General features: G+C 43.1%; 2 protein-coding genes across 2 annotated transcripts; both read left to right on the forward strand.

Moving 5' to 3' along the window:
• Nucleotides 1-19,568: 19,568 nt before the first annotated feature.
• MMP8 (matrix metallopeptidase 8) lies at nt 19,569-32,829 on the forward strand. Its single transcript, XM_028157029.2, has 10 exons — nt 19,569-19,766; nt 22,457-22,701; nt 23,369-23,517; nt 23,605-23,730; nt 26,369-26,530; nt 28,588-28,705; nt 29,417-29,550; nt 30,236-30,389; nt 31,242-31,345; nt 31,498-32,829. The coding sequence occupies exons 1-10, from the start codon at nt 19,656-19,658 to the stop codon at nt 31,599-31,601; spliced, it is 1,407 nt and encodes a 468-aa protein (XP_028012830.2). The 5' UTR covers nt 19,569-19,655; the 3' UTR covers nt 31,602-32,829.
• A 5,655-nt stretch (nt 32,830-38,484) lies between these two features.
• On the forward strand, nt 38,485-50,389 carry MMP27 (matrix metallopeptidase 27). The gene is made up of 10 exons (XM_008149203.3): nt 38,485-38,586; nt 39,426-39,664; nt 40,749-40,897; nt 40,987-41,115; nt 45,202-45,363; nt 45,540-45,660; nt 46,912-47,042; nt 47,981-48,140; nt 48,946-49,049; nt 50,010-50,389. The coding sequence occupies exons 1-10, from the start codon at nt 38,485-38,487 to the stop codon at nt 50,249-50,251; spliced, it is 1,539 nt and encodes a 512-aa protein (XP_008147425.2). The 3' UTR covers nt 50,252-50,389.
• Nucleotides 50,390-72,089: the final 21,700 nt, after the last annotated feature.

Raw genomic sequence — 72,089 nt, forward strand, 5'->3', positions numbered from 1 at the left:
AGGAGGAGAAGGAAGAAGGAAGAAGGAGAAGGAGAAGGAGAAGGAGAAGGAGAAGGAGAAGGAGGGAGACTCCCTGATACTGTTGTGGAGCGGAGGCGAGTGAAAGACCACTGGAGCCCAGACCAAATTAAAATTTAGGGAGCCTTTATTAGCTGGCCAGCCAACAGGCCGGCGACTGCTCTGCCTTTCACCACGCAGAAAGTCCAGAGAGCAGCAGCCACCCTTTGTGTAGGACCACTTTTAGGCCAATTTACCACATCCTGTTTTTGCAGAACAAGTAACACAAGACAAAACAGTTTTTCCCAAGCAACGTAAGGATCATGCCATTGACGACCATGTTATTCACAAGGTCATCCTGTTCTTCAGAAAGCTGACAGTGTTCTATGAAAGAAGGCCTACGTGCTGGAAAGGGGCCATGAGACCGTATCTCAAGGCCTGGCCTGGTGTCAGCACTGACAACTCTATCTTGGGCATAGTCCACGGTCTCTCTGGAATGGGCAAAAATTCCCACTCTCCAACAGTTACCAGGAAACCATTGGTTGGGCTCAGGCTGCCTGCCACTGTGTCCAATAATGAAGGCAAGGGTGAATCATATAAGATGTTTATTGATAAGGCTAGCCAACCAAGAAGACAGGTCGCTTACAAGCATCAAACCCTGTCTTACAGCAAGGTGCAGGGGGACAGGATTATAAAGGGGAAGGGGCTTGGGTGAGGCTGGAATGGAATGCAGCTATGGCTGTCCTTGGTATCCACAGACGTCAGCTATCATCTTTAGTCATCAGGTGATGAGATGATGTTTTGACTCCTGGGGGGTCGGTCTGACCATGCTTATCGGTTCTGCTGGCTGGATTCACAGCTGTATCACCTCCTTAATGGCTTCGAACAGGCCTTGAAAAAGAAACTTAAGGAAAAACTTAATCCCTTATTCACATATAAGAAACTTAACCCCCTATTCACATAAGTATTTGTGTTCTAAGATTCAAAATAATATGATTATTTTCAGATTAATTCAGGTGCTCTATCAGATTATAAGTCCCCCCTATCATCACCAGCCTCCAGGCTTCTCTACCAAGACACCAGACCTGTGATGAAACTGGTACATCTTGGATGTACCAGCCCTCCCCCATCAGGCTATAAGCCATAAGAGAGACTCCAAACAAGACCAGCCAGACTGCCCAGCTGAGACCCCATCTGCCATAGAATCATGACAGATGATTAAGTAATTGTATTGTCTTAAGACACTGTTTTGCAGTGGTTTGCTACACAGCAATAGGTCACTGAAATGGTTGCCCTCAAGAAGCTAAATATATAAAGAGGATCAGCCAAACAAACAAACAAACAAAAAATATCCCATGAGGAAAGGGCTACACAAAATCTCTACCACAACTAGACTCTGTGCAGACCTTTCCCCCATTTCCAGAAAAATAGGACCTGTACTTAATAGAAAGAACAGCAGAGAGCATTCTCTGGCACCCACAAAATAGCTTTAAAGAAACAGCTAATCAGGTTGTTAAGGGAACAAGCACTTATTTTTTCTGCAATTGTATTAGGATCCATCCTTATTTGCAGAGAGTCAATAAGAAGGGAAAAAAGACAGTCAGAGATTTAGGGTCATTAAAAAAGGAAATCTTAATGGGGCTTAGGACAAAGTTACAGACTCATTTTCCCAACTTCTGCTTTTATATATCTGCTGTTAACTTAGGAGATGTCTGTGTATCATTTTCTCAAATCGGTTCTGCCATGATGATGGCAGAGGTCATGTTCTCTTTGTATGATCACTTACAATTCCTTGTGCAATATTGCACCTAGCAGGCTCTCCCCCTCCCTTCACTCTTTCTAAAAAGCAATGGGAAAATATCCTCTGGTGAGGATTAACAACAACAACAAAAGAATGGCTGCCATGTATGACAGACAGAGCACTCCGTGGACTTTACCCCTTGGTCCCACTAAAGTGCTCTGAGGACTGTGTGCACTTTCGTCCCAAGTGAGAAAGGACTGGCTAGTGGTGTAGACTCCTCCAGCTCTTCTGCCTCACAGAACAGAGAACCGGCTCTACAGCTAGCTTGCTTTTACAGATGCCTAAGTATTTCCAATGGGTTCCCAGCTTCTGGATATGCTTTGTTTTTATAGCCACCATGGCCTTTGTCTGTCACAGAAGAGCCTGGGTTAGAGAACTTTGCATGAAGCCACCTGGTCCGCAGGGCAAATGTGAGATGATTCATCACTGAGTTTAGTTGTGCTATTCTTCCAAGGAAATCCATCACTGATGGACCGTCATGGTCAACGGACCCATCTTTTTTTTTAAGATTTTAAAAAACTTGGTTTTTAGAGAGAGAAACATCGATGTGAGAGCAAGACATCGATCAGCTGCCTCCTGCACACCCTTTACCAGGGACTGAGCCCCCAACCTGAACATGTGCCCTGACCTAGAATTGACCAGCAACCTTTCAGTGCACGAATGACACCCAACCAACTGAGCCACACTAGCCAGGTCCTGACCCATCTTTGAATCATATGGATCTCACGATCAACCCTATCCAAAGGAAGTGTAAGATAAGCCTCATGCAGAATTTTAAATTTCTAGTAACTACATTTTAAAAAGTAAAAAGAAAATGGGTAATTATTTTTTAACAAATTTAATTGAACCTAATATATTCAAAATACCATTTCAGCATGCAGTTAATATCAACAATCATGAACGAAATGTTTTTCATTCTTATTTTTCATAGTAAATCTCTGAAATTTGATGTGCATTGTACATTTGTGGCACACCTCAGCATGTACCAGCCACATTTCAAGGGCTCAGTGGCCACATTGTTTAATGACTACTGTATTGGACAGCACAGAGCAGATTCACGATGGACTGATTGCTGTCAGGTCCTCTAAAAAGGAAAATGGAAAAGAGGGATGAAGGAAAGAGAAGGAAGAAAAGGGGAGAAAGTAAAATAAAATTTTAAATATACACTCCAAAAATAAAACAAAGCATCTGTAATCTTACCACCCAATGATAAGCACTGTTAATATTTTTGGTTATAAACTTCTAATATTTCATGCTCATATTTGTCTTTATAAATATGAAAATATATTGTACATACCATTTTATAGCCTAGATATTTCACATAGCATATATCATGATATTAAGTATGTATTAATTGAAAAAAATACTGATCACCTACTATGTGGTCTACATGGATGCTCTGCTTTAGGCATTTTGGATATATCAGTAAACAAAATAATGATCACTGTCTTATTTTTTTATTTTTTAAATATATTTTTATATTGATTCATCCAATGGACACATGAAGGGAAATACACCTTCTAGCCTACTTGTAGTAGGTTGGAGGCCAAGTGACTAGATCTGGACAGTGAATTGTGCATGGTAACATGTGGCTCTTCGGGGCTGGAACATTTAATTGCCTGTGCAAAACCCTTCAAATATCTTTTTCCACTCAGCAGAATTCACGTATATTCTGGCACATTGATTGGCTGCCTCCTGCATGCCCCCTACAGGGGATGGAGCCCACAACCTGGCCATGTGCCCTGACAGGGAATCAAACCATGACCTTCTGGTTCATAGGTCTACACTCAACCACTGAGCCATGCCAGCCAGGCTCAAGTAGGTTTTTAGACCCTTGAAAAACTCATAAGCCTTAGGATAACTCAGATGCCAGGCCATAACCTAGTCTATCAAATTATCTAATGTCCTTAACCTACCTTGACATTTTTTCAGGAAGGATGGGTTCTGGTAACTGTTAGCTTTTAATGAGTATCTTACCACCCCTTCACTCTGTAGGACCAGACAAATTCACCCTTGACTAATGTCCTGCATAATTTCCTAGTATCAATTGACCTGGTCTATCACAGAACAGATGCAGCTGCCTTGCCTTCCCTGGAACCAGCAGATATTTACAAAGAAATTTGTCCTTTTTTTTCTTCTTCTTTTAATCCTCACCCAAGGACGTGTTTTTTATGGATTTTTAGAGGAGTAGGTAGGGAGGGAAGGAGAGAGAAAAAGAGAGACGTCAATGTGAGAGAGAAACATCAATCAGTTGCTTCCCGTCCAAGGATCAATCTGGAAACTGGGGTATGTGCCCTAACCGGGAATTGAACCCTCCTCTTTTGGTGTACAGGACAATGTTCCAACCAACTGAGTCACACCAGCCAGGGTAATGCATACTGTCTTTATGGGGCTTACATTTCTGTTCAGAGAAGATAGATAATAGGTAGTAAATATAATGTTAAAACAAAGTGTATAAGAAGATGACAAATATTATAGGGGTGGGGAAAGTATACAGCATGTGGGGAATGAAGGAGAATAAGTCAACCAAACACTGTATTAATTAGAATAGTCTGGTGAGTAGTTATTGAAAAGTTGTCCCTTAAGGGAAGACTTGAAGGAGGAGCAGGAACAAGTAACTTGAATACCAGTCTGGCCACTTGTATTCAAGTCTCCTATTTACCAGTTTCTAAACAAGGGCCACCCAGACCTCCCTGCTCTGACCAACAGTTCATTAGTGGTTATTCTACTACAAGTCTCTGAGGAAATGTTCAAGCAGAGGTAATATAGCCAAGACAAAGACCCTGAGATAGGGCACACAGATGGGGTCAAGAAAAAGCTAGGTGGCTCCAGCAGAGTGACGAAGCCAAGAGTAGAAATTGAGGTAAGAGATGGGCCAGATCAGAAAGTTTCTTGTAGCCGAAACCGGTTTGGCTCAGTGGAGAGAGCGTCGGCCTGCCGGACTCAAGGGTCCCAGGTTCGATTCTGGTCAAGGGCATGTACCTTGGTTGCGGGCAGATCCCCAGTAGTGGGTGTGCAAGAGGCAGCTGATCGATGTTTCTAACTCTCTATCCCTCTCTCTTCCTCTCTGTAAAATATCAATAAAATATTTTTTTTTAAAAAAAGAAAGTTTCTTGTAGACCATAGTCATGACTTACATTTTCACTCAGGGTGAGATCACAATTGTAGCATATTGAATAAAGCAATGCATGCTCACTATTGAATAGCAAAAATAAAAACAAGAAGGTCTATTGTCCTGGCAAGAGACACTGTGGTTCAGACCAAGTTAGTACTGGAAGAAATCATGAAAGAAGACATTTCTGTGTTTCCTTCTATTCTTCACACAAATATCAATATTCTTGTAGGTTCTTCTGGGCTGGTGGTAGGTAGTTAAGTCTCCCACTGCTAGTTGACAGACTTACCTTTTTTTTTTCTTTTACCATGCTCCAAAGCAAATTGTGACAACTTTGAATGTTGGGGAGCACCCTTCTCCACATGTGCAATCCATCTCCAACCCATAATCCACTGAGCTTGCTGAGAACCTGCTCTCTGCTGAGAACGCTTCATGTGCTGATGTACTTACTGTCTTGTTACCTCAAGAATGGTCTCAAGCAGCTGTAGGAAGAGCTGGGAAGAATGTTAAAATGAGCTGTGTGATGAACTCTCTGTGTTCAATATGTCCCTATCCATGACCTTCTAAAGCTCACGATGTGACAATGAGAAGAGGTCTGTTAATGAACAAATTGTATGCTTAGGGACTTTGTGGGCACTCTATAGAATTTCTCATTCTGTAGTCTCAGCTACAGCAAACTATACATTTTAACCAGCCTTAGCTGAGTCTCCAATGCTCAATTCTCCAACTAATCTGCTTTGTTCAAATCCTGGGCTCATCCTCATCCAATAAGATAATGGCCACCTGTGTCTATTTCAGACTATTGATCTGACCAAACAGCTCACTGCCCAAGTGAACTCTGGGCGCCCTCTACTGGTTTTACGTGGGCATGACCACCACTAGTGTGACTGAGTGACCGGTTTTAGTCTTTAGGCCTTGTTTGCTCTCTGCACCAGTATAGCCTTGGGGCGCTGCACCAGTATAGCCTTGGGGCATCTGACATTTTACACTGGGGACACACTGTAGTTCTGGAAACTTCTTCTCTAACAAACAACCTTTAATACTTGGCATTAAGGCATAGACAAATATCTGGATGGAGACATATCAAAGTGTTAACTGTGGGTACCTCTAGAGGAGTGGATTGAAGTGAGGTGAGGGCCTTAGGAAGCTTCACATCTATTTTTTCATACTTCTGAGTACTAAAATTTTTTAAAACAAATTAGCATGTACTTCTGTATTACTAGAATATTTTCAAATGATATTTAAAATAAAATAAATTATTTCAACAACACTTCATAGTTTATAAACTGCTTTTCATTCATTACCTCCTTATGAACAGCTATCTGGGTTCATATCTACTTGTCAGAGAAATGTAATCCTTATTTGTTATTTTGTACCAAGTGCTAGACTGTGTGCACAACACTTTCCATGCATATTTATATTTCATCTACACAACATTCCTACGGTGGAGAGTACTAGTATGTACTATTGTTGTAACCATTTTACACATGAGGAAACAGGCTCAAGAATATGAAGTGAGTTGCTCAGTGTTCCACAGCAGTAAGTGGCCAATTAGGGATGTGAAATTGAGGCACAGAAATAAAGGAACTTGTCCAAGGTCAAGTAGATAGTAGAGAGGGATCAAACTCAGGTCTCCAGACTTCTATTCCATATGCCAAGGATAAAGAGGCTGCCTGTGCCTCAGGCTTACCCCTGCAGCCTGCCCTGAAGTTCTTTCCTCATGTACTAGGCAATCCCAGGAATAGAATCTGGAGGAAGGGTCAGAATATTCCTATAGTGCCCTCAGTGTACCATGTGAACTAAAGAAGCTACTAAGGTGAAAGGTCAACTCCAGTCTATGACTTTGTTGAGCTTTAATGGCAAGAGCTTTGGAATCAGAGCTATGAAACCAAACCTGGATCCCAAACTCCACCTTACATTACACACCTGCTAGTGGTGTGACCATGGGTAATTCACTTGACCTTTATGATCCTCCATTTCTGCATTGCTTTAAAAGCCATACTTCAGAGATTTACATGACAGTGACTTTGCAAAGGTACTTACAGACACACCTCAGAGATATCGTGGGCTCAGTTCTGCAGTAAAATGAATATCTCAATAAAGTGAGTCACAAATTTGGGGGTTTCCCAGTGCATATAAAAGTTATGTTTATGCTATACTGTGGCTTATTAAGTATGCAATAGAATTATATCTAAAAAGACCTAATTTTAAAGTACCTTATTGCTACAAAATGTTATCCATCATCTGAACCTGTGGGAAAAATTACTCCGATAGACTGGCTATGCACAGGGTTGCTGCAAAGCGAGGCACAATAAAAGGAGGCATGCTTGCACCACAGCCCTTGACTTATCATGGGTGTTCAGTAAAGACTCACAGGATATGTTCTTGGCCTTGAAAGTTAACATGAGGACCAGGGTGAGAGCAGATCATGCTGGGATTATAGGGCATAACACCTTAAAGGGCTTTTCAAAGCCACGCAGACACACAGGTCCTCAGCGACTCGTCTCCATGCCACCGCTCCACACATTAACTGGCCACCCCCATCTCTTTCCATTGAAAACTATTGTTTGTGATGGGCAGCATATGGCCCCAAAGATGTCCACACCAGAATCTCTGGAATCTGTATGCTAGCTTATATGGCAAAAGAGATTTACAGGTTGATTAAGGTGTAGGGCCTTGAGAAGGGGAGAGTAGTCTTGATTTCCCAGGGAGGGCCAATCTAATCACACAAGTCCTTAAAGTGGAGACGTTTCCCAGATGCAGTCAGGGAAAGACATGGTGATGGAAGAGGGGTTAGAGAGAAGCAACTTTGCTGGCTTTGAAGATGGAGAACAAGGGCCACAGACAGGCACACAGAAAGCCTCTAGAAGCTGGAAACAGCCAGGAAACGGATTCTCCTCAGGAGCCTCCTGAAGGGAACAGAGCCCTGATGGCACCTTGATTTTAGCTCAGTGAGTCCCATACCCAACTTCTGACTGCAGAACTGGAAAATAGCACATTTGTCTTGTTTTAGGCCACTATGCTTGTGGTCATTTGTTATAGCAGCCATAGGAAACTAATAAACTAAACTTGATAAGCTGGTCACCAAAGGCATATGGTGTCTTTCTGGTATATTAGTTTAAAAGAGGTAAAACTAAGATGGAAACCATTGACCAAGACCACCAAGAACAGTATTTAGCGGGGACTCTATAGACATGAGACAGTTCATTCAGATGAGTTCTCCTAGTCTCCCGGGGTGCTGCTCAGGATGGAGGCTGGGCTAGGAGGGGACAGGATTGGGTGAGCAGGGTGAGGAAATGGAGCACTAGACCAAGCTTCCAAGAAGGCTGAGTGTGAGAGAGAGCAAAGACAGCACCTCAAGTGATTAGCAGGGTGGAGGGGAGGCTATTGTTTTATTTTTTAACTAGAGGCCTGGTGCACAAAATTTGTGCAAGGGGCTCGGCCCTCGCAGCCCCAGCTGCCTCAGCCAGCCCTTGCAGCCCTGGCTTCGTCGGGAAGGTCATGTGGATGGTCGTCCAGAAGGATGTCCAGATGGTTGTTCTGCTGTTCGGTCTAATTAGCATATTGCTCTTTATTATATAAGATAGATAAAGTCTCATGGCATTTGTAGACAGAGGTGAAGTTGCCAAAGAGGTGGGAGGAAGAAAAGACTGGGGAGGATGTACAAAGAGGATATGTTCTGGTGTAGACATACAGAGAGAGATCCATGGACAAACTAAAGAATCATTATTAGTAGTCTGGGATGAGGGAAATCATACTATTTTGTGATGAAAATGAAGCAATTCAGCTCTGGTGGGAAGTAATGTCATCTCTTGGTATAGCTGAGCATGAGGTTAGAGACCATCAAAAATGGAGATTTAGAAAACACATGGAAAATGAAAAATGAGATATCCCAACCACAGAGCTGGACTGATTGAGGAAGAAAGAGAATTTTGGCAAATTCATTCAGCAGTTTCCTGCCTTCAGAAACACAGAGCAGCTTGGAATGGAAATGTTTATCATGTCATTATCTGTTCTCATGAGTCTCTGTCATGCTGGTTTGTGGACAGTGACTGACTATCAATGGGTCATTTTCTCCATTCTCCAGGTGGGAGGGGAGCTAAAACGGGGGAAGAAATGGAAATGTTTGAAGATAATAAATGAGGTAGGGATTGGATCTTCAATGCTAACTGTAGCCACCCTCTCACTTGTCTGAGCCAACACAGCTGCTCAACCAGACTTATTGGTTTCATCCGCCTGTTGAATTTACTACGAAAGCTTTTGAAAGTAGCCTCCAATTCCTTCAAGCCCCAACTCTAACGTGGTTCCTACCTTTCATCCCCAAGACAATAGCTCTTACTTTATTCAGACAATTGATGTTACCAAGTGTGGATTCCCCAGTGTACATCTGTGATGTGAATGGCTGCCCTGGTAATGTATGGTGTTCTGGCCCAGGTTCCCTCCTATCTCCTCAACCTCATTTCTTTTTTTTTTTTTTTTAATTTCTTTATTGATTAAGGTGTCACATATTTGTCCTCATCCCCCCATTCCCATCCCCCCCCCTCCCCACGCATGCCCCAACCCCCTGTTGAACTTAACCGTTGGATAGGCTCATATGCATGCACACAAGTCCTTTGGTTGAACTCTCCCCCTCCCCGCACCCTCCCCTATCCTCCCTCTGAGGCCCGATAGTCCGATCGATGCCTCCTTGCTTCTGGTTCTGTTCTTGTTCCTCAGTCTATGTTGTTCATCATTTCCCCTAGATGAGCGAGATCATATGTCACTAGATATATACTTATGAGAACTGAATGTGAGACGAGCACTAATAGTTATGCTGACAGGCAGATGGATCAGTCTGTAGTGAGTTTCTTTCTGGATCAACAGTTCTTTTGAGACCCAATTTCAATGTCCACCAGTTCCTTATGTGTACATGTCAGCACTGACCCCTCAGCTCTGGATGGTGGACAAATGGTGGTAACGGAGGTCCGACTCCCTCTGGTTTGGTCTCGGCCGGACCCAGGGGCACGGCTTCACCCGGACTAAGGGGCACGTGGCCTCACCCGGATCTAGGGACACATGGTCTCACCCGTACCCAGGGACGCTTGGGCTCTCCCAAACCCAGGGGCACGTGGCCTCACCCGGGCCTAGGTGCACGAGGCCCCACCCAGATCCAGGGACACATGGTCTCACCCGGACCCAGGGACGCTTGGGCTCTCCCAGACCCAGGGGCACGTGGCCTCATCCGGGCCTAGGTGTACGAGGCCTCACCCGGATCCAGGGACACATGGTCTCACCCTGACCCAGGGACGCTTGGCCTCTCCCAGACCCAGGGGCACGTGGCCTCACCCGGGCCTAGGTGCACGAGGCCTCACCCTGATCCAGGGACACATGGTCTCGCCCGGACCCAGGGGTGCGTGGCCTCTCTCAGACCCAGGGGCACGTGGCCTCACCTGGACCTAGGTGCACGAGGCCTCACCCGGATCCAGGGACACATGGTCTCACCCGGACCCAGGTGCGCTTGGCCTCCCCCAGACCCAGGGGCACGTGGCCTCACCCGGGCCTAGGTGCATGAGGCCTCACCCGGATCTAGGGACACATGGTCTCACCCGGACCCAGGGACGCTTGGCCTCTCCCAGACCCAGGGGCACGTGGCCTCACCCGGGCCTAGGTGCACAAGGCCTCACCCAGATCCAGGGACACATGGTCTCACCCGGACCCAGGGACGCTTGGCCTCTCCCAGCCCCAGGGGCACGTGGCCTCACCCGGGCCTGAGTGCACGAGGCCTCACCCGGATCCAGGGACACGAGGCCTCACCCGGATCCAGGGACACATGGTCTCACCCGGACCCAGGGACGCTTGGCCTCTCCCAGACCCAGGGGCACGTGGCCTCACCCGGGCCTAGGTGCACGAGGCCTCACCCGGATCCAGGGACACATGGTCTCACCCGGACCCAGGGACGCTTGGCCTCTCCCAGACCCAGGGGCACGTGGCCTCACCCGGGCCTAGGTGCACGAGGCCTCACCCGGATCCAGGGACTCATGGTCTCGCCCGGACCCAGGGACGCTTGGCCTCTCCCAGACCCAGGGGCACGTGGCCTCACCCGAGCCTAGGTGTACGAGGCCTCACCCGGATCCAGGGACACATGGTCTCACCCGGACCCAGGGACGCTTGGCCTCTCCCAGACCCAGGGGCACGTGGCCTCACCCGGGCCTAGGTGCACGAGGCCTCACCCTGATCCAGGGACACATGGTCTCGCCCGGACCCAGGGGTGCGTGGCCTCTCTCAGACCCAGGGGCACGTGGCCTCACCTGGACCTAGGTGCACGAGGCCTCACCCGGATCCAGGGACACATGGTCTCACCCGGACCCAGGCGCACTTGGCCTCCCCCAGACCCAGGGGCACGTGGCCTCACCCGGGCCTAGGTGCATGAGGCCTCACCTGGATCCAGGGACACATGGTCTCACCCGGACACAGGGACACTTGGCCTCTCCCAGACCCAGGGGCACGTGGCCTCACCCAGGCCTAGGTGCACGAGGCCTCACCCAGATCCAGGGACACATGGTCTCACCCGGACCCAGGGGTGCGTGGCCTCTCCCAGGCCCAGGGGCATGTGGCCTCACCTGGACCTAGGTGCACGAGGCCTCCCCCGGATCCAGGGACACATGGTCTCACCCGGACCCAGGGGCGCTTGGCCTCTCCCAGACCCAGGGGTGCTTGGCCTCACCCGGGCACGGGACCCAGCGTCATCCGGGTCCAGGGGCACTTGGCCTCACCCGGACCCGGAATCCGGCCTCACCTGGACCCAGGGGCACGGGGCCCCACCCAGACCCAGGGACGCGAGGCCCCACCCATACCCGGAGGCGCGCGACCACTCCCGAGCCCAGAGGCGCGCAACCCCGCCCGCACCCGGGTCCCAGCGGGGCCCCGTCCTCCCGATCCCAATTCCCGCCGGTCAACGCCCCCCCCAGCAACCCCCCCGGCCATCCTGCCAGAGCTCCAGGACGGCCGCCGCAGAACTCGTCGGGTGGCTGCTCGGCGAAGCTCCGGTGCGCCCGGTGTGTGGCGGCGGGCCGGTTCGGTGTCGCCGCGCCGGCCCCTGGGTCCGCAGCGGCGGCCGGTCGCCGAGCATGTGCACCCATCCACCCCCGGGGCACCGAGATTCCTGAAGGACTCGGAGGCCAGCAAGCGCGGAGTCCCCCACCCCACGTCTCACAGGGGCCCGTCTGTCCGTGCTCGGCAGCCAGTGGAGCCGCCCCCTCAGCCGGAGACCGCCGGGGGGACCGCGCCGAGCACGCTCCAGGTCGCCACTGCGTCGCCCGAGCCGCAGTTCCCAAAGTGTGGTCCTTGGGTCATCTGCATCAGCATCATCCCGCATACCCCTCTTTTATTCTAGCTGCAGAGCATCCACTCAGCCAGCCCTACGGTGGTCTTGGGTGGTGTCTGCTCCGTTCTCCCATCGCTGCCTCAAAGTTGTTGTGGGAGGCGACATCCAGGCCTCCGCCCTATGTCTCCATCCCGGTCCTCCCTTGTATAGTTAAGTCTTGATTGTTGCTGGTGTCACCGGGAGGGCTCTCTTTGTCTATAAAGGAAGAGTTGCTGTGCAGGAGACACTCCTATGGGCCGGGTCTTGGTGCAGCAAGGCTTTGGCGCTCACTGAATCTGCCTGTTGGATGTGTCCCTTATGCGCGTGGTTGAAGTCTGGTGTCATTTCCCACAGACCACCAGATGCCCTCGTTTCTGGGTCCCCAATGGGGCGTAGATCAGCCACTGCCTTAGGCACTCAGCAGGGATTACAGCAAAAACTGTAGTTTCCTCCTCCTGTCTGAGTGGCCCTGGAGCAGTCCGACTAGAACAGCAGTTCATCTGGTTCGCTGCCAGAGGGCAGGCCACCCACATGCATAAGCCGTTGCTTGGAGCGTAGATGCGCCTGCAAGACTTGCGGGGCGGGTCTTCAAAACGTGCGGGGCGGGTCCCAGGGCGGGGCGGGTCTCAGGGCGGGTCGGGTCCCAGGGTGGGGCGGGGTCTCAGGGCGCCAACAGGCCATGGTGTGGCGAGCCGCAATGGCTGCGAGTCTGCTCCTTCTGCCTTCCAAGTTTCTAAGTCCCCTCGTTCCGCGCTCTAGCGCAGCAAACACTGATTGCTGGGCGCACCTCCGCAAGAGTCCCGCCTCTCCCCGCAGGCATCTGGGTCTCCCGCGGGTCCCCAGAAGCTGGATTTCAGGGTGATAGAGAGCTAATCTCCCCTAGGTTTGGAACAAAAGCCCCTTTCCCCCGCGCCTCCGCACCTCGTCCCCTCCGATTTAGCTGGTTTCCTCTTCCCTCTTAGCTGTAAATCTGCCGTTCAGCCATCTCTCCTGTAGTTCTGGGCTGCAGACGCTCCGTCCTCCAGTCGCGCCCCTGAAACCGCTGCGCGCGGCGCAGTTCGCAATTCCTTTGTTTAGCCCAGCCGTCCTGTTTAGCCCAGCCGTCCTCTTGATTCTCCTCCGTCAAAATGGCTAGAGGACTTGAATGTAAGATGAGAACTCCTAAGAATCCTCCAAATCAGTGTTGGCGGCGTCCGGGGCCCCGAGGATCTCAGTGCGCAGCTCGGCCAGGTCGGTGGCGCGGATTAGCCCCTCCTGTAGAAAGATGGTCTCTTCCTTCACCGAGAGCCGCTGCGCCGAGTCCGCGGCCGCCGCCACAGCAGCCGCCGCGGCGCCCACGCGTCCATGGCCCCGGCTGCGGTACTGACTGAGAGGAGCAGCTGCCCGGTCTGGGGAGACGCGAGCAGCAGTCGCCCCCCTCACCAGCCCATGTTTCAGTTGTATTTCCGAAACTGCCATGCGAGGCAACAGATCAGCCTTTCACCTCCGCCGCCATCTTTTTTTTCTCTCTCAACCTCATTTCTTAACCATTCATGCCTACACAGAAACAGATGTGTCTCCCCTTTTCATGGAAGAAGACCAGTGGCCACCTCCAGGGCCAAGTCCTCAGGAACCTCCATCAAATCTCTTATCTCACCCTTAATTGTTCTCCTTACTTACACCTTTCCCCACCTCAGTCTGTCCAGGAGACTGTGGCCAGGTTAACATTATAATTCAGCTCAGAAGCCAACAATGACTGTATGTTATTGACATTTTCTATGTTCAATTCCTGCCCCTCCACCATCTGGCTCCAGTCTACCATCCCAGTCTGCTTCTCTTTATAAAATCTATGCATAATCACCTATAACTTTGTTAATCCCCACATACTGGGGTGGGCAAAAGGAGGCTTACAGTTGTCATACAAATGAATAGTACAATAATGAATGAATAATAATACAAGAATAAACTTTGTGTTTCACATACTCACAACTGTAAACCTACCTGTATAACCCAAGGTTTCTCATCTCTCTGCCTTTGTTCTTTGTTTTCTCCAATCTCACTCTCATTCACCCCAATCTCAATGCCAAAATTCAATCCATCATTCAGTATTCATCTCAAGGACCACTCCCTCTATGAAGGCTTTGCTGATCTCCCCAATAGGATATGATTGTTCCTTCCTTTAAATCTTAAAAGTGTGGATGTTTACCTCTCTTGAATGTTCTCTATCCCCTCTTATAACAGAGGTTCTTAACTCATCCTCAGAGTCACCTGGGATGCTCTTGAAATTATGCCTGAGGCCCACCCCAGAGATTCTGACTCAGTAGCAGGAGTGAAGCTCACATCTGTATTTTTATTGAATATTCTGATATGGAACAAAGACTGAGAACCATTGTGTTATTTTGAATTTTTCCTACTGAGAGAACAAAAGGGGTTACTAGGAAGAATAAATGGAAAGGTAAGTTTGAGTCAGATCTCTGAACCTCAATGTTCTTATCTTTAAAATTAGAGGCCCAGTGCATGAATTCGTGCACAGGTGGGGTCCAGCCGGCCTGCCCCAATGGGGGCCAATCGGGCCAGGCCAGTGGGGAGGAGGGGTCAATCGGGGGCCAGGGCTGGCAGGGGGGAGAGGTTGCTCCCCAATCAGGCTGGTTGGCCTGCCGCAGTATGTGTCATAGTGACTGGTTGTTCCAGTCATTCCAGTCATTCAGCATTCCGGTCACTTGGCTTTTATATATACAGATGGGAATAATAACCCTTACTTCCTTAGATTGCTTTGGAGCTTAGGGCAATGATAGATAGTGAACATCTAAGAGTCCTAAAGAGTGCAGGCACTTAATACACATGGTTTCCTCCCTCAATAGTAATGACTGCCAACTTAGCTCAGTGTTTGGCTCATGGTGGTTTGTATGATTTTAATGTAACCATTTCTACTCTTTGCAAAGGGTGCGTAAGTTACATGCATATGTTCCCTGGCTGCACCCAGCACTAGATACTGAAGGAAACTGTAGAAATTACTTCATCATCCTGTGACTTAACTTTGAAACAGTTCTCCTTCCAAAAAGAGAACCTTCTCAACATTACTAACTGAATTCACGGAATGGACACATGAACTAACACGGCTATCACTTTATCACATTCACAACACAAAGAGGATACCACACTGGAGGATTTACTCAGACTTTTCCATATACCACCTCATCTAATCCTCTCTATGATATCCAAGGGAGATGTTAATGTACGAACTTTCAATAAATATGGACGTTGAGGCTCAGAAGAATTGAAATGATTTGCTAAAGTTGCATAGATAGGAAATGGCAGAGCTACAATTAGAACTCAGTAGTATAATTTCAAGTCCAATATTCTTTACCCTTCAGCATAACTGACCCAAAAAATTATTCTATTAACTTGATCAAAGTGTGTAGACATCAATCCTGATCATCAAAGCTCAAAAATGCCTGATGCAAAGAATATTTTGCCTTGGCTTATATGAATCAAATTAGCCATGTGCTTCACTGGGTATGCTTCCGAGCTTAGTGCATGCTATTTCTTCTACAGGATTACATTCCCTGTTGGCAAACCCCTATTCATCCTTCAAGATCCCGGCACACATGAACACCTTCAGGCAGCTTTCCCAGCTACCTTTGCCCATCCCTGCTGGCTGGATCCTTTTTTTTTTTTTTTTAACTACAAAGAAAACAGACTATATCTATGCAACCAGTTTATCTTTTTAGACCTAAAAATACTATTTTCTATCTCTGCTGTGGGGATGACCCATTAGGGGATGGCAGTAGTGAGATAGAAAGATCCTCCATTGTCTTACATTGTATTGTTGTTGTCCAAAATGAAATTTTCTTTTATTTTTTAAATATATTTTATTGATATTTTACAGAGAGGAAGGGAGAGGGAGAGAGAGTTAGAAACATCAATGAGAGAGAAACATCGATCAGCTGCCTCCTGCACACTCCCTACTGGAGATGTGCCCACAACCAAGGTACATGCCCTTGACCAGAATCGAACCTGGGACCCTTGAGTCTACAGGCTGACGCTCTATACACTGAGCCAAACCAGTTAGGGCCAAAATGAAATTTTCTTTTTTTTTTTTTAACCATCACCTGAGGATATGTTTTTATTGATTTTTCTTGAGAGATAGGAAAAGAGAGAGAGAGAGAGAGAGAGCGAGAGAGAGAGAGAGAAACATTGAGATGAGAGAGAAACATCAATCAATCAGTTGCCTCCTATACTCATCCCAACCATGACCTGCAATGTAGGTATGTACTTTGACCAGGAATCTAACCCCACAACCTTTTGGTGTATGGGATGGTGCTCCAACCAACTGAGCCATTGACCTGAGCTGAAACTAAGTTTTCTTTATTTTCCTCCTTTCTCTGAAACTTATAGGAAACACTGTTTTTTGCTTTATTTTGTTTTTTAATTTGCTTGTTTGGTTTGGTTTTTTTCCTAGTAAGAAATTGACTTAAAAGAAAATAGCCCCCACGCTTACACTAATGTATAAATGACATAGTTGATCCTCTCCCAGGTACAGCATTTCCAGAAGATGGCCTAAGAGAACTCTGATTTCCAAGCATCAGAAGGGGTAAGGCACAGATACAGTGCAGGCAGGTGATGGTCAGATGTGAAGAAAGGATTCAGAAAGCAGAAGCTGGGGGCCCCTGGAAACAAATGTGGACTTCTCCATCACACCATTGGGGCTGGACCTGTTGTCAGGGATCCAGACCCAACAATTCTGTTTTTAACACAACATGCCAGAGAACTGAGTTCACCAAAGTGTTTAATTCTTAACCAAATCACTTACCATTATGTTCAGAAGAAACTATGTTTATAAATCTTATAAATAAGTCAGAGCATCAAAATAACTCAACATAAAGTAGACAAATATTAAGACATTCTTATGCAGTAAGAAAAGGTTTTCTCACTAAAGACCTGATATGGAGGAAGCCACATCATGACTAAGTTGTACACCCAGTGGGGGATAATAAGAACATGACCTGAGAACATCTTAAAATTGGGGCAGGGGGAGCTACCACATGTGTACAGGGGATGCATTACAGCACCTGGCATATGGTAGGTAGCAGGAAATGTTTATTGAGTGAATGCAGGAATCTACATCATGAACATTAATCTGCTCTCCAGATATGTTCTAACCCAAGACACATTCTTTTGGATTGTTTACAAAGAATATAAGCAACATCAGGAGGGAACTGAACTACTTATCCTGACACCCCAAACAAAGACATTATTTACATATTAGGACGTTATATATCAAACATGTTTATGTATATACTAGAGGCCCAGTGCATTAAATTCGTGCACGGGGGGAGAGGGGGGGCGTCCCTCAACCCAGCCTGCACCCTCTCCAATCCAGGACCCCTCGGGGGATGTCCGACTGCCAGTTTAGGCCCGATCCCACAGGCAGTCGGACATCCCTCTCACAATCTGGGACCGCTGGCTCCTAACTGCTTGCCTGCCTGCCTGCCTGATCATCCCTAACCACTCTGTCTGCTGGTCTGATGTCCCTAACTGCTCCCCTGCTGGCCTGATTGTCCCTAACTGTCTCTGCCTGCTGACCTAATTGCCCCCTAACTGCTCCCCTGCCAGACTGATTGCCCCCTAACTGCTCCCCTGCTGGCCTGATCACCCCCTAACTGCTCCCCCTGCTGGCCTGATTGTCCCCCTGCTGGCCTTATCACCCCTAACTTCCCTCCCCTGCTGACCTGATTGCTCCTAACTGCCCTCCCCTGCCAACCTGATCACCCCCTAACTGCTCCCCTGCTGGCCTGATCACCCCTAACTGCCCTCCCCTGCTGGCCTGATTGCCCCTAACCACCTCTGCCTCAGCCCCCACCATCAAGGCTTTGTCTGGAAGGATGTCCGGAAGATGTCCAGTTTAATTAGCATATTACCCTTTTATTAGTATAGATTTATATACAAGAATACATAAAGAATGCCTTTAGAATATATGTAAATATATGTAAATAAATATATACAAAAACTGTATGTAAGGTAACATAATTTACATGCATGTAGAGTTAGAATAAGTAGGAAGATGTGACACAATTTGAAAAGCATGCCTAAGGGCCCCTCACCAATACAGCCCCCCTATGTAGCCACATTGTCTGCAAATCCTCACTTAGTCTCATTCTCCCTCTCATTTGTGTCCTTCTCTCTGAACACAAGCCACAGTATCCCAGTTGTTGCTGGCCTGGAGCTATTGCTCAGTAGGGGCCAGCCGGGCCCCAGTGGAGACTATAAAACAGCCTGATATACCAGCGCAGGCTCAGTCTCCCTAAACATTCCACCTGGATTGAATCCTGGCTCCTCTACTATCATAGTGTGTGACTGTTGAACAAGTCACCTCACTTCTCCGGATTTGAGTTCCTGTGCAAAATACAGATTATAATAGCACCTACCTCCCAAGGCTGTGTGAGGGTGACCTGAGGTGACATAGGTACAGCACATATGTCTGTGACATAATAAATATCCAATCAATGTCAATTATTATCACCCACAGTATTGCTTTCCTTGTCTTTTCTGTGGAAAATCCAGCTTGCAGGTTGGGGATTTTCTAATACATTGATGACAAAACCACAACCTTCAGAGCTGCTCCGAGACCCCCATACGTTGCTTTGTGACAACGCTCCCAATACACCCCTCACAAACAGCAAGGGTGGTGAGTGCAGAGGCTCTCAAGTTGGGCTTCTTGGTCCCAAGTCACCTACCTAACAAACACTATTCCTCGGTATAAATGAACACAGCTTCAGTATCTTACATACCCAGCAAGTGTAAGCCATAGGTGACTGCTATTCATCACTTCACAATTAACCTCTATTCTTTTTCCTTGACCACACAATTTTGCAAAAGTTAATATCTAACTAAAAACCCCAAAAGCAAAGTGTAGTGCCCTAACCGGTTTGGCTCAGTGGATAGAGCATTGGCCTGCAGACTCAAGGGTCCTAGGTTCGATTCTGGACAAGGGCATGTACCTTGGTTGCGGGCACATACCCAGTAGGGAGTGTGCAGGAGGCAGCTGATCGATGTTTCTCTCTCACGATGTTTCTAACTCTATCCCTCTCCCTTCCTCTCTGTAAAAAAAATCAATAAAATATATTTAAAAGAAACAAAAAAGCAAAGTGTAGTAAATTGCACTGTTTTTCTGTTGAAAGACTCCTTCATTGGCCGGGTACTAAATCACATTTTAGCATTGCAAAATTGTCGGAGTGTAATTAACCTGTGTTTCTTCACATTCCCCATGTGGCAATTGTTTAAGACACAGCTTTATAAGGGACCAAGAGAGCAGCGAGGGACACGTACATGATGCTGTGAACGTCTGGGCACCCACCGGGGAAGGACCCTACCCAGAGGGGCAGAGCGGAAGGCCAGGGGAGGTGGCATTTGGAGGAAAGGCCATGTCCAGTCTGAAGGCGCTCCCACTTCTGCTCTTATTCCACATGCAGCTTTTCAAGGCCTTCCCAGTATCTTCTCAACCCAAAGAAGAAAAATATATAGAAGTTGTTCAGGTAAATTAACGATCAGGCGGGTGGTTGATTTGCTGGTGATTAGGAAATTGTATAGATTGCTTTCTCCTTTTAATTAAAACAGCCTGAAAGTAATTATGTGGATAATTTGTTTGAGCTTAAACATCTTTCAGTGGGTTGGGGGGTTCCAAGCTGAATCCTCTAAAAGCCAGGCTCTTCAAATCCTGGCAAAACACTGCTGCTGAGTGGCCTCCATCTGGGGAACCCTTTGGGAAGGAATGGTTTTAAATACACAGCCGAGTGGTTTTCTCTTCGACTTACCTAAGATTTTCCCTCCCAACCCAGTTATTCCATGTCTGGCTCCTTCCATCTGACTGTCTTTGCAGCCCAAAATCCCAGGTGCATAAGAGAGCAAAAGGATGGGAAATTATAAGGAAAAAAAATTCGCTTATAGTGTAAGCAGATTTCCCGACACCAGATGAGGGGGCTTGGTATACACGCTTGGAAGCACTGTAAAAGCAGAACCAATAGCCTTTTCCTGTTGTTTCCCAGTATGAACACTAGGCCAAGTTTTTAAGACACACAAGAGAATGCTGTCCCAAACTTGTCGTACATGACTTTCTCAGCATCCCAGTTTTAGAAAAGTGCAGTGCTTATTTCTTTTTCTTTTTATCGTTTACATTTTAAAAGTGTCTCTTATAATGGTAATAGTAACCCCTGGCTAATAGCTAGTTTTTTCAGTATTTATTCTGAAATATTATCTCATTTCATCCTTATGACAACCCTGTGAAAGAGGTATTATTATTTCCTCTGTAGAGACCAAAGCGACTCTAAAATCAGTTAAGTGATATGTCCAAGAACTCAGAGTTAATGTGTGGCAGAAATAAGATTGGAACCCAAACCAATCTGATCCCATAGCTTGTGAGAGCCCCAAAGTGCCCTGTCCTCTGTCACTTACAGAGTGCCAAGAATTCAAAGGCTGGTTAAGAAATGTTTTTTTTTTCTTTATTGATTAATGTATTACATATGTGTCCTTATTCCCCCATTATCCCCCTCCCCCCCGAATGCATGCCCTCACCCCCCTGTTGTCTGTGTCCATTGATTAGGCTTATATGCATGCATACAAATCCTTTGGTTGATCTCTCCCCCTTATCCCCACCCTCCTCTACCTTCCCTGAGGTTTGACGTTCTGATCGATGTTTCTCTGTCTCTGGATCTGTTTTTGTTCATCAGTTTATGTTGTTCATTATATTCCATAAATGAGTGAGATCATGTGATATTTATCTTTCTCTGCTTAAGAAATTTTAAGACTGCCTGCCCACCCTCCAGAACCTTTACTTCCTAATGAGTGTTGGCCACTTTAAAAGAGTTACTGGGCCTAACCGGTTTGGCTCAGTGGATAGAGCATCAGCCTGCAGACTGAAGGGTCCCAGGTTCAATTCTGGTCAAGGGCATGTACCTTGGGTGCGGGCACATCCCCAGTAGGCAGTGTGCAGGAGGTAGCTGATCGATGTTTCTCTCTCATCAATGTTTCTAACTCTCTATCCCTCTCCCTTCACCTCTGTAAAAAAAATCAATAAAATATATTTTTTTAAAAAAAGAATTACTGGGCTGCATAAAATGTTAATGTCAGTGAGGCTGCTGTTGCCCAAAAACTTATTTGGATTTCTTTTTTTATTTATTCAATTTTTGTTTATTTATTGATTGATTAATTCATTCTTTTTTTTTCTTTTTTTCCTTTTTTTTTTTCTTTCTTTTTTTTAATTCTCACCCGAGGATGCTTTTCCAGTAATTTTTAGAGAGAGTGGAAGGGAGAGGAAAAGACAGAGAGAAATATCAGTGTGAGAAAAACACATCAATTTGTTGCCTCCTGCATGATCCCCAACCAGGGCCCAGGCCGGGGAAGAGCCTGCAACCGAGGTTTGTGCCCTTGACCGGAATCGAACCCAGAACCCCTCAGTCTGCAGGCCGATGCTCTATCCACTGAGTAAAACCAGCTAGGGGCATTCATTTTTTTTTTTTCTTAAAAAATTTTTAGTGTTGACATTATTGCAGGAATTCCCCTACCCACCCCCTTGCCCACTTCCACCCTCCCCCACCTACACCTTTCTTGGCCTTTACCAAAATATTATGTGTCCATGGGGTATGCATATGTGTTCTTTTATGAAATTGTGAATTCCCACTTGAGAAGCAATATGATGAGTTGGGACCTGAATTGTCATCTTGACCAGTTTCTTCCTTCTCTGAACCTGCATTTCTTTCTTTCTTTTTTCAGAGTAGTTTAATATATTTTTATTTATTTATTTATTTTATACAACTCCACTTCTTAATGAGGAGGAGTTAACCCCCTCTATAATAGTGAAACGAGGATTAAAAGAGAGAATTAGCATTGATGCCGCTAATACCTCAAGAAGTCAATAAATGCTAATGCTAATTTTTTGATAAAAATAAGAAGGCAGTCTGGGTGTGGTCTAGCATTTTGCATGGGTCTTGGACTTCATCCCTTATGAAATGCCTTTTTTTTTTTTTGGTATAAACATTAATTGGGGTGCTGTTCTTTCAAATAGGCACTGTTCTTTCAAAGGCAACCTACAAATTTGTGTTTTCTGTTTCTGTGACTGTCAGGGTATTAGACTGTCTCAAGTCTGCGGTAACTTAAAAGGAATGCAAAATGCCCAGAGGAATGAAGGTCATTTCAGAGCAAGTTTCCTCACAGGTTTGTCTTTGTCCAGAATTACCTGGAGAAGTTCTACCAATTACCCAAGAACATCTATCAGTCTGAAAGGAAGAAAAGTGCCAGAGTGATTGTTGAAAAGCTTAAAGAAATGCAGCGATTCTTCGGGTTGGCTGTGACAGGGAAGCCCAACGCGGAAACTCTGGAGATGATGCAAAAGCCTCGCTGTGGAGTGCCCGACAGTGGTGAATTTATGTTGACTCCAGGATACCCCAGGTGGAAACACACTGACCTGACCTACAGGTGCTATTCCAGGGGCTTCAAAACGTACTCATGCATTCTGTTTTTATTGAGCATGTATAATGTGGCAGGCACTGTTCTAGGCGTGAGCTATACCAGAGACAAGCAAATAAATACCGCTGCCCTTGTAGAGTTTAGATGCTAATGAATGAGTATGAAAGGGTAAAGATCTCTTCATTCCAAAGCCTGTCATTTTTTTACTGCCTTCTATAATAATCTAAAGAAGACTACGTCAATGTCAATGTCTAAGAATTCACTTTAGGATCCAGAAAAAGGCTTAATTCATTGCTGGAGAGAAACTGGCCCCACCTTCCATTCATCTTATGATAGTAATAATAATAATAATAATAATACTCAATATTTGTTCAATGCTACTATTTTCCAAGTAGTGAACTTAATGCTTTACATGCATTTAGCCCCCCACAGCAACCCTATGACAAGAGTACTATTTTATTATCCTCATTTTATAAATAAAGAAACTAAATTTAAAAAACATGTAATAACATGTGCAGAACCCATATCTGTCTTCAACCCTGACTGCTGCACTCCCTCCTTACACCGTCTCCAGTACTAGCCCATCTTGTATGTAATTCACTCTGGAATGGAGAAACTCCAGCTATTGGAGTGCTGTTCTAAATGATGAGCCCTCACACATCTTCTCATTTTGAAGGATTATCAACTACACCCCACAATTGTCAGAGGCCGATGTGGAAGCAGCTATTAAGAAAGCCTTTCAAGTCTGGAGTGACGTATCACCCCTGAACTTCACCATGGTCTCACAGGGAGAAGCAGACATCAACATTGCTTTTGTCCAAGGAGGTGGGCTCGAAGCAGTCACGCTCAACTTTGCTTTCTCTGGCTGAAGTGAGACTTGGCAGCATCCTAACACAAATTGTTTTATTTCAGCTCATGGTGACAACTCTCCATTTGATGGGCCCGATGGAATCCTTGCCCATGCCTTCCAGCCAGGCCAAGGGATTGGAGGAGATGCTCATTTTGATGCAGAAGAAACATGGACCAAAACCTCTGAAAGTATGTTAACCAAAGTCAGGTCAACATGTGGCTTCTGAATAAACATTTTTTCCTTCACAATACACATCACACACCACACACACACATACACACACACACACACACACATCCAAGTTATTGTAACACTTCAAACTCACACAAACTGGCCATTTAAAAATTTTGCTATCTCAAGATACTAAGTCAATTTAGGTTTTAAAAAAATCCTGAAGCTAATTACTGATCATTTCCTAGGGCAGAAATCAGAAAGCTACAGACCATAGGCCCTGTTTATGGAAACAGTTTTGATGGGACAGGGCCACACTTGTTGGCCCATGTGTCATCTGTGGCTGTTTTCCTGCTGCCAGGGCAGAGCTGAGTAGCTGCCGTGGAGACCACATGGCTCACGAAGCCTAAAACACTCACTACCTGGGCCTTTACCGAAACAGTTCGCTGACCACTGCTCTAGGGTATATCTTTCTCTTAGTATTCTGAAATTTAATGATGTTTGTAAAAGGTCCTGTTTTTGGAAACCCAGAAATATTTGGGTTCATTCAGAAAACCGTCCTACTTAGAAAAGACCAGCCATCTTCTTTTTCATCTAGTTACTGGGTCTTCACCGACCTCCTTTTCAATGGTATGTTCCTACACAGCAGACCGCCCTGTTCAGGAGAAGGCTCAGAATAAAAAGAGTTGGAACTCCTGAAGAGAAGAATTGAGGAGAAGGTCAGGTACATCCAGTCCATATGACACTTCACAAAGCCCTGGGGTGACAAACAATATGTCACAGGGCACTTTAAAAAATAATAGAAAGGGAACCTTTTACCTTTGCTCGGGCCTTGTTCCTCCCACCATTTCCTCACCACGTAGGCTGTGAGTGTTTATTCTGCCTGAGTCCCTGTGCTAGGAGCCGTGTGTAAGCAAAAATAAATTACAGGCTCAACTACCATGCATTCCTATTGCCCAACCTGCTAGGTCAGTTGGTCATTACCTCTCACCGGAATTAAATGATCCAGGTTCCCACCTGAACTGTTCACCTCCATTCTCTGCTCCCTCTAACTTTTCCCAACACTGCAGCAAGGTTTGTCTTTGAAAAGTCTATCTGGGATTTCATTAGTCTCTTGCTTAACACTTTCAGTGCTTACTTCATATGGACCAAATCACGTCCAAATACTTTCACTTGGCATTGAAGGCTCTTGGCGACTTTCCAGCCTCATCTTTCATGGCTTCTCCTCATATTTCACAAGCAGCGGCCACGTTGTGCATTGACTGTTCCTAGATCACACCGTGTACTTTCCAACTTCCCTGTACTAGCTTCTGTTGCTCCCTTTTCCTAAAATGCCTTCCCCCACACCCCAAACCCTGCCTTTCAAAATCTCTCACTTCCCATGCTGTGTCAAATGCCACCCCAGTCTCATCTTTCAGCGGGAAATGAGGCCTCCTCCTGAGAATGCCTACTGACAGCCTTTCTTTCTCCTCCAACTGCTGTTATTACTCTATGCATTCGTCTTTTTTGCGTACATTTCCCCTTCCAGACTGTGCACGGTGATAAATCCCCCAGAGCCTCTGTCACTCAAAGGTGCTCTTTGTAATGCACTCAGAAATGCAAAAAAAAATAATAATAAAAAAGATATAATGATCAAGAAAGCAAGTCTTAGGGCATGGGGGGAATTTTATGAGGCTACTTACCAATAGGAAGTTGAACATTGTGGTAAGAGCACAAGTCTTGCCATCATACCTGGGTTTAACCGCAGCTCTACCACTTATTAGTTACAAGACTGATAAGATATTCAAAATCTGTGTGCTTCTGTTCCTTGCTGTAAAAGTATTTTAAAAAATACTTGACAAAAATGTTGTGAGGATGAAATAGTATTACACTTCCTAGCATAAAGAAGTGCTCCCAGCTCTGATTTACAATGTAGGCATGTGAGAAAATGTACAGTGTGCTGTGAGATGGCACGTGGACTGGCTGGAGGGAGGGGTTCACATTGGAAGCCAAACCCTCAGATGTCTGCTGGAGCCACGTGGAGAGGTCTTGGACTTGGCAAAGGATCTTCGGCTTTGTTTGATTAAAAAAGTATGAGCCTTGGAATTTTTGAGTTTCTAGTTGTGAATGGCTCTATGCTTGTGAAGTTAAAAGTTGAGGGAATGGAGCAATAAGAGGCAGGGTTTGTCTCTTTCTGGTGGAGAATTCTGGAAGCTCTTTGGAGAGCTTGGAACCAGGGAAGAGCTGGTGCTGGGTTCTGGGTGAACAGTGAGCTCAGCCTCTGAGGCTATTCCACTGCCTGAGGCTATTCCACTGCCTGGCAGGCTTCTAGCTAACTGCCTGTTTCCTGAGATCCTGCTAATGGGCCCGAGGGCCTGGGAGACTGAGGAGTGCACAAAAGGAGAGGGCTTCTGAGGGTCCTGAGACCTGTGAGGGCTCTGCCAACATCTCCCTAAGCCTCAGGGCCACATCCATGAAACATGGGAATCACAATAAAGGCAGGTTTGTTTTATTCTAAAATTGGATGTGAAGCTCACAGTCACCTAATCTGAACCCTGATTCCTTCTAATCTTCATTCCTTGAGATCATCTTTTCTCCACCCTTTCATTCCTTGAGATCATCTTTTCTCCACCCTTAGGTACACCTAGCCATTCACCACACATGCTTGCATTTCAGATTACAACTTGTTTCTTGTTGCCGCCCATGAATTTGGCCATTCCTTGGGGCTCTCTCACTCTTCTGACCCTGGTGCCCTGATGTATCCCAACTACGCCTTCAGCGAAACCAGCACCTACTCGCTCCCTCAAGATGACATCAATGGCATTCAGGCCATCTATGGTAAGGTCATCTGAAGAACATTGCAGAACATAGTAAGACCTGAGCATGTCAAGGACATTCATTGCAGTCCCTGATTATGGTGGTAGAAGTTGGAGAGCACTTGGGAGTCTATTGGGAGGAGAATGCACAGCTGAAATGTGCTGGATGCATGCCATAGAGCATGTGCAGCAGCGAGAAGCACTGAATTAGATGTACGTGTGGCAACAACAGGGATGGGTCTTTAAAACATTGCACTTCATGGAAAAGAAACAGAATGATACATCATACACAGTACAAATTAAATTGCACAATATATGAATCTACATATAAATTAAATATGCACATAGACAAAGAAAGGTATTCTAACATGCTAACACATACTAGAGGCCCAGTGCATAGATTCATGCACCAGTGGGATCCCTTGGCTTCCCTGTGGGGATCGGGCCAAAACTGGCTCTTCAACATCCCCCAAGAGACCCCACTGATGCACAATCAGGGCCTGGGAGGGACCACAGGAGGGCTCCAGGGTGTGTCCAGCCCATCTCACCCAGTCCCAATCGGCTGGACCCCAACAGCAAAACCAACCTACCAGTTGGAGCATCTGTCCCCTGGTGGTCAGTGCACATTATAGTGACCAGTAGAATGAATGGTCGGACTCTTAGCATATTAGGCTTTTATTATATAGGATATAATATATATATATATATATATATATATATATATATATATATATATATATTAAGATTGTTGTTTTTGGAGGAGGGAAGGTGATGTGAATGGAAATGGAGAGAAACATTTTTTAAAGTCACTAGAGGCCTGGTGCATGAAAATTCATGCACTGGAGAAGAGGTCCCTCAGCCCAGCCTGCCCCCTCTCACAGTCTGGGAGCCCTCAGGGGCAGGAGGTGACCCGATGATCAGGGGAAGGCGATGCCCCCATCACACCTCTGCTGCTGCCACTGCTGGCAGCACAAGCCTCGGCTGGCCCTGGTTACCTGAGCTTCGGGCGGCCCTGGGCGGCTGGGCAGCCGCCATCCAAGGCTTGCCTGTGCCTTGGGCCAGCCCTGGGTGGCTGGGGGCTGAGGGGACTGGGCACCACCATCTTGTGGCTGTTGGCACCACCATCTTTGAGGGCATGGCAGTCAATTAGCATATTCCCTCCTTATTGGCTGTGGGCGCTGCCATCTTTGTGAGGTCATGATGGTCAATTAGCATGTTCTCTCTTTATTAGATAGGATGACTGAAACTTCAGAGAGAGATATAGAAGCCTTTGGCCCTGTTATAAAAGTACTATCTGGGTAAGACCATTGCATCTCTCCTCCCTCTTGCCCTCCAGCCCCCCAGTGCCTGTGACTAAAAAGTGTTGAAGGAAATGGAATGGAGAGAGTGAATGGAATGAAACTGGGGGGAGCATTCTGTTCTACTGGTGGGATAAAATTACAAAACCAAGCCTGCCAGGGCACCACAACTAGAGAATTTTTATCATCACATTAGAAGTTTTAGGAATGACGAGACCTACTCTAACTGCCTTCCCTCCCCAACTCCTTTTCCCCTGAAAACACCTGCTTCCTTTGCTCACCAATGTTTTAAATTCTCTTAACTATTAATATAGCCCTTCAATCAACAATGAAAAAAACATACTTAAGTGCAAATAGTTATAGAAAAAATATTGCTAAAATTTGATTTAGATCTATGCTGTGGGGTAAAAGTCTGGTATCAGTTCCTTTCTGAAGGTGGATTTTGGAGAAGTGGGAATTGGATACTAAGTGACCCAAAAAATGGAGAAAGAGGGAGCAAAAGGGAGGAGAAGGATGTGATTATGATTTTAAGTGGAGCATAGAATTCAAATTTCTTTACTGCAAAATTTAACCTGGAACTGTCTCTGAAAATCATCAGGATTCTTATTTTTTTAAAAAATTTTAAGAGGGACAAATGTACAGCTACATTGATGCCTTGTGTGATAGTCGGGCAGTGTTCCTCTTCGTGTGAAGATGCTTCATCACCCTGAAAAGTGCTGAAATACAAAAAAAAAAAAAAATCACACTGGGCTTGCACTTCAAAAAGCCTTTTATTTTTCAGGACCTTCAGACAACCCTATCCAACCAACGGGACCAAGCACACCCAACACCTGTGACCCCCGCCTGACATTTGATGCTATTACCACACTCCGTGGAGAAATACTCTTCTTTAAAGACAAGTATAAGATTGAACTGTTCCTTCCTTTGGCTTACTTTACTGGCAAACTTAAAACTATATTTTAATTAAATCACATATTACATATTATTCAGCTTTCCTTTGAATTCTACACGTATGTGCCTCATTGGAATTTCTAGTGGTTTCTGGGCAACTCGAAACATCCAGGAAAAGAAAACTAAAATATCTATGAACATTCAGTGTTTGTGGTGATGTAAATAGACATGGGCTCTAGCTACTTGGGAACTCCATAGCTAGGTTTACACAACACCAAAACATTATTCGATTCACCCAAATTCAATCAAGTAAATGGAAATTATCCCTTATCCAATAGATTAAATTTTTCTATGTCCCATTGTCTATTTTGTGATTATATAATCACAGGTTAAGAGTACTTATATTGCTTTTGCTGGAATACTCTAAATATTCTCATCATTTTTTATCGGAACAATAGTGAAAGAGACTAAAATAAGACTTGTCAATGAGTGAGGAGGGGACAGTGCAAACATGTAATCAAATAAGGTCACCCTTATGACCCCCTCTGGAACTGTAAGGTACACACCAGATGGACAATATTGGTCACTGTGCTAGAAACTTTGCTTTTCTTATATTGTCATATCCTCCCAGCCACTTATGAGGACCAATACTAACCCAAGAGTCACAGAAGCTTCCCATGTAGACTAGAGTGTGTGTTCTCTCCCTTGTGGTCCATCAGGTACTTCTGGAGAAGGCATCCTCAGCTACGAAGAGTTGAACTCAATTTTATTTCCCTATTCTGGCCATCCCTGCCAACTGGTATACAGGCTGCTTATGAGGATTCTGACAGGGACCTAGTTTTCCTATTTAAAGGTAACTGCCTAGGGTTTCATTTTATTTTAGTTCTGCCCGAAGGGAGGGGGAAAGGATTTTTTTTGTGGCCCCTCCCAGGTTCAGAGGAGGTGAGCCAGTGAGAGTGTTATGCTGGCCAGGCTTCGTCTAGAGACCTGACTTGGTCCCATCTCTGCCACTAACTGCTGTGTACACTTGAGCAGGTTGTATCCCCTTCCAGGCTCAGTTTTCTCATCTACAAAGTGAGAAAAACTTTAGTGTTCCTCCACCCTCAAGTTTCCCCAAGGCTGTAACTTAATTTCTGTATGGAAGTCATGTAAAATAAGACATCCAATTGTGAGATGTCAAGCTGAGAAGTTGGAACTTTTTATTTTTTTCCTCCTGTATGCCCCCTACTGGGGATCGAGCCTACAACTGGAGCATGTGCCCTGACTGGAAATCGAACGATGACCCCCTGGTTCATATTTTGATGCTCAACCACTGAGCCACACCGGCCAGGTGGGAAGTTGGAATTTTTAAATAGGAGCTGGAGTACCACTGAGGCTATTATAGCCCAATGAACTTCACTTTATCAACTTTATTTTTTAAAGACTCGTTGTCCTGTTTTCATTTCTATGATAAATGTATGCAATGAATAACAAGTGATACACATTATTTTGTAGGAAAGGAAGATTTTTATCTAACATATAACCTGAATCATTTTCAGGCAACCAGTACTGGGCTTTAAGTGGCTATGACATTCAGCAAGGTTATCCCAAGGATATATCAAATTATGGGTTCCCAAGCAATGTTCAAGCAATTGATGCAGCTGTTTCCTACAGGACAAAAACATACTTCTTTGTGAATAACCAATTCTGGAGGTAAGGTCAACTATTTGTTCAACCAGAGATTGTAATCTACGTTTATGTACCCTGTCTACAAACCACTAACAATCAGGCATCTGAAAATTTTAAAAACCTAGGTGGTCTTTGAGCCATTCTTTTTCATACGATGATTGATGTTGCTATATCTTTTTAAAAATTTTTGTTTACTATTGATTTCAGAGAAGAAGGGAGAGGAGAGAGAGATAGAAACATCAATGATGAGAGAGAATCATTGATTGACTGCCTCCTGCACACCCCCTACTGGGGATTGAGCCCACAACGCAGGCATGTGCCCTTGACTGGAATTGAACCCAGCACCCTTCGGTCCACAGGCCGACGTTCTATCCACTGAGCCAACCAGCTAGGGTGAAATTTTTATTTTTTATAAAATTAAAATGCCTGCACAATGGTATTGAAGATTTTATATCATGAGCAAATCTTAATAAAGCACGAGGATGGGCTGCAAAAAGTTAGGTTAACTCTCATTTATGAGTTAAAGTCTAACATTCTTAAGCAAGTGCTATCCGGAAAGCCTACAAAATCTGGTGCCCAAGTTAGACTTAATATTTACATTTATTCAGAGAGAGAGAGGGAGAGAGAGGCTGACTATGTATCAGTTAACCAAAAGCCTTAGAAAATATAGCTCTTTTTTTAAAAAAAATAACACTGTACCAGTAATCAAAAACCTATTTTAGTAATAATGATACCCATATATTTTATAAATGGGTATAAAGTTTAAAAGTTACTCATTCTTAGTCCCAGTAAAAAGGACATATGCAACTTAAATAAAACCATTATACTTATATACTGTATTGGTCTTAAAACAGAGGACTTTTTTTTTCTCATCAGATATGATAACCAAAGACAATCCATGGAACCAGGTTATCCCAAAAGCATAGCAAGTACTTTTCAAGGAATAGACAGCAGAGTTGATGCAGTTTTCCAGCAGGATTGTAAGTAGAAAAAAAACTAATTTGTTTCAATATTTTAAGTGGCATATTTGCATTTGAATGTTATGGGATAGGAATGGAGTATTTTTAATTGAAAACATCGGAGATCTTACTTCTACAGGCTAATTCAAAACATGATCTTTTTTTTTTTATAGACTTCTTCCTTTTCTTCAGTGGACCAAGATATTATGCATTTGATCTTAATGGTCGTGGAGTCACTAGGGTTGACAGAAGCATTCGATGGCTCAATTGTAGATAGAGTTGAAGCAAAATCAAATGTATTTGTATCCATTTTCTGAATATGAAAGGGAAGTCTAATTTGCATATCCATGGTGTGTCCAATTATAATTTTCTCAATAGTAAATAATGCTGTTTGGTATCACTCTATTCCTTGGACTTGTCTTCTGTGAAAATACGTTTGTGTATTCTGCTGTTTGCGGAGTCTGATTTAGTTCCTTCATATTTCATCTCAGGTTAGTGAACCCATCATGAGAGAAAGAGGTTAAGACCTCTATGTCACCCAGAAGATAAGCAACTATTTGATTACTTGCTTTATCTGACTTGTAAATGCATATATATTCCTAAATCTCTTTAAACATGTCTTAAGTATACTGCTACATGCAATTTAGCACTGGGCTTTGGTTAGACAGTACCCCTTGCTTCTATTGAAAATGTGGTGCTATTTTCCACTCTTGGAAATAAATATCGTTGATACATGTGGGTTGAATTGTGTCTCCCTTCCCCCCCAAAAAAATACATGTTTAAGTCCAAACCCCAGGTATCTATGAATGTATCTTATTTGGAATTAGCCTTTGCAAATGTAATGAGTTAAGATGAGTTTATACTGGACTAGGTGTCCTTATGAGAAGAAGAGAGACATAAATACAGAGGAGAAAGCCATGTGAAGATAGAGGTGAGATTGGAGCAATGCATCTACATGCCAAGAACTGCCAGAATCCACCAGAATCTAGAAAGAGGCAAGGAAGGATCCTCCTTAGAGCCTTCAGAGAGAACATGACCCCGCCCACAACACCTTGATTTTAGACCTCTAGCCTCTAGAACTCTGATAGAATACATTTCTGTTGTTTTAAGCTACCAAGTCTTGGTACTTTGTTATGGTAGCCCTAGGAAGCTTATACAGTATACCTGCACTTAAAGAAATGAATCAACAGAGAATGACAAAGTTGAACCCCCAGAAAGGATTATTGGCATCTTTGGGGGAGGGGTGGCAACAAAAGGTACACTTCATCTCCTGCTTCCTCTCACTCTCTCCTTCTATAGTCCAAGCAAATGGGCTCATTGAAACTGTAGCTCTTTATTTCTTTTTTTCCTGGGCTACTGAGGAGGACACCCTCTAAAGATCATTGGGATTTATTGTACAAACAATGCCGAACACAAAATTCAATAAATCTCATTAAATTGAGCTTAAATTTGCTAGTGACTCTTTCCAGCCACACAAGCAGCCCATCCTATTTTAACACCTGTGAGACCATAGTGTCTAGTCTAGACATCAAAATCAGATGTTAGAATGCAATATACTTTATTACACAATAAATATGTGAATTATAAATATATTTATCACCAGCACATCCTATTTTCTTTTTCTATTAAAGTTTTTAAATTCCACAAGTAATTATTATTTAGTACTAGAAGCCCGGTGCACAGATTTGTGGCCGGTGGGGTCCCTCAGCATGGCCTGCAGGGATTGGGCCGAAACCAGCAGTCCAATGCCACCTGCCACTCCTGCCTGCTGCTCCTGCTCATCCTGGCCCTGCTGTGCCTGTCGCCACCACTCAGTAGGCTCACTGCCGCTCCGCTGTGGTCTCAGAGCTGCAGCGGCCAGCCGTGAGCCCTGCGTCTAGTGCCCATCGGTCAGCTGAGCAGTGCTCTCGCTGTGGGAGTGCACTGACCACCAGAGGGCAGCTCCTGCATTGAGCATCTGCCCCCTGGTGGTCCAGTGTGCATCATAGCAACTGGTCATTCAGTTGTTCGGTCACTTAGGCTTTTATATATATAGATAATTTAGCACCTTATTCTAATTCAAAAATATCTATTATATGAATTCAAAATAAATATTTTCAATGACTGACTTGTAATCTACTATAATTTCTTAGATACCACCACATGGTTAATCTAAAGTATAAAAATAGCAAATTTTGATATACTGTTTACAGCCATTTATTCCCTTGTCAGAATTATATTAAGCTTTTAGATATTGCTTCACAGGTTATGGAATCTATAATAATAAAAGGGTAATATGCTAATTAGACCAGATGTCTTCCAGACATCCTTCCTGATCAAGCTGGGGCCAGAGGAAAGCCAGCCCAGGTCCCAAGTGCCTGCAGGCGGCCCGCAGGAAGCCAGCCCAGGTCCCAGGTGCCTGCCGGCGGCCAGAGGAGGGAAGCCCGGGTCCCGGGTGCCAGAGGGAAGCATGCCAGCATCCAGGGGAAGGAAGACCTACTCTTGCACGAATTTTCATGCATCGGGCCTCTAGTATTTTATAAATGCTCAATGCCCTCAAAAAAATTCTTAAAATATGCCACCACATTATTCTCAATTTATTTTACAAGATGAGAAAACACAAACTAGCATCTATATATATAAAAGCATAATATGCAAATCGACCAGATGGCAGAACAACCAGTCACTATGACACACACTGACCACCAGGAGACAGATGCTCAATGCAGAAGCTGTCCCCAGCCCACAAGCCCCGGTCACTTGATTGGGACCTGCCAGCCAACCTGTCGGTCCCTCCTCCTGACTGGCAGGTTCCAATCACCCGATGGGTAATGGAGAACCAGGGGTTGGTGGCGGTGGACACGGGCAGCACCAGGCCAAGGGGGGTGTGAGCGAGCCAGGGCCCTGATCACCCTGCCGGTCACCCCACACACAGAGGGCATCTGGCGGCAGGGGGCGGGGCCAGTGAGCGGGAAGGAACAGCCAACCTCTCGGTCTCTTCTCCTGCCGGCAGGCTCCAATAACCCTATGGGGAACAGGGAACCGGGGGTGGATGGCACGGGCAGCAGAGAGCAGGGCTGACTGCTGGCAGCTGGGGAAGATCGGCCCTGATTGCAGGCCAGGTCTAGGGACCCTACCAGTGCAAGAATTTCATGCACTGGGCCTCTAGTCTTACCTAATAATAGACAAATATGTAAATTGACCGTATCTTCGCTACACCCACAGCCAATCAGAGTGAGTATGCAAATTAACCTACCAAAGATGGCAGTTAATTTGCATACACAATCAGGGTGGGCAACACCATGGCCCGCTTCTGGGGGTACGGGTCCATGGGGGTGGAGGAGGCCCTGCGGGCAGTGCCAGACACCACCCACAAGGTACCAGTCCATCAGCCAGGGAGGCGGGATGGGCAACGCCAGATGCCACAGGAGGGGTCCGGGTTCATCGCAGGCCCCAGAAGGGGCAGTGGCCTGCCTAGCCGCTCCCATGGGGCCTTGGGAACATTGCCTCCCCAGGGAGGCAAGGCCTGGCCAGCCTAGCTGCTCCTGTGGGACCCTGGAACATTGCTGCCCCGGGGAGGCAGAGGCACGGCCGGGCCCGCCTAGCCATGCCCGCGGTGCCCTGGGAACATTGCAGGCATGGGGTTGCTGAGACCCAGACTGGGCCTCTGGCCACAGATTCACAGCTTTGCGGAGACTGAGGGCAGGGATCTGCCTCACCTGCAGAGAGACAGAAGTTCTGCAGTGGCCCCAAGACGCGGGTGGGCCCAGCCAGGGAGCAAAGGGCATGGAAGGACCCCCGGCAGAGAGGCAAGGACCCTCACCCCTGAGGCAGGGGTTGAGGGGTGGTGCCACCTCAGTGGAGGGGTGCTGCACTGCAGGGTACTGGACTGACTGACGTGATTCAGAGAAGGTCCCAGTGCTAATCGAACTCACTCAGGTTCACCCATTTGTTCATTTATTCAACAAGGATAGATCAGTGACCTATGTGTTATAGTGCTATGCTAAGGGAAGTGAAATTGATATATAAACAATTCATTTTATCAATGAAGCAAGTACAGAATGACATGTAAGATGTAGGTATTTCACTTTTAATAGTAGATTCAGTTTCAGGCTATCTATCATATTTTCTAACACTTATGTCAGTTAGTACAGACATGAGGTTAGGAGATTCATCTTCTCAGAACACCTGTTAGTCATGATAGATTCTTGGCCCAAACTTCACCTACACATTTTTGAGATAAGAACTGAGTGCATATTATTTCTTTAATCATATTTTATAGTCATAGGAAGTGGGTAGAAATATAAAGTATAATAAAGAATTTTTAAAAATTATTCTTTTTTTTAGGTTCTTTTCTTGACAACATATGCTATTTTCTGGCTGTTCCACTGAAATTTTATATGACTCAGGTTCACCCAGACTGCCTGAGAAGCCTACAGAACACCAGTCAGTTATTTAGATTTCAGTGGAGAGAAGGCTGAAACAGTCATCTTTCTGTTCCCTGACCCATTGCGTGGCTCTAATGCAATGATCTGTTGGGCTCTGTGGCATCTCAGTGCCCTGAGTAGAAACAGAAGAATATCCAGTATGCTCTTCAAGTCGGACTTTGTCAGAAAAGGTGAGTTATACTAACCCGTCCTCTGCCACTGCAACTATAATCAGAGGTGTGCCTCGGGGATGTGACACAAGGCACCCGAGGCATCTCCTCCATCTTTGCTGCTGGGAGATGAAAATGATGGGCAATTGGAGGAATCTTCTCTGGTGAAACTTACTAGCCCAAGAAATAAAGACTTGCAGATACACTGTAGAAAAATGGGACAGAGGCTGCCAGTTGCCTACATTAACACGATTCTCCCCTCTCTTTGCTGCTATAAGACCCCAATTTTGTTTGAAGTAGCAATACATCCAGCTAAAAGACTACAGTTTGTATCCTTGCTTTCAGCTAGATGCGGCCACATGTTAATTTCCTGCCAAAATGTGAAAGCTTTGTACAGTCTTCTGGAAAATATGGGAATTTACCTTTCCCGCCTCCCCTTTCCTGCTGCCTGTAAGGAAGACACATTCACTGAAGCTTGAGAAGCCATCTGGACCACGACGAGGTGTTACACTAAGAGTGTGGTGGATGCAGCAAGATGTTGACTACTTCCCTGATGATGTGGAGTTCTCATACACACCCTGCACCACCAAATCTGAACTCTTCTTAAGGGAGAGAAAAATAGTTTTTAAGTCATCTGTTACTTTGTTTTTCTATTATATTCAACCAAATCTCATTCCAATTAATGTGTCACATGAAATGTCTAGAACCCACCTACTTCCAGGCAGTGAAGGTCATTGATTGACAATCCCTGCTCATGCACACAGACCTTCCAGTCAGCTTTCTTGTTTCTCATTCTTTTTTTTTTAATTCTTCTTTTTAAATTTTTAATTATCAATTTTAGAGAAAGAGAGGAAGAGAAGGGTAAAGAAAGTGAGAAGGAAAGAGAGAGAAACATCAATTTGTTGTTCCACTTATTTATGCATTCATTAATTGCTTCTTGTATGTGTCTGCCCAGGAATTGAACCCAAAACCTTGGTGTATCAGGACAACAGACTAACCAACTGAGCTACCTGGCCAGCGCTTGCCTCTTATACTTAAACAGATTGCACAACACAAGGTCTCCAAACTTTTGGAGAAAAAAAAACAAAAAAACAACTTCTAATGTGAAAAACAGACACACACACACACAAAAAAGGAAGAAATACAGATAATCCTGGGAGCAAAATAAAATGTTAAAATAAACTAAAACTATGCTTAATATTCCCTTAAAATATGGCCTATTTTACATCCAAATACACTAACAAAATGAAAAAAAAAAAGTAAAAAAAAATGATACTCAGAGAACTAGAAAGAGCTCTTGGAAATTAACAATATAGCTTAAGTGAGAAACTCAATAAGTGATCTGGAAAATAAAGTTAATGGAAAATAGTAAAGGATATATTAGAAACACAGAGACTCAATCCAGAGGTCCAACATATATATATTCCTGAAAAAAAAAAAAGATGAAAATGAATGGGAAGAAATTATCAAAGAAATAACAGGAAAGTTCCCTCCAATTGAAGTTTTCATAATGAAAGGACCCACTTACTCCCCAGCAATGTTAATGCAAAAAGAACCACATTAGGACACATCATTATGAAATTTCAGAATATCTAAGTAAAGATATTTCTAAAAGTTTTCAGAAGAAAAAATGGAAAAATATCAAGAATCAGAATAAAAAGACTACTCAACCACAACACTGGATTCTAGAAAACAATGGAACAGTACATTCAAAGTTCAAAGGGAAATTTATTTCAGTATGAAATTCTCTATCCAGACACACTCTCAATCAAATGCAATCATTAAATAATAAAGATTCTAAACATTCATTTTCTCTATACCTTTCTTAGACCCTCCATCCCATCTACTATGGCTGTCAACACATGTATTTGCTCCAACAGGGCCATATTTCCTACAGCTCACTGCAGTATCTGCTCCCTATGGCCTCCCTCCACTCCTACACCTTATCCCTTCCTCTGTGCAATCCAAATCCTATGCATTTTTCAACACCAATTGCAAGCCTCACCAGCTTAAACACTCTCAGTCCCTTCTCAAAATTTCAGGAATCTTCACTGTACATTTGCGACTTGCCTCCATTTTGTCTGGCCTTGGTCTCTTGTATAGGTCTGAATTCTCCACTAAGATGTGATTTACAATGACAGGCAAATAGTAGGTGCTCAATAAACATTTGATGTTTTCCCTAGTTAATTTTATCAATTGATACCTAATTCAACTGTCTTTTCATGATACCATGTTACCCAAAATATTTTAGAGTTTCATTCAAAAAAATTATTTTATAACCTCTCAAGAATTTATGAACAGGAAAACCTCCAAGTTGGCAAGGACAAAAGTAACTTGGAGGCTGACTTCATATTACATTTAATTCAGTAATGAACAATGGCTTTGTTTACTAAACAATTGCAGATCTTGATTACAAAATCAATTCAATCTAAGAAAAAAAAAGCATATCATGACACACTTCATGGCAAATGTCCTTTTTCTGTTATTAATTAAACAATGATACAAGCCAATCCATGCCACGTCTCACTATTATTTTCCAAGTTCTGTGCAAACAGAACCAGGCTTCAACTGAAGAGACAGAGGAATGAAGAGCCTCCTGCTTCTATTTGTGCTCTTTATAATGTTTTCTTCTGCATTTCCTACAGACCAAAAGATGGAAGATGAAGAAAACATGCAACTGGCTCAGGTACTGGCTCAATAAATGTTATTAATGACTATCAATTTTTTAAAAAATCATTTTATTGATTGTCCTGGGACTTAAAAAGGCAGGAAATTCCTACAAATGAATCCTGAACTCTCTTGTGAGAAGGAGCTGCTTTTTATTTCCCTAGTTCCACGGACATCAAGGCACTGTGTGGGGGTGGAGAGTGAGGGTGTGGGGTTGGGGGAGAGGCAGGATTGCTACAACTTTGAGCAATGATAACAAGTGAAGAGCTGGTGAGAAGAGAAAGGGGACAGCCCTGCAGAAAATGGAGCTCCGTATAAAAGTATTTTAAGACCAGCTAGGAGGCGCCAAATACAATTTGGATCCCCTTATCCTTCTATGTATGAAAAATACACTGCTTTGGAGATTCCCTCTAAAAATCAGTCCAGCTGGTTTGCCTTATTTGGTTAAATCAATTAAATTTGCAAGGTGAATAATCATCTATCTAGAATTTGTCTCAAGGAAACACTAAACTGAATATAACAGTAAAAATGTGTAAGATGTGTAATCATTTAACACATAGAAGAAGCTTGATTCTCTTCTGTGGAAGTTTGGAGTTTTATGGGTTGAGTGGTTTGGCCAATTCTGATGACACGTAGCTCTACAGTTCTTGGAAACTGAAAAACCAGGGTGACTATTATCTTTCCTCTTTTTTCCTTCTTGTTTCCCTTGCTCCTTCCTTGTCCTTGTTGTTTATTTTCATCCTCCTCCCCCACTGCCCCCAAAGGATTTCAGACAATTTTGTTTTTATCCCGAGATGGAAATTTGCTTTTCTGTAGTCTGTGCCTTTTTTTTTTTTTTTTTTTTGTCTTTTTGGTCAGGCATATCTCAACCAGTTCTACTCTCTTGAAATAGAAGGGAGCCATCTTGTTCAAAGCATGAACAGGAGTCTCATAAATGGCAAAATTCGGGAAATGCAAGCATTTTTTGGGCTGACAGTGACTGGAAAGCTGGACTCAAACACACTGGAGATCATGAAGACACCCAGGTGTGGAGTTCCTGATGTGGGTCAGTATGGCTTCACTCTCCCTGGGTGGAGGAAACACAACCTCACATACAGGTAATACTTCTGTTAACTTATTTCCCTCCAGTCCCAAGGAACAGGAATATCATCTCCAAAGAACAAAAATAATAATATTTTATTTTACCGCACCCTTTCTATGTGCACAGCACGTCCTAGATTTCATTGATTTATCCTCCCAACAAACTGTGGTGTAAGCACCACTGTTTTTACCACCTTAAATACAGAGAAAATGAGACCAAGGTTTATTTCCCATAGTGCTAGCTCTTACCAGCACACTGGCAGCTGTGCCCTAAAATTCTCTAGCCTCTGCCACCTCCATATAAGTTCAGGATCAGATGCACTGCCATTTGATTTAGATGTTTGAAGGTACAGATGACGTGTGCTCAAGAGAAAATGGGGAGACCTTAGAGATGAGTGTGAAGCTGTCAAATCTCAGCTGGACCACAGAGTGAAGTATGAAGTTTGCCTCCATACATCTTAAAGAGAGGGGCTGGCTTACTGGCAGGAAGAAGATGAAGTGTTCCTATGAGCTGCAATAGAGTCAGTAGCCTTGACCATCGCTCTAGACCCCTCCTGGCTGGCCCTAACGAGTCTTTCTGATAGTTCTTCCTTCATCTTCTTGCATCTTAGGGGTTGAGGTAAAAATAGGGTTAGCAAAATAGGTAATATAAACAAAAGGAAAATCTTTTGCTGAGTAACTAAGCATTTATGACTCTCAAGTGACACTCTTAACGTACAACACATGCATGAGACTGATTTCCACAAACCAACTGAGAAAATCTCAATTCTTTTTAGAACATTTATAATACAGTCATACACACAGCAAACTCCTCCATGAGACGAATGTTTTCCCATTGAGAGTGTGATCTTAGGGAAGTCATTTAACCTCTATGACCCTCCTATGTTAAAGTGTTATAATACTACCTGATGAATAAGGCAGATGAGAGAGAATTGAAAAAGTACCTTATTTAAATAGTAAAGTATAATACAAGTATAAGTATAAGTATAGCAACATACCAAAAGTCACTGCAGTATCTGATTCATAAGATAGAAATTATTTTCTTTTATAGTATGCATGCATACATGCATGTATAACCACATATTTATGTTAATTTTTAAGAATCGTGAACTACACTCCGGATATGGCACGAGCTGACGTGGATGAGGCTATCCAAAAAGGTTTAGAAGTGTGGGGCAAAGTCACTCCGCTAACATTCACCAAGATTTCCAAGGGGGTTGCGGATATCATGATTGCCTTTCGGACCCGAGGTAAGCTTTGAAATTGTGAGAAAAATACGGCTATTTCATCTCAAGGCTTTGAAGAAACTGACCTGTCCCCCCTTTGAATTTTGTCTCAGTCCATGGTCAGTGTCCTCGTTATTTTGATGGCCCCTTGGGACTCCTCGCCCATGCCTTTCCTCCTGGTCAAGGTCTGGGTGGAGACACTCACTTTGATGAGGATGAAAACTGGACCAAGGATGGAGCAGGTGAGCCCAATTCTATTTATCAACAAAATTTTATTATTCTAGAGAATTCCTGAAAATAGTTTTGCACGTAGTAGCTTTTTACTGTCCGATTTTCTCACCATTTTCCATATTTTCAGATGACTGATGAAAGTGTTCAATATCTGTTCAGACAATTGTGCTTGTACAATCAGAGCCTTAGCCACACAACACCTCATAAAGTTGCTGACCTTATTATAATCATAACATTCTTCACTGACTCATGTTCATTTAGACACCCACAATGCCTGAGGGTTCGCTACGTGCCTGGAATTATGCAAGGTGTTGTAGGAACCACAGGGTTGTACCAGAAAAATTCCAGTCCTTCAGAGGTTCATGATCTTGTGGTATATAAGTTCTAGGCATATATTCCAGCATACAAGGCAGAACATGCTGTTAGAAGTCATCTGTGGGTGAGGATTTTAAAAAGCCTCTACAGAGGTGGTAATTTTTAGTTAGTGATTGAAGGATGGAGTGCGTGAATTTGTGGCTCGTAGAAGGTCTGTTTACAAGCATGAACTTCCTCTTCAAATTCTTGCCCATCTGCTAAGAATTAGACCCTAATCTTTACATTTGATCCATTCCTTCAGAACAAGCATTTGATTTTATTTCTCTTAAAGGGCCTCCCTGGCACTAAAATAAGGGATGTTTTATTACTTTTTAAATAAAAAACAAAACTTTACTACACTGAAAGCATGTGCATCAAACAAAGGAGCTCAGGAGACTTTCCCACTCTTTTTTTTTTTTTTTTTCTATCATTGACAACAGTTACCTTGAGGCTGGTATCTGGTGTCTAAGGTCCCAGGAAAGCAGAGGCTGTGGCTCTGCTACATGCCACAGTTCAGTTCTGTCCAAGTAACGCCAGGTAGTTTGTATGTCAGTTTTATACTTTCTGCAAAACTGAAAGCCAGTGACTCAATATGGCTGATGGCCACTCACTGTAATGCAGTTATTCTTCCAAGTGCTAGTGAACAAGCAGGGTAAAAAAGTCAGTGCATGGCTGGACTCCAGGCACCAGGGCAAGTCTAGAGTTGGTTGCTTCCATTGCCAAAAAGGTTAGCATCACAGACAAGTGGATGAGGGAAGTAGGGTTAAATGGATCATGTTCGTTATGTATCTTCTGCTGAGACATGTCCCAGTATGTCTTTGGATTTGCCCTAAAGGCAGTGTGAATATGCTGAATCAGGCAGTTACAGGTAATATCCTAGTATTGGCCCAAATCAGCATGACTCCCAAGATTTACTTTCATATCTAGAGGTAGAGATCAGTCAAAGATTTCACCATCCTTTCATCCCTATTAAGTCCAATATTTAGTAGTAATTACTATTACCCACACTGCTATAAACCTTCTGCCAAGAGGGGGATGTATGAGAGGATTATTAAAACATCCAAAGAGTTCTGGGCCCCACACTGGCAAAACTTGCTTGAACAAGTCAGGGAATAAATAGAGCCCTCCACCAAGTTCTGGGTGCATAATCAAGCAACAGTACCCAAATAAATGGGTTGCTTCCTAACTACTTTATTATATTCTTCAAGGTACAGATTGTAAGCCCCAAGGAATCCAATTGTATGTCTTGTAGCTCACTGACGTAAAAGGGAAAATGTCTTCCCATTCTCTAATAAAAGCAACAACAACAAAACCCTCATGAAAATGTAATCTCCAATCACATTGGGATTTTTAAACAAAAAAATTGGCAATAATATATGCTATATGATTACCTCCTTGATTGGAACATGTAGGGTCTCTGTGGAAAAGGCGCTGAAGTCTCAGTGTAACTTGCCTAAGAGCAATAGACAATAGTCATCTGCTAATCCCACTGCTTCCTGTAAGAAGAACAAGTCATTACATGGTGATGGTAGAAGGGCAAACCTATAGCTCATATAGAGATTTTCTCAAGAATCTCCTAAAGCCAGGCCTGTATGTGAATGTGTATGTGCTACACGGAGATGTGCACTGAACACCTGAACAGGCCCTTTACATGCTACTGGTGCACAGTGTTGTGATGTGGAAAGAGCGATGGTCTGTGGTTTGGCAGCCCTTGGTCTCTTTAGGGCTTCCCATTGACTTACTACCTGAGGGACCCTGAGCAACTTAGTTAATTTTCTTGTGCTCTGTTTATTTATCTGTAAAATAAGCCTAATAATGCCATTCTTTCAGGAAGATGACACAAGAACCTGCAATCCAACACCCTGCAAAGCACTTGCCCATTGTGAACATTCAAAAGGTGTTTGACATTGATGATTATTAGTATTGATGGTAATGATGATTTATTTCCAGGCACAGGAAAAAAAATATTCACAAAGGTACCAATGTATAATGCAAATTTTATCTAGTCACATCTCCAAGAAGACAGAGATGTTATCCTTTTCCTACAGTATCATTCATCCTGTAACATTTTCAGCACATGAATGATGCTCTACAAATATTTGATAAAGGAAGTCATTCAACATCCTCTGGCCCCGGCTCTGTGATAGAAATGGAGTATACTAGTACAATAGTGGATAAGACACAGACCCTGACCTCCAGGGTTTACAATCTAGAGGGCACACACTATCGAATGGCAATTCAAATCAGTATGATCAACATCCAGATAAAGGAAACTATGGGGATGTAATAGAAGCACATCAAAGAAATTCACCCAAATACAGATAAAGAAGTCAGAGGAGGAAGTGACGTCCAGTCAGAGACCTGAAGGCCAAGCAGGAAACTCTGAAGGCAAAGTGTAGTAAAGAGTGCTCTGGACAGAAGAATCCAACCAACTGAAGTGTTAGAATTGCAGTGGAAGACAAGGCTAAAATGATGAATAGGATTCAGATTATAGAGGGTCATGAAAGCCAGGATAAAGGTTTGGACCTCATTTAGATGACCTGCATTTTAAATGTTTTTTCAGTCATTTGTCCCGTCCCTTGTCCAGAAGCAAATCCTGTGATATTACCAGCCAGACAAGGGGCAGCAACAACATCAAGAGCAGACAAGCATGAAATACCATGTAATAATCCTTTTGCCATTCCATGTTCATTTTGTGCAAATATCACTGGACAAGGCTCCATCATGAAAGGCTCAGCCTTTTCCTTAGGATCCATTGGCTTAGGATCCAAGTCCAGGGACAGACTCTAATATTTAGAACTCTAATGACTAGTGACAGAGAAGTAAAAAGGCAATCCCATGCATAGTAAGATTTTCGGTATGGAGAAGTATAGGGTAATATGGTCTTATATAAGAGGTGCGTGTAATGATTCTATCAGCCAAATAAATACCTGCATAGCCAGAAACCATTATTAAGCACTCACTATTAATAAGAAGTTTCACAGTCACCAGGAATAAAAGATGGTTAAGACGTGGTCACTTGACTGAAAGATTCACAGCTTGGTGAAAGAAATAGACAATTGCTGTCTCTTAATGCGCTCTGCCAGAATTAGGCAGAGTCTATGGAAGCTCAGAGAGGTGCATTTAACTCAACCTGGGTAGGAGCTGGGGGGGATAAGGGAAGTCTCATGAAGGGATAACTCCAGAGAAAGAAGTAGGATAGCTAGGTAACAAGGGGTAAGAGAGGTAATATTCTGGGCAGAAGAAATGAGATATTAAGGCATTGAGATTAGAAAGAACGTAGCGTAGATGAGAACTGCAAATGATTGAACATGGCTAGCTCATGGAATATGAAAATAAAATATGAGCCTGGAGAAAATGCAGGGACTAGATCTTGAATGGCTATACTTGAAGGTATTTGGACTTTACCCTACAGCCAATGGAGAACCTCTGAAGAATATGAGTAGAAGAAACAACACATATAGCATAGCCTAGCAACAACCAAAGCTGGCAACTTCAATCTTTTTTAATACTACCCATTCCTGAGACACTTGATTTCTACCATTTGCTTACTTTGGTTACATTTCTCCATGATATGACTAACACCACTGATTAATATTAAAATATTTTCCATATAAATGATGATGCATATGTTACAAGAATTAACAGCTGTATGGCAAACCTTTAGTTACTTCCTAGTCTCAGGTATAACCATTCTCCTGTTGAGTGACTCATGTACTCCTGTTTTCCCTGTTTTTGTTAAGGATTCAACTTATTTCTTGTGGCTGCTCATGAATTTGGACATTCACTGGGGCTTTCTCACTCCAATGATCAAACAGCTTTGATGTTCCCAAATTATGTGTCCCTGGACCCTAGCAAATACCCACTTTCTCAGGACGATATCAACGGAATCCAATCCATCTACGGTGAGCAACACCATAAATCTGAATATAATGTGAACTAAATGGGAAGATTTCTAGAAGGAAGTTGAGAAAATCACTTCTTGAAATATTATCATGAAGAAAATATTCACTTGGGTAAGATCCTCCTGTAGGTATTTCCACATGCCTTCTTAATTCTGGTATTTCTTTTCTCGTCAAAGGGGGTCTACCTAAGGCACCTGCTAAGCCAAAGAGACCCACTGTACCCCATGCCTGTGACCCTGATTTGACTTTTGATGCTATCACCACTTTCCGCAGAGAAGTAATGTTCTTTAAAGGCAGGTAAACCCATTCCCTTAAATACCTTAACTTTCTACAAAGATTTTTCTATTCAAGAGATTTGGGGATAAAAAGGGAGTCATGAGCACAGTGAGAATGTGTGCCTTTTACTTTTCATTTTATAATTGCCCATACTGTTTGAATGTTTTTCTATGTGCATATATCTCTTACTTGTTTGATAAATTGATTTTTAAGGTCTTTAAGCAAATTTTTAAATTTCCACTGAAAGTCAGCTTTCAATGATATTTTAGCTAAAATAATACATCAATCCTGTGGCTTGTTGGAGATGACTTAGCATTTCAGGATCCAATTGTTAAATTTTCAGGAATTTTGTAAACCAGTTCACATCACTTTGGTAGCTTGAAACTGGCCATGGTTAGAGTATTTACACCCTGTAAATCAGAAAGTGATAAAAATTAGATCTTTTTCCTACCTGGAGAGCCCAATGTTAAACTCATATCAGCAGGCCATTTCTTAATGTTACAACAACAAAGTGTTAACTGTAGTAGGAAATCTCTACTTTCGCTGTGTATAATTTATTGGGCATAAATTGCAGCATTATGTGCCAGCTATGTACACCATGGCCATATTTTTAGAACAAATTATAAAGACATACTCCATCTAACAAGGCATGGGACAAAAGGAAAGAATATTTGAAATCAAACTCTTTCCACCCATGACTATATAGCCCTGTAATGACATGCCTGATAGCAGGGGCGAGAGACCACTTGGCAGGGGAGTGTTGCCAACGTGGAAAGGGGACAGAATACAAGTCTCATTCAGAGAATCAGAACTTTCCAGAAGGGAAAATCTGTGGAAATATTTTGCAATGCCCACAATAATGTTCCTTCGTTCTAGCAAACATTGGCACCAAAAAGTTCTTCGAGTGCTTGGTGTTGGCTTAGAATGTTGGGTATTTCCGCGTTGGGAAAAATGAGGCCAGTGAGCACTCCAATTTGGGTAGTAGATGAATTAAACTCCCCAAAACATTGAGTACTATTTATGAGGATTCCATGGATAGTTTGCTACTCTACGTACCCAAGAGGATGGGCACGAAGGCATGTCTTGACCTTGGTAGTCCCACGGGTAGAACTGAATTCACAGCCACCTAACTTCACTTTGGGAAATTGTATTGAAGTTCTAAATTATTTGAGGAAAATATCAACCAGTTAGATAAAAGCCCCAGTTTAAAATATTCTCATTGAACCAGACATATATAGGCTTTATGTAGAAAGTACTTTTTGTTTAACACAGGTACCTATGGAGGATCTATTGTGATATCACCGATGTTGAATTTGAATTAATCTCATCACTTTGGCCATCTCTGCCAGCTGATATTCAAGCTGCATATGAGAGCCCTAAAGATAAGATTGTGGTTTTTAAAGGTAACTTTTCCCATCATGATTCCCTTCCCCCCATGAATGCCTGTACTTAGGTTTCTGTCATAAAGAATAACTATCCAGGGATTCTCCGTGGCTAAGAAGATAAACACTACCCAGTTGCACAGGAGATTTAAAAAAATAAAAACAGTATAAACCGTCTTTTTTCTGCCAAATAAAAGTAATCCATGTCTTTTCTATATTCCCTTTTTACTAAGGTTGCCAAATTTGGCAAATAAATCACAGGATGCTTTGAATTTCAGATAAAATCAAATAATTTTAGCATGAGTATGTATTGCAATATTTTGGATTTACTTAGTGGTCAGCAAACTGCGGCTCGCGAGCCCCATGAGTGTGGCTCTTTGGCCCCTTGAGTGTGGCTCTTCCACAAAATACCATGGCCTGGGCGAGTCTATTTTGAAGAAGTGGCGCTAGAAGAAGTTTAAGTTTAAAAACTTTGGCTCTCAAAAGAAATTTCAATCGTTGTACTGTTGATATTTGGCTTTGCTGACTTTCTTATACCAAAAAACAGTCATTGTTTGTTTGATATATTTAGCCGGTATTTTATATTTAATCTAGCAACCTTACTTTTTCTAAGGACTTGTTCAGATTACTTGCCAATGAGAATCTTGAGTGCTGAAATTTGGGAGAACATGCCCAAACACACTTGATTGTTTTGTCAGAGTTAGAAAAGCAACCAATACCGTGAAACCAATTGACATGGGTAGGCACACACTTAATTATAGGTATATGTTATTTGTATAATATTAATGATACAAGTAGCTAAAGAAAGTGGTAAGAATAAATGGAGACATAAGATTACTAAATCTCTGAGCATTAAAACTGAAAGGAACTATGCATCTAATTTTTTTTCAAACATCTTAAGACATCTATTTCTCATTCTAGAAAATAGATCATAAGAGAATCACTTTCTCTCTTTCTAGATGACAGTTTCTGGATGATCAGAGGATATGCTGTTTTACCAGATTATCCCAAATCCATCTATACATTTGGCTTTCCAAGATACGTAAAGAAAATTGATGCAGCTGTCTGTGACCACAGCACAAGAAAAACCTACTTCTTTGTGGGCATTTGGTGCTGGAGGTAAGTTTATTCTGGAGAAAAAAAATTCACATAGCATCACTTTAGCACAGGTAAAAATAAAACTAACCTATAGTCTTCTTAATGTGAATTATGTTGAAGGCAATTTCAGATGGATAACATTTATTAAAAAAAAAATGTGTTAGTGAGTCCAAAGATCTTTCTCCCACTTAAAAAAAAAAGCTAATATAAAATAATAAAGCTGGTGATGTCAACCAACTTGCTGGTGGCATAAAAATATTTAATCCAATCTATGAGAGCTCCAAGCTGAACCCTTACTTTAACATTTCCTTGAAATAGCATCAGTCTGACAAATGGTGTGGCTTTTCCCCCCTCATCAAGTCTTGTTTTCAAGACACTGTAAACAATTCAACCAAGCATATCATTTGCCTTATTTTGGGCATAAATTGTTGTTGTTAGTCCTCACCCGAGGATGTTTTTTTCCATTGAGTTTTAGAGAGAGTGGAAGGGAGAGAGGAAGGGAGGGAGAGAGAGAGAGTGAGAAACATCAATGTGAGAGAGACACATCAATTGGTTGCCACCCGCACATGCCCCAGCTGGGGCCAGGGATCAAACCTGCAACCCAGGTACATGCACTTGACCAGGAATCAAACCCTCGACTGACGCTCTAACCACTTAGCAACCACAGCCAGGGCCTTTGCCATATTTTTTAATATTGATCCAATTAGCTTTCCTCTACTAGGCCTCTTTTTCTCCACATCCCTGCTTGACTTCTAGTTGGACAGTAGATAAATTAAGCTCCCCAAAACAAAGAATCCAAAAAAACTTTTCCTATCCATGTATCCAGGTATGATGAAGTGACCCAAACCATGGACCGAGGATACCCACGAAGGGTGGTAAAATCCTTCCCAGGAATTGGTCTCCGGATTGATGCTGCTTTCCAGCATAAAGGTAAGCATCAAGGCCTAATCTCTTAGGACAATTGGAAGACTTTATTGACTGTAAAAGAAGACAGCACAAAGACTTCAAGGTTTCAATGTTAACGTTATTTTACTACTCTCGAGCACATGTGGTAATAAATTTTAACCCTGTGGGCAACATCACAAACTGAATCAGTAAATCCTGAATTATATTCTCTGCTAGACCACTTTGAATCTATGTGAATAGTACCAAAATTAGTTTTATTTATCATTGATCCAAGATACCCCCTGGCAGACACTCTCACTGATGAGTTTTAAGCATTAAAAATAACTAAGCATATAAACTGAACAGTGATTCTTGAACTCTAATGTATATAGTTTAATATGCACAGCTCAGGTGTGTGAAACTACAAATTCTGCAGAGTTTTGAGGCCATGGTATTGTGGCAGATATCCAGGAATTTACAGTCTTCAAAGAACCTCAGGCAATTTAATGTACCAGTCCAGCTACTAGTGTTTCAAAGACAATGACCCAGACCACGGAGTAAACAGGAGTCCAAAAATGTTTTTGAGTGACACAATCTTTATTCCGGTGACATCCAACACAGAATCACAACACCTAAAATAAAGTAAGACAACTCTAAGAAAATGAGGAAATGGTACCAAAATCTATACCCACAGGGGCCTTCTTCTCCCCCTCACACTCGTTAGACACATACGTACTTTGCAAACCTCGGCATAAACCAAAAGTCTGGCTGGAAAGGTAGTACCTCCTTTGAAATTCATGTTTCATACCTTAACTGCTTCCTCAGGAAAATAAAAATAACAATATTTCTCATGTGATATTAGAAAGTAAAATGTATCTATATAATTACACAAGTTTGTTTTCTCTGCATGATGTTCAATCATTTTATTCTACATTCATAAAATTAAGAAGTATGGAACCATTGTCTAGTTGTGCAAGATAACTAATCATGATTCTCTCTCTCTAGGATTCTTCTATTTCTTCCGTAGATCAAAGCAATTTGAATATGATCCTAAGGCAAAGAACATTACCCGAGTGCTGAAACCCAATACTTGGTTTCGATGTAAAGAACCACTAAATTCATCATCTGATTTTAATACCAGCAAGGAAAAAGTACATTCAGGAGGAATGGAGATATTTTATCATAAGAATTTAAACTTGCTTATTTTCAGTATTGCTCATGTGCTGAAAGAAATATACAGTTATTAAAAAAATTCATAGACCTAAAATAAATCTCAAGAAGTCTTTTAATCTAAATTCTGCTTCAAAGTAAAATAAAACTATTCTTTAACATCAAGTTGCCAGTCCGAGCTCTAAATATCTATTGGATAAAGATGCAACAGCCAATTTGTGGTGCCTGATTCTTTTTACAGAAAGTTATTATGTATAAACAAAATTATCTCTGTGCTTTAAGCCCATTTTACACTTTATGGACTTGGAGAAATAAGCCAGGTGTTTTACAATAACTAAATACTGGAGACATTTATTAAACCAATCTTTAGTATTCTGTTTTGTCTGGACGTTTGGAGTTGAAGAGGCCTAATAAACTCCATCCCTCTTCTTTTAGAGCCAAGTTAAAGATTGATAAGTATAATGCAGAGGTCAGGTGATATCATTCATCTTTTAAGTTTAAATAAACTTGACTTCCAAAATCCTATGGGAAACCTAAAGCCCATCAACAAGCAACTAGGGAGTGGGGGGACCTTCTTCTTCTTCTTCTTCTTCTTCTTCTTCTTCTTCTTCTTCTTCTTCTTCTTCTTCTTCTTCTTCTTCTGGGCCTGTGATTGAATCTTGAAAGAAAGAAACAAACAGTCTTAAAAACAAGCATAAACAAGACAGTTGACAATAGTTACTCATTTTAGAGATGTGAGCAGCTGAGATGAAACAAATAAATTCACACAGAGAATGTATTTGAATGTCTTCTTGCCTAGAGACAAAGAGAAACTCATCATAACCTTTCTATTGTTCATCATGGGTGGACTTTCCTAAGACTCTAACCTGAATGAATCATTTGTTCCAGAGGAAATGGCATGGGTTTTTGTGGGTTTTTTTGTCTGGAAGTTATTTTAAACACATGACATATCTTTAGCCCCTTGCTTGTCTTCAGGTATAGATAATCTTAAAAAGGAAGATCAGTAGCTAAAAAATGTTTTTAGCATACTTAATTGGTCATGAAATCATAAATGTTATATAGTTTCATGCAGTATTTATTGATTAATTAACCTGTTAAGCCAGATTTGGCTTTAATTTTGAAATTTAATCAACTAATGATTTTATTCCATTTTTTTCAGAAGTATAGTGTTTAATTTTATTAGTAATAAATAGTACAGGCATTTAATTGCAAGGTTGTTTTATTTTTTGACAAACTGAATTCAGAGTTTCAGGTTTCCTGAACTATTTTAAAACTTAGAAGCAAAAAAAAAATCAAATAAGGAGCATTTTAACTATATAAATTCATGAAAATGAAATAAATTAAATGAGTTAAAAAGCCTTCCGGAAGTATGATACTAGGGATTTGAAGGAATGAATCACATTTGAAAATGTGTCATAAATTACAAGGCTCTTCGATTATATGAGATTTTTCTCAGGAGTCCTGTGTTAGAAAATCTATTGAGATAGATTTCAACTCAGATGCCACCTTGTTATTTTTCACATTGTATTTACCTTGGTATTGTAATGATTAATCAGTCTCATGCATTCAATATATGTTTGTTTAATACCTGCTTCAAGTCAGATGCACTGTCTGTTGAGGCATATTCTTTCAATTAAAGAATATTTATTGAGGCACCATTATAGGAGCCAGGAATATAATAGTGAACAGAACAGCAAAGCCCCTGCCTTCATGGACTCTATATTCCAGTCCAAGTAGAGAACCCACAAATAGACAAAAAACGGTGAATAAATCAAGGATGATAAATGCTCTGAGGACAAATAGAGCAGGTTGTGCCCGTGATGGGTCTGTAGCCTTCCATTTGGGCCTCTGTGAGAAGAGGGTGGTGGGTGCTGCCCCTACCGGCTAGCACTAGCCTCTGTGTTAGCCCCTGTCTGCATGAGTTCATCCAGCAGGAGGTACTGCCGTAGACCAGGGCAGGAGGGAGGGAGAAGCCAGATGTCTCTCCCTCTCCCCCCTGTGACAGCATCTGAGTGGGGGCTGTCTCTTCAGTGTCCAGAATCTGCCACAACCACTGTGGTTCCTGCTTTGGCCAGGTGATGCGGGTGCCTTTCTCCTGCCCTGGAGGGCGACTTGTGGTTTCCTACTATTTCTAACTTCTGGGTTGCTTCACTGCCTCCTCTGGCTTCTCAGCCTCTTCCATCACTCATAGCACTAATTTCCTGTATGAAACCCCCCCTCCCCCCCCCCCCCCCCCGCCCTGTTTCAAACACTCAGAATGATTTCTGTTTTCCTGTTGAAACTTGACTAATACTCCCGGTAAGGAGATAGAGAGAAAGTGACCGATTTGGGTGTTCTGGGATGCATTAGAGCTTTCAGTGAAGATCTGAGACTTAATTCTGAAGGAAGGAAACAAGCAAGCCATATATGGGGAAAGGAGTTCCAAGAGGAAGGGTTCAGTGCAAAGGCTCTGAGGCTCCGTTGAAGAACAGCAAAGAGGCTCCTGAGACCAGGGAGAAATTGGGAGCGGGGGTGGAGTGAGGGGAAGGAGGAGAAGTTGGGGAAGTGGCAGGGAGACACATCATGTGAGGCTGTATAGGTCACATGTGGAGTTTAGATTTCAGAAATATTTAAGAAGAGAAACAACATTATTACTTGGCTTGCATTTTATAAGAATCCCACTGTCCATTCTGAGGACAGTACACTATAGGGGAGGGGGGAAGAGCAGAAACAGTGGCTACATTAGGCAGCGACTGCAGCAGTGATGACGGTGGCAGCAATGAGACACAGTCTGAGGGTGGATTTGAAGGTAGGACAACAGGATCTGCTGGTTGATTGGATGTGTCGTGTGGTATAAAGAGAGGAGTTGAGTAGAACCCAACTCTTTTTTTTCCTGGACAACTGGAAGGATGGAGTGTCCATTCATGGAGGTGATTGAGTCTGGGGAAAGCAACCTTGAGGAGAAAATCAGCATGTCCAGGCAGCAGCTGGATCCATGGGTCTGAGGTTCTGAGGAGCCTGAGCATGGGGCATAACCCAGGGAATTGTCATCGTGTAGACACAGGATTGGGTTAGGTCACCTCGCCAGTGATCCCGGTAGAGACAAGAAGAAATTGAGAAGGGATCCTTAGTCCAGCGGTCGCCAACCTTTCAGACCTCACAGACCACCAGTGGTCCGTGGACCACCGGTTGCCGACCGCTGCCCTAGTCCATTAATGTGAAACTTTATAAAATCAAGATTAAAGATAAACTGTGTTGTACATTTTACTTGATCCCCAGCAATTTTCTTTTTTTGTTTTATTTCATTTTTTAACCTTTATTGTTGAAAGTATTATAGTTGTCTCCTCCCCCCCCCCCCCCCCCCCACTATTAACCCTCTCCACCATGCTCCTGGCCTGTCCCCAAGCCTTCCCTCACTAGTGTGTGTCCATGGGCCATGTATATCTATATATATAAAAGGCTAAGTGACCATTCGACTGGCCGACTGGCCGGTACCTATGACCACCAGGGGACAGATGCTCAATGCAGGAGCTGCTGCGCTGCAGTGACTTGGCAGCAGTGGTTCTTGGGTGACGCACCCTGGAACCAGAGAAGAGGGAGCCAGATTCTTGCAGCTGCACGATTCCACCTTCTGTCGTGGGTATGTTGTTCCTGGGCACTTTTGGCCCCGAATCTGGTTTACTGCACACTTGCATTTGCATCCAACACCCTGTACGACAGCAACTTTATGGAGTGCCCTCTCACACTCCAGGACCTCTGGGGGATGTCAGAGAGCTAGTTTTGGCCCAATCCCCGCAGGCCAAGCCAAGACACCCTTTGAGTCATGGCACCGCCCCAGGAATTCTAATTAACTTCCTTTCAATGTGCACAAATCCGTGCACTGGGCCACTAATATGCTTATAAGTTCTTTGGTTACTTTCTTCCCACCCACCCTCTTCCCTCTGAACAAAACAGACCCACAGCAATTCTCTTTATGCACCTGGGGATGTTCTTCCCGGTGTTCATTCTCCATGCTGTGTACCACTGACCTCCTTACTCACCCCGCACGACTTACCACACTCAAGTTCTTTTGTAGATTCTCCAAGCCAGGGTGAGCACCTCTTGCAGAATGGGGAAAGAAAGACAAGAGGGCACTAGCCCCTAACTTCCAAGATTTTAACAAAGCAGAACTCTCAAACGTACATGAAATAAATCTATGGCAACAATGTACATCGTGGTTTTATATAATACACATACAAAAAGGTCATACATTTTTCATTAATGTGGGAAAATGTATAAAATGAGAAAACTTCCCTCATGCCATCCTGAGGAGAGACCGGTTGTCTACGATGTAGGAGGACTCTGCCCCACCTCCTCGCTCAATGATCTGCAAGCTGAGTTTATGGCCTTGTAAACTTATTCATTTTTTTCTATAAAAATGAATCCTTTTTTGAGAAACAAAACAAGAATAAATTTTAAAGTATTAAATTAAAGGCAACATTTCTTTAAAATATATATATATATATATATATATATATATATATATATATATATATATATATACACACACACACACATAATTGGATCATTTTCCACCTCAGGCATTGCATTCAAATTAGGAAAGCATCCTGCTAACTCCCTGTGGCAAGAACACATTATCAAAATGGAGTGCCTATCCTGTTAAATCAGATAAAGGGAAATGAGTTCCTATATTTTAAAGTCCTATCCTGGCCAATGTTGTTCAGTGGTTAGAGCCCCAGACTGCACACCAACGTGTCTCAGGTTTGATTCCAGTCAAGGTCACATACCTGGGTTGTAGGTTTGCTCCCTGCCCTCCCCCCAGTTAGGGGTGAGGGGTGTGAGGCAACCAATCGATATGTCTCTCTCCCCCTCCCTCCCTTCCTTCCACTCTCTCTGAAAAGCAATGGAAAACATATACTCAGATGAGGATTAACCAAAAAATAAATAAATAAAAACAAAAACCCTTGTATCTTATATTCACTATTAAAAATGTTTATCTCCAAGCTAGTTATATAAGGGTTCTTTAAATAATTATAATAGTAGTGGCCATTTACTAAACAATATTCTGGTCACTGTATGGTATCTCATTTATCCTTGTAACAATCCTATACGGTTATTTTAAAATACTGTTGCATTTTGTAAAGAAAAAAAGTGAGTTTTAGAGAGACTATTTTCCTTGCCCAAGTCCTAAGATACATGTTAGGATCCAATTCCTGTCTCACATATTCACATTTTAGTCTGCTCATGAAACATGGATGTTCCAACACTATCATACCCTGCACTCAGCACCATTCAAAGCAAACAAACAAAACAAAACTCCTTGCACAGTTATCACTTTGCCTACAAGAAGCTGATTTTCCCGCACACCCTGACTTGCAGCAGCGCCGGCAGGCTCCATTGCAATGTGCTTCCTGGTTCTTTGGCAATGTGTTTCACCAGTGCTCTGATTTCACGACAGCTGTGGTTTATTTCCGTAATGGGTATAACGGGAAAGGAAGGAACTCAGTGAATCCCACATTCAGCAATCGTACGACACACCAAGTGGCAAAAGATAGTAACCCAGGTTATGCCAGACCCCGGGGTGCCCGTGTCCTTCCCCGAAGATATTCCTGCTGAGTGCAGTTGTCTGTCAAAATACTGGCTTGCAAGTTATTTGCAAAGAACTACAGATGCAAAGTAGGACAAAGTGACAATGCTTGTACTTCACTAGATATTTTCATACCTATGATATTATTTGGTTCTCAAGATTACCCTGGGAGGTGAGAAAGGAAATACTGATGGTGATAAATCTCATAAACCCATTCTCTGCCTAAGAAAGCTAAGATGCACAATGAGTTTCTAACAAAGATGGAACTTCTGTTTAGGTGCCCTGGCTGGTGGTTCTGTGCTCTTTTGACTACTACTCTTTCCTCTATAATGTTCTTTGCCTTTCCAGCTTCTCCTTTGTTGTTATTGCTGAGGATGGTAATTCATTTTAGTCTTAACTGACCACCTTCCTACATGCAGGAACTATGCCTTGGGCATATTTATATTCAGTATAGAGTCTAATTCCTAGGAGGCCTCAAGGAATGTGCATTCGATTGAAATAAATGACCTCCCGCCTCACGGTCACCCTGCCATGATCTTGTTTAGGCCTCATGTTCCCGGCATTGATTCCATCAGACACAAGCCCGGGGTACCAGTGGTGGTTTGGGGAATGTTAAAAATCCAACTCACTGCTTTGCATCATCCCAAGGAGCATTCAGTAAATTTAACCTTTAACACCCAAAGACAGAACTGCCAGTCACGTCAAGGATTATAAGAAAGCAGGCCTTACGTGGGAGCGAAGGTTCACAAAATCACGGAGCTGCAGCATCCTTGACACAGTACCCATATACACAGTCGGTTTGTTAACCTGCGTGACCAAGACGCTGATGATTCCTGGGGAGGCAGCAAGGCCAGTCCTGACCGCCACACGGTTGGTGGGGACAGTCCTGACGCTCTCCCAGCACTGCCTTCCCCTCTCCCTGAGCTGGGCCTGTCCACCAGCTAACCCTGCTCCCCGCCCTCAGGCAGAGCCCTGGCAGCCTCCCAACTCCTCTCACGCTGACAGCTGTCCACTTTCTCCCTGGTGGCTGAATCTGGGCTGGGTGGGAGTTGAATTTGGACTGCGAGTTCCTCTTTTTCTTAATCTCCATTTCGGTCTTTCTTGGCCTTTACCTCCCATTGGGGTAAAGCTTGATCTTGGCTCTTCCCTTCATTCCCTTGAGGGAACCTGAAAGTATCATTGGCTGATGTTGTGTCACTCCTGACATCTGGCCTGAGTCTTCCAGGCCATCTTCTGCTGCTGACACCCTGAGACTGACTCCTCTTTTGAGAGAGATGTGATAACTGAGCTCTTCTCACTGGTCTCCAGGAAAGCTCAAAGGAAAATTATTTAGTGTCTGTGAAGAAGGGAGCACCTTTTCTCCTGGAAAACACCATATGTTTGACAATGTCTTTCTTAGAGCATCATTCTGAATCCTAGATGCGTGCCTTAGTCCAGCTGCTATAGCAGGACACCATGGCCTAAACAACAGACATTTATTTCTCAAAGTTCTGGAGGCTGGGAGATCGGCATGGTCCGTCCTGGGTGAGGGTTCTCTTCCTGGCTATGTCCCCACATGGCCTTCCCTTAGTGTTTGCACTCAGGAGAGATCTCTTTCCACAGGGGCATGAATCCCATCCTCAGGACCCCACTCTCATGTCCTAATATAAACTTCATTATCTCCCAAAGGCCCTCCCTCCAAACATCATAACATCGGGGTTAGAATTTCAACATTTGAATGGGGGGTGAGGGAACACACAAACATTTAGTCCCTAGCAATGCACAATTGGAATCACTTGGGGAGCTTTTTAAATTTCCAATAATTGGGCTCCTCTACCCCAGACAATTAAGTCAGAATCTCAGGAGGGTGGGAGCCTGACACTCTCATGTCTAACTAGCTCCCAGGTGACCATGGCCCACAGACTTTAAGTGGCACCGACATTCTAAAACAGTGTTTCCCAAACGTTAGTGTGCATCAGAACTACCTAGAGGGCTTCTTAAAACACAGACTGTAGACTTTCTGATGCAGTGGGGCTAGGGTGGGGCCTGATAACCTGCATTTCTAACAAGTCCCCAGGTGATGTTGATGTGCTGGTCTGGAGACCACACTTTAAAAATCGCTATACTGAGCACTGCCTTTCCTCCATACCTTGCCTGCTTTTTTGCCCTTCTTACTCCTTTGTGGCTCTAATTGTGAGAATAAACAAGTCACCTTTTCTGTCAAAGAACAGTTTAGACAGCCACCATTTTGGACTGCATGACTTGGCAGCTGCCATGTTGGCCGTATGGCTTGCAGCTCCCCTGGGGGCTGCCATCTTGAAACCGCAAAGTCCAACTCCTCCCTTTGAATTAGCCAATCGCGAAAGACTGTGAGCCTGAGCTCCAATCAAGAGCAAAGGACAGGTCAAGTGTGTAAGGGATTATAAAGCCAAGCAGCCCACCTGCTTGGTGTGCACGTGCTTCCAGACCATGTGTGTGCACCCTTCTACGTAGAAGTAAATATGTTTGCCTTGCTGCCTGGCTCCTGAGTGTTTTGTATTCTACCAGAACCCCTGACTTGGGGGGCTCGCCTTATTTCTAACATAACTAGAGGCCCGGTGCATGAATTCATGCACAGGTGGGGTCCCTCAGCCTGATCAGGGCCTCTTGCCCAGTCCCAATAGGGGCTGATCAGGGCCAGCTGACCTGGGGGAGGGACTTCAGCAGGTTGGCCCACTGTGGGAGGTTGGCTGTGGGAGTGCACTAACCACCAGGGGGCAGCTCCTACATTGAGCATCTGCCCCCTGGCAGTCAGTGTGTTGTCATAGCAACCGGTCGACCGGTCAAGTGGTCCACTGGTCATAATGGTCGTTTAGGCTTTTATATATATAGATGGTGAAGAGAAAGCAAGGGGAGCAGAGAAAACAAGACCAGGCAACATAGGCAGAGGGCTCCCGTCAGTTTGATGGTTCTTGGATCTGGCTCCCTAAATCCAACTTCAGGCTTTGGATTCAGGCAGCTAGCCTCCGTGTAATAGTCCCCGTTTGTGTGCCATGAGTTTACCAAATAGAAGCCAGCCTCACATTCAATCAGGCTTCCTGCTAAGCAGGCACCCAACTTCTAAGGAAAATAGGCAACTCCCTTGGGTGGCCCTGGAGGTCTGGAACACTGGAGTGAGTGATTAAAGTCAGTTATGAAATATCTTTCCCAGAAAACAGCAACACCCACCTGAACTCTGAGGGTTCAGGAATCTATTTGAAGGATCAAGACTTTCATTAACTCAATTTTTAAAAAAGCACTTGGAAGTGGAACTTGCTACCAAGAATAGTCTGAAGACAGAGATGGCATTATCTCTCTAGAGTGATACATGACTGGCTGGTGAGGAGAATGGGAAGTGCCTGGTTGTACAACAATTCTCAATTTATTCTTCTTGCTGAGAGAGGATTGCCATCATTCACTTCATCTATTTTGACCCCTTGGGCTCCGAGTGGAAGAAGAGAGGGCAAAGTAAATACATCTCCAGCAGTTTGTGACACCCAGGGCCAACAGCTGGTGCTAACTGGGCTTGGATACAGCCGTTACCAAAGAGGTAATTCCATCGGGGAAAGTCAAGCCCCCATTTCTAGACCTTGACAGAAACCAGTCAGTTTCCACAAATCTCCATGGAGTTATTAGGAAGGAAACATCAGGCGTGGCCATTGAGAAAACATTCAAACCAGTGACCAGAAAGGGAATAAAATCAGATCACAGAACTAGACATTCTGGGTTCTCTCTCTCCTAAACACAGACCTGATTTGCTCTCTCTCAACCTCTCGTACAATTGATCCTCAATTAAGTGGACCCAGTATGTCAGGTCTGGTTTTCACAATTATCTGAATTTAAAACTTGGAATCATAAGCATTTGAAATCCTTCATGCACCACCTAGTGATAAGTTGAGTGAGCTGCGAATGTGCTCTTGAGTCTATCCTTTTTAATAAAGGGAAAACATACACCCTGCTGCAGTGTTTCTCTCATTTTAATGTGCATAGAATCACTTAGGCCCTAGGGAGCTTGGTAAAATGCAGATTGCGATGCAAGATGGCCTTGGGGAGGGCCTGAGATTCCCAATTTCTAAGGAGCTCCTAGGGGATGCCTTGCTGAGGTTCTCCAAACAGCACTTTGAGCAAAAAAGACCTATTCCACCTGAACTGGTGTTTTAGATTACATTGCAAACACTCAAGTTCTGAGAGAAAACGTGGGGAAATTTTTTAAACATTTTTTTTTCCTTTTACCTAAGCACAACCCCAGAAATTGCAATGAAAAAACTTGATTAAATAAAAATTTAAATTTCTCCATGGTGTAAAAAAAAACTATAATCAAGAAAAAAAAAACAGGAAAAACATTTGCATCTGGAAAGGGATTGGTTCCTTCTTTAACAATGAAACTTCTTTTAACATCAGTAGGAAAATGATCACCAACTCAGGAGACAAAAATGGTCAAGTAACAGGAATAAACAGCTCACAGTGGAAAGAGGGCTTCCATATAAATCTTTGCTCTATCTCTCACAATTAAAGAAATCAGATAAAAAGCATTAAGCTAGTATTTTTAACTCTTAGATTGTCAGAGTTCTTTCTTTGCTTTTTAATGTCCTAACACGCAGTGATGAGCGTATAGAATGAAAGACAGCTCATGGCCTGCAAGTACAGATGTCCACTATTGCAGCGGTTGGTGGGCAATTAAAACACACATATCTTTGATCTATCGATACCACTTCCAGGAACTTATTCTAAGGATATATTTGCACACATACTAGTATACAAAATTGAATATCCACAAACTATCACTGACACATTGTTTTTAATTATAAATTACTAGAAACAACTAAATGTATATAAAGGGCTGGTTATATAAATTATTATGTATCCATACAACTAAATACAATGCAAGCATTATAAAGAACAATATGACATATTGTTGATATAAAAAAGATTTTCAAGAACTGTATCACAATTAAAAATATTTCCTCCATGCAAGACCTTATTAAGAGGATAAAGAAACAAACTACAGACTGGGAGAAAATATTTACAAAACATATATCGGACAAAGGCTTTATTTTTTAAAAAAATCCAGTTAGGAAATGGGCAAAGGATATAAAGAGACAATTCACAAAGGAAGCTGTATGGATAGCAACAAAAAACATAGGACAAGATATTCAATGTAGCCATTAATAAAATGCAAATTAAAGCCACAATGAGATATCACTGCATCCATTAGAAAAGTTGTAATGAAAAATAGTGACAATACTAAATGCTGGAAATACGGAGAAATTATTCTCTCCTACATTGCTGGTGGGAATGTAAAATGCTACACGTGAGAAATTAGTTTGGCAGTATTAAAAAAAAACCCACACTAAAACTAAACATATACTTGTAAAAACCAGCAATTACACTCCTGGACATTTATACCAGAGGAACGTAAAGTTATATTCACACAAAACCACTAAATTATTGTTATAGCAGCTTTATTTGTAAAATAAAGCCAAAAACTGGAAACAACCAAAATGTCTCTCAACAATCAAAGGTGAATGGCGAAACCAACTGTAGTGCATGCATACCATGGAACTACTCAGCAATTAAAGGAATGAATTTTTAATACACACATCTTGGGTAGATCTCAAAAAGACATTATGCTAAGTGAAAAAAAAAAAAAGCCAATCTCAAAAGTCACATACAGATTCCATTTACATAGTATTCCCTAAAAGACAAAATTATAAAAATGGAAAACAGATTACTTGTTATCAGAGTTCGTATGGAGAGAAACTGAGAGTAAGAGAGCAGGCGTAGCTATCAAAGGATCCCACAAGGGAGATATTGATTTCAGTGGTGGTTACATGAGTCTCCATATGTGATAAAATGGCATAGAACAATATACAAACATTGGACCAATGTCAATTTATACTATAATTGTGTAAGATGTAAACATTGGGGAAACTGGGTGAAATGTACATGGGCTCTCTCTGTACTATCTTTGCAACTTCCTGTGAATCTATAATCATTTTAAACTAATTAAAAAAAACAACAACAGTCATGTTAAATTAACATTTAACATTTGATTGTGCATTGCAAAAAAAAAGCTGTAAAGACTAAAGGCAAGGTCAAGAATGGTGTATAATATAATGTACTATTTTTTTTTTCTTTTAGAAAGGCTATAGACACCATTTCTTAAGTGATATTCAAGAAACTAATAGGAGAAGCTGCCCTTGGGCAGGTATTGAAACACTTTTATTTTTATTTTTAAATATATTTCATTGATTTTTTACAGAGAGGAAGGGAGAGGGATAGACAGTTAGAAACATCGATGAGAGAAACATGGATCAGCTGCCTCCTGCACACTCCCTACTGGAGATGTGCCCACAACCAAGGTACATGCCCCTGACCGGAATCCAACCTGGGACCTTTCAGTCCGCAGGCTGACGCTCTATCCACTGAGCCAAACCGGTTTCAGTGTGAAACACTTTTAAAGGTGAAATTAACTGTTGCACAGGGACAACAGGCATTAACAAGGACAAACCTGGGAAAATCAGAGCTTATGGTCACTGATAGTGAATGTCAGTTATTGTTATCTTTTTCCTTCCTATATTTTATCTATCATATACAAAAACAGTGTATGGTGACTGGGGAACTAACTTATTAGCACTGGTGCTCAGGTAAGGCACATGTGAATCAGGCCATGCATATTATTTAGCAGCTGAGAATGTGGAAAACTTGAAAGAGTGCCAAAGCATTCCAATGCAAATATTTACAAGCCATGATCCTGGCCAAAAAACCCCACAAAACTCATGTATGTCCTGCCAACCCTCTGAAAGTTGAACCCTACCCACGTCTGCTTGCTAAGGCGTCCACTACAGACAAGTCTAATCCTAGAAAGTTCTTTATGCTAAAATGAAGTTTATTGCAGTGATTTCTCCCTATTAATCCTAGTTCTGAGCATTTCCTTCATAATGAGATTTAATCGACTTGGTTTCAGACAGTGTAACGACTTGCTGGTGTCCAATTAAGAACTAGTCCTTCCCTTCCAGTCAAGATGGAGGCACAGGCAAAATTTGGTACTCGAATTCTCCCACAACCACATCAAAATTACAACTAAACTACAGAACAACCATCATTCAGAACCACCTGAAATATAGCTGAACCGAAGTCTTATAACTAAGGATGTAAAGAAGAAGCCACATGAGTCAGGTAAGAGGGGTAGAGAGCAGAACAGGCTGGTTCCACCCCCACAAGTGGAAGATAAAAATCAGGAGGGATATCTCACCTGCAGATGTCCCCCTGAAGATGGAGGAGCCCCAGCTCCACACCAGACCCCCACCCCAGGGTTCCAGTGCCAGGAAGAGAAATCCCCATAACTTCTGGCTGTGAAAACCAGCGAGGATTGTGGTTGAGGGAGACGGAGGAGTGCTGGAGTCCCAGGCATTCCTCTTAAAGGACCCATGCACAAACTTAGACTCACAGACTCACTTGCCATAAGCTCCAGTGCTGGAGCAGCAGCTTGAAAGGTGCCAGGGACATACTGGTAGGAACTGAATTGTCTGGTACCAGGAGCAGCTTTCTCCCAGGAGGAAATGCTAGCAGAGGCCATTGTACTTTGGCTCAGACCTCCCTCAACGTATCTGAGTCTCCATCAACCTGGTGGAGACTCTGGCCTACTCACTCTATCCTGGTGATTCCCTGAGACCCTGCCCTATCCAATGGGCCAGCCCACCCAAACCATTTCCAGTGAATTTATATCCAGTGGCCTATCTTGGCTCATCCTTCCAACTTTCCTAAAATCTCTCAAATAAGCAGAATTTGGGCTTGGCATGCCACATATTTCTTGCTAAGTAGCTCTTGGCTCAGAACTAGCATCAGCTGGCCATGGTTCACAGCTTGGCCTCTCTCAGGCCCTCCAAGCCCAGCACAAGTTACAACCATCTGCAAATTGCTTTGTGGCTCATTTTGGGTGGCCCCAGGAAGGGCACAGGCAGCAGCTGATCGTGGCCTGCACCTCCTGGGAAACCCTAGAGCCAGTGCACCCAGTGGACCTTGCCGAAGCACCACCAATCACATCCATGAATGACACACTCAAGGGGTGGACTCAGTGGGCATCAGAGTCTCACTGAAGTGAATTCTGCTCTATGGCATCTGAGGTTGATCCTCCACAGTGTTCATGATCAGTCCTTGAAGCTGACTGGCCTGGGAGTCAATCCCTCCATTGATGTCTCAGGTGACCTACAAGACACCAATCCCTACAAAACACCTACTTCATAAGGCTACTCAACCAAGACCGGGAGACATAGCAGCTCTACCTAATACATAGTAGTCAACACGGGGAAGCAGCCAAATTGAGGAGACAAACATGTCCCACGTGAAAGAACAGAACAAAACTCCAGGAAGAAAACTAACAAAGTGGAGACAAGCAATCTGCCCATTGCAGAGTTCAAAACACTGATTATAAGAGTGCTCAATGGACTCAGGGGAAGAGAGGAGGAACTTAGTGAGAACTTCAACAAAGAAATAAGAAACAAACATGGAGATAGAAAACATTTTTTTAAAAGGCAAAAATGGTCTGGCTAGTGTGGCTCAATAGTTGAAGAAATGAAGAATACAATAACCAAAACGAAGAATACATTATAGAGAATCAACAGTAGATTAGAGGATCAAATCAGTAATGGAAGATAAGGAAGCAGAAAACATCTAATCAGAACAGCAAAAAGAACAAAGATCCAAAAAAATGAGGGTAGTTTAAGGAGTTTCTGGGACAATTTCAAGCATACCAATCATATCATGGGGTTGCTGGAAGAAGAAGAGGGAGGGCAAGGAATTGAAAGCCTAATTGAAAAAAGAATGATTGAAAACTTCTCTAACTTGGTAAAGGAAATAGACTGACAAGTCCAGTAATAGAAAAGAGTCATACCAAGACACATCATAATTAAAATGCCAAAGGTTAAAGACAAAGAGAGAATCTTAAAAGCAGCAAGAGAAGAGCAGTTAGTTACCTTCAAGGGAGCTCCCATAAGACAGTCAGCTGATTTCTCAAAAGAAACATTTCAGGCCAGAAGGGATTAGCAGGAAATAATCAAAGTGATGAAAAGCAAGGTGATGAAATAGCAAAGTGATGAAAATCTACAACCAAGATTACTCTACCCAGCAAAGCTATTATTTAGAATAAAGGACAAATAAAGATCTTCCCAAACAAGAAAAAGATTAAAAAGTTTATTACCACCAAACCAGTATTACAAGAAATGTTAAAGGGCCTACTTTAAGAAGAAGAAGAAAATATATAAATACATTAATAATAAAATGGCAAAAAAATACATATCTAAAATCAATTACTTTAAATGCAAATAGATTAAATGTTTCAATCAAAAGGCATCTGTGGCTGAATGGATAATAAAACAAGGCCCTTACATATGTTGTCTACAAGAGACTTATTTCAGACTGAAAGACACACAGAGACTGAAATTAAAGGGATGAAAAAGACAATTCATGGGGGTTGGGGGGAGGAAGCTGCGGTATCAATATTTATACCAGACAAAGCAGACTTTAAAACAAAGGCTATAACAAGAGACAAAGAAGGACCCAGAAATTTCACTTCTGGGTATTTATCTAAAGAAACCCAAAACATTAAGTCATCCATATGTTCACTGAACATTATTTACAATATCTAAGATATGAAAGCAACCTAAGTGTCCATCAACAGATGAATGGATAAAGAAGAGGGGCATATATACAATGGAATGTGATTCAGCCATACAAAAGAATAAAATCTTGCCACCTGCAACAACATAGATGGACCTGGAGGGTATTGTACTGAGTGAAATAAGTCAGACAGAGAAAGGCAACTGCCAGATGATTTCACTTATATGTGGGATCTAAAAAATAAGATAAACAAACAAGCAGAACGGAAACAGATTCATGGATACAGAGAATATTTTTATGGTTGCAAAATTGGGAGGAGAGTGTTGGAGGAACAGGTGAAAAGGGTGAAGGATTAAGAAGTATACTTTGGTAGTTACAAAATAGTCATGGGAATATAAAGTACAACATGGGAAATCCATTCAATAATGTAATGACACTCTATGGGGTCAGATGGGTACTAGATTTATTGGGGTGATCACTTTGTAAGTTATTTAAATGTATGATCACTGGATTGTATATATGAAAGTATTAAAATATTGTATGCCAACTCTAATTGAAAAATAAAAATAAAAAAATTTTTTAAAGTACTAGTTCTTATATTAAGTGCTCAGAGCTACCTACAGACAATTTAATTCAAGTTTGGCCTCAGAAAAAATTATGGATAAATGCAAACTCTGTCATTTAAAAGCTTTAAGACAATGGAAAAGTAATTTGATCTTTAGATACCTTTATATTCAAAATGAAAATAATAAAAATGCCCAGTTTGCAGAGTTGCTATTGAAGATTAAATGTAGAAACATGTAAAATTCCAAGTAGATGTCAAATTAATGAAAATGTTTGTAATGGAGGTCATTTTGGACTAATTTTTCAACTTCAATTTTTGTGCTAGTGGGAAATCAAATTTTCAGAGTGAGTGCATAGCCAACTATGGAAAATGGAGCTTCTCCCCTTCCCAGTGTGTCAGGTATGTTTTTCACTTTGCCACTAGATGGCACTTGTCTCTCAGAACATTTGTGCTGGAAGTTAAATTGTCTGCAAGGCTGGTTTTCAGGTTACAAATCAGGCCTAGATCCATATCAAGTAACAGGGCAGCCCCTCAAAGAGAATTTGTTCACTAGACAACTAGGAGATTCAGGGTTCCTTCCTGAAATTCAAGGATGAAAGGGGCAACGAGCAATTATGACTTCCTCACAAAGATACCCAACTAACATGAGTTCACTTCTACTACAGAGCCTTTACATTCCCATCTTCCTGAGTCCTCTTCCTCAGGCATCGTACAGTCCACTCCGTTATGTGTTTACTTTCTAGTCTCTCCCTCCATAATGTAAGGCTCAGGAGAACAGGGCTGTGCTCTGTTCCCTACAGCATCCCCAACCTCAAGAACTATGCCTACTACATAATAATAAATATTTATGCAATAAATATTCATCAAATAAAAATTAAATGAATACCTAAGTTCTCAAAAATTGCTCATCCACTAGCTGGAACAACACCTGTTCTGTTTTCCTAAGAAAGCAAATCCAGCCTGGCTGGTGTTGCTCAGTGATTGAGCATCAACCTTATGAACCAGGAGGTCACAGTTCGAGTCCCAGTCAGAGCACATGCCCGGGTTGCAGGCTCGAATCCCAGTGTGGGGTGTGCAGAAGGCAGCCTATTAATGATTCTCTCTCATCATTGATGTTTCTATCTCTCTCTCTCCCTCTCCCTTTCTCTTTGAAATCATTAAAAAACATATTTAAAAAATAAAAAGAAAGCGAGTCCATATTCAAGTGAACAAGACAGACTCTATGTCCAACCAGCCCAGGGCTGGATGCTGCAGTGGTTCCCCACCTCTCATCTGTGGAAAGCACATCCATCGCCTACATTCCTTGACTCTCTACTGACAACTGCAAGGCTAATACACTGTGTGACTTGAGACAGTATTGCCTTAACCTCTCTATGCCTTGCCCCTGAGATAATGAGGAAACGTCAAGAATGACTCCTCCTTTCCCTATCAGTAACATGACTTTTAATAGTCATACCATAGAGAAAAATGTTGCCCAAACCCAAGAGGTGTCTTTTATCTACATCTCTGTGTCTTATAGGTGCTTCAAACTCAAATAAATTCATTATTTTCTTCCATAGACTGTCCTTGATAATAGCACCCCAGTTACAGAACTTCAGGTCATTGCTCTCCTTAGGCTCTGTAATCATCACCCCCTAAAAATCCCACCTCAAGCATGGCTCTACATTCCTCTTCCCCATTCTTACTACCTTCACCGGGGGTCAGGTCTTCATTTCCCAATTGCTGCAATGGGCTGTTTGATGAAATACACAGCTCTGACCATGCCCTTCTCCTCAAAACCATCTATGTGTTACCAAACTCAAGGGGTTCGCCACTTGGGGTGCTCTATCCAAAAATGAGATGTGGTTGTCAAAAGGTGGTTTTATTTACTTGCAGCAAGTAAAGGAGACGGGGATTCATATCCAAAGCTCTGTCTCCTGGAAGGGAGGCTGAGTCATTGCATAGATACGCTGGTCAATTACATGTTGATTTCTTCTTTGCAGTTGGCTACATTTATCAGGTGGAGTTCCTCTCTAGCTCATCCTGTTTACAGTTGGTCTGCAAAATACGGTGCTGCATTTCAACATTTAGCAAGAATAGCATTTAGTAAGAATGGCCCAGCTTTTGAGGCGCTTGTCCTATCTAACAAATGGACCTTTTAGGGATCAGCTTATTCCATCTTCTTTATAAAGCCTTCTCTCTCCCTGCCTCTCTGAGTAGAACTGACCCTCTCCACCTTGTGTCTCCACTGTGTTTCATGTAGACTTCTCTCAGAGTGTCTATTCCTCCTTACTGCAGTGAATTTTTAGCCAGCCTGCTGGGGGCCGCAGGAGCCAAGCGGCAAGGCTGGATCCGCTGCTGCTCCACCACTACTGGAATGTCTGGGCCTGTTGGCCCTGCCGGAGGTTGCGGGGACCAAGCGGCGAGGCTGGATCCACCGCCTCCGGCGGATCCAGCCTCACGGCTCCGCCGCTGCTGGAGTGTCCGGGCCTGTTGGCCCGGCTGGGGGTCGTGGGAGCCGAGCAGCGAGGCTGGATCCGCTGCGATTGGAGTGTCTGGGCCTGTCAGCCCTCCATGAGGCTGGATGCTGCGTCCAGGGGGCACACGCAAATTGTCCCCTCAGGAGTTCCACCGGGAGACCGGAAGTTCGATCACTTGCTCTGATAGCCGCTGACCACCAGGGGGTGGCATGGAATGAAGGAAGACCCCAGCCCACAGCCGGGGAAGGGAAGCCCCAGCCAGCAGCTGGCAGCTGGTAGCTATGGAAGGAAAGCCCTGGCCGACAGCCAGAAGGCCCCGATTAGCCCCGATTGCCAGCCAGGCCTAGGGACCCTACCTGTGCATAAATTTTGTGCACTAGGCCTCTAGTGTTAAAATATTAGTTAACAGGAAGTCTAGAGCCAGAATGCCTGGCTTCAAATCTTCCTGCTGCCAGGTGGTTGAGCATAGACCTATGAACCAGGAGGTCACAATTCGATTCCTGGTCAGGGTTGTGGGCTCGATCCCCAGTGGGGGACATGCAGGAGGCAGCTGATCAATGATTCTCTCTCATCATTGGTGTTTCTATTTCTCTCTCCCTTCCTCTCTGAAATCAATTTAAAAATAGATATTTTTAAAAATCTCTCTTCCACCACTTACTGGCTGTGTGACATGGGAAAATATTACCTGTTTTCTCATTGGCAAAAAGGTACTAATAATAGTACCTTTCCCGTACATTTTTTTTTTTTTTTTTTGAGGATTAGGTTAACATGTGAAGCTCTGGAACAATCTTGAAACATAGCAAGCATTTGACTCTACATTCGCCTTCGCATCTACGATTCAACCAACTGCGGATTGAAAACAGCACTTCCCATAGGTGGTTGGGAATCCGCGGCTGGGAATGGGAAAATACTGTTTTCGATTCAGGTCTTGTGTTGAATCCTTGGGTATGAAACCTGAGGATATGATGGCCGACTGTATTAACTGAGAAAAATCCATGGACAAGTGGACCCACGCTTGTTCAAGCCCCTGTTATTGAAGGGTCACCTGTAGTCACTGTCCATGGAGTCTGTTTCAGAAGAAAGGTACGGTACCATTTTTATTTTACTGCATTTTGCTTTTTCACTTTGCTTAACAAAGATAATCTGGGGATGTTCAAAATACAATTGAAACATAACTACGAGTTGATTTCACAATTTCTATCAGCATAGGTGAAAATCAAACACATTAAAATTTTATTTTGTTAAAGAAAAAAGAATAATTACTTATTTTATGACTAAAATTATCTTAAAGGCTATTTATTTCAGAAACAAGTAGGCTTCGGTCATATGCCAAATTTGAGGAATTGGCAATGGCTGCCTGGAATGCTGTGTTGGTCACAGAAAGGAAAAAATGCCACAATGCTCTCTGCCAAGGGCTCAGGAGGCTGGCGTGAGGGGGCTGGCCACCTATTTGCCATTCCCCATCTAGTCAAAGCCATCAGCTGTTCAGAGGTGATTCTCAAGTAACTTTTCTTTCTCCCACCACCGTTTCTTTAATGGAGAACCAATAAAGCCAGGTTTTCCCAAGAAGGAAACTATGACAGCTCTCTTGTTACTGGGTGATGGGACCTTAGGAGATGCACGGGGGACCCAGAGCTATCGAGATGGCAAGTAAAAGAGCTGGGAGACATGCTACGCGGGGCATTCAGGTGAGGCAAGGGAAGAACATGAAGGAGCTGCCCCAGCCAGACACAATAGGCTCCTGGCAAGTAAACACTGTTTAATGTGATGACTGTGTATTAAACCTGAAATCAGCACTTAGGCCCTGTCAGTAAGCCAGCAGGATGCCTCTAAGTGCTTACTGGGGCTCCTGCACGTGTATATTTTCCTGCTCCAACACATACTTAGGGCAGACACTGGGTTGTGGTGAGGGATCTCTTTTATGGTATTTACCTGGGCCAAGCTGTGATGCTCATGTGGACAAGCCTCTACTTATTTGGTCCCGTTTGAGGGATTTTAAAAAATCCTCCTGCTGATTCTCTCCCTGTAATTCTCCCTGTCCTTCCTGGTTTGGAAAGGAAGGGACGTTTGTAGAGTAGTTACGCTCATTCCAAAAACTACAAAAGAAGAGCCAGAGGTCCTAGCTTTGCTGGCAAGACTAAAACCCTTTCTGGGAAAATGTCTAAAGGACCACCATGCAGAAAAGAGTGAACATAGCAGGCCTAAACTGCTATCCTCAGAAAGCTCGCTTGTAAGGTTGGCCTTTGGCTGGCTTCTAGAAACTTAGGTTTTGGAAGGGTTCCCACCATTAATGGATAGGGATGGCTCACTGTGCCTAAACTGTTTGTGCAAATAGCATGGTTTATGCTGAACACCTGGTTTCCTTCTGGGAGTCTGGAATTTGGCTACCTGCCTGGCACAGGCAGGCAGAGTGAGCGTGTCACCAGCACCCAATAAAAACCCTGGGCACTAAGTCTCTAATGAGCTTCCCTGGTTGACAACACATCACACATATTGTCACGACTTGTTGCTAGGAGATTTAAGCATGTTATGTGACTCTACTGAGAAAGGACCCTTGGAAACTCGTACCTGACCACCCATGGACTTGATCCTTTCCACCTTTTCCCTTTGCTGATTTTTCTCTGTATCCTGTAACCATAATAAATCATAGCCATGAGAACAACTATATGCTGCTTCCCATCTACTCTCCTTGCTAGGGGTAGATGTGGGGAATACATGGACACAACCACTTTTGCTTCGCCATGCTCTAGGGCAGTGGTTCTCAACCTTTCTAATGCCGCGACCCTTTAATACAGTTCCTCATGTTGTGGTGACCCCCAACCATAAAATTATTTTCGTTGCTACTTCATAACTGTAATTTTGCTACTGTTATGAATCGTAATGTAAATATCTGTGTTTTCCGATGGTCTTAGGCAACCCACAGGTTGAGAACCGCTGCTGTAGAGCCTAAGACTATCGGAAAACACAGATATGTACATTACGATTCATAAGAGTAGCAAAATTACAGTTATGAAGTAGCAACGAAAATAATTTCATGGTTGGGGGTCACCACAACATGAGGAACTGTATTAAAGGGTCACGGCATTAGAAAGGTTGAGAACCACTGCTCTATGGTATAAGAAGATAGATCATGGACAAAATGGCAAGTAAATCTGAGCTAAGAATATGAAACTTAAATATAAGATGCAAACTCCATAAATATCAACTGGAGAGAAGATCTATGTCTTGGATCTGTGGGGAAACACGATAAACTCCCTGTAGCAATTACAGAAGAGGTATGTTGCCCTTGAGTGACATCATTCAGTTTAAGACCTGATGTTGTATGGAAGAAAATAAAGTCACTGTGTAAGTAAATGCTAGTTAACATGAATGATCTTCCTTGAGGTAGAATCACCTCAAAACAAGAAATCTATGTTTTCTCCTTGCCTGGTTTATACTCTGCCTGCCTTTTCAAAGGCATTTTAAAAACCTTGGACTTAAAAGGGATCTCAGAGGTCATCATTCCTTCTCCTATAGAAATCCTATAGAACATACCTATCAGATGTTGCTTGAACAACACTCAGGGCTTCTCAAATTTTTCCTCTAAGTTGTCCTAAGGAAATAATTCTTATTGTCAAATAAGTAGATACAGGTATAATACAAATCAGATTTGCAAATATAATTACCTCTAAAAATATATCTTTTACCTTTAAAATTCATCTAAAGTTTGC

The sequence above is a fragment of the Eptesicus fuscus genome, chromosome 13 (assembly GCF_027574615.1).
Source record: "Eptesicus fuscus isolate TK198812 chromosome 13, DD_ASM_mEF_20220401, whole genome shotgun sequence".
Classification (NCBI taxonomy): domain Eukaryota; kingdom Metazoa; phylum Chordata; class Mammalia; order Chiroptera; family Vespertilionidae; genus Eptesicus; species Eptesicus fuscus.

Excerpts from the sequence above, each read along its gene's own strand:
- MMP8 (XM_028157029.2), top strand. The coding sequence starts at position 19,656 with ATGTCCAGTCTGAAGGCGCTCCCACTTCTGCTCTTATTCCACATGCAG. Across the intron at positions 19,767-22,456 it reads AATATATAGAAGTTGTTCAG|AATTACCTGGAGAAGTTCTA; the intron begins GTAAATTAACGA and ends GTCTTTGTCCAG. Across the intron at positions 28,706-29,416 it reads ATACTCTTCTTTAAAGACAA|GTACTTCTGGAGAAGGCATC; the intron begins GTATAAGATTGA and ends GTGGTCCATCAG.
- MMP27 (XM_008149203.3), top strand. The coding sequence starts at position 38,485 with ATGAAGAGCCTCCTGCTTCTATTTGTGCTCTTTATAATGTTTTCTTCT. Across the intron at positions 38,587-39,425 it reads AAAACATGCAACTGGCTCAG|GCATATCTCAACCAGTTCTA; the intron begins GTACTGGCTCAA and ends CTTTTTGGTCAG. Across the intron at positions 41,116-45,201 it reads CTGGACCAAGGATGGAGCAG|GATTCAACTTATTTCTTGTG; the intron begins GTGAGCCCAATT and ends GTTTTTGTTAAG.